General features: G+C 44.7%; 1 protein-coding gene across 1 annotated transcript; it reads left to right on the top strand.

Moving 5' to 3' along the window:
- Positions 1-16,070: 16,070 nt before the first annotated feature.
- Positions 16,071-41,755, top strand: LOC148474998 (protein kinase C theta type-like). Its single transcript, XM_088457876.1, has 6 exons — positions 16,071-16,220; positions 30,741-30,832; positions 32,415-32,550; positions 35,626-35,817; positions 39,284-39,412; positions 41,606-41,755. The coding sequence occupies exons 1-6, from the start codon at positions 16,071-16,073 to the stop codon at positions 41,753-41,755; spliced, it is 849 nt and encodes a 282-aa protein (XP_088314002.1).
- The last annotated feature ends 30,334 nt before the right edge of the window (positions 41,756-72,089 follow it).

Raw genomic sequence — 72,089 nt, 5'->3', positions numbered from 1 at the left:
GAGGATGGTATGTTAAATCCTAAATAGGATATAGAAGAATTTTTCCAAACAAATGGAAAACGTCTCTTTAAAGAGCATAAGGATAAAGGTGCAATGGTAATAGGTAAAGCTTCGGTTTTCGTAACATTCAATTTATAGAAGGAAGCAGCACTATAAGTATCTAAAATAGTGTAAAGAGGAAGCAACGAGATCTCCGGATCGGTTACAAACAGCAAAACATCATCTACAAACAGACATAACTTGTGGGAGGTATTGTGGATGGAGAGCCCTGGAAACTCAGATGATTGGCGGATTTTTTGTGCAAGGGGTTCGATGGCCAACACATATATCAGTGGAGAGAGAGGACACCCCTGTCTGGTACTGTTAGAGATCGGGAAAGGTAAGGAGAGAAACCCATTACTAAAAACACGGGCAGAAGGGCCAGAATAAAGGGCATTGATAGACCGAAGGATGTCACCCTGGATTTCATATCTACACAACCTGGCGCATGTAGTCCCAATGTAGCCGGTCAAACGCTTTTTCAGCATCAAGAGAGAGAAGGAGGAGTTACAGCTTATTAAACGTCACCCATTCAACCAAGTCTAAATTCCTGCGGGTGTTATCGGGAGCCTGTCGCCCATGAACAAAACCCACCTGGTCAGGATGGATCAATTGTGGGAGCAATAGATTCAGACGATTGGCTATCAGTTTAGCAAAAAATTTTACGTCCATGTTAAGGAGCGCAATGGGTCTATAGTTTTTACACACTGAGGGGTCTTTACCAGGTTTCGGAAATGGTGACAATTTGTGCCTCTACCATTTCGGATGGGAAAGAACCTTTATCAGAAGCTTCTGTGAAAAAATTTAAAAGAATCGGGGACAAGGTCTCAGTGAATACAGAATAGAAAGAATTTGAGAAACCGTCAGGACCAGGGGCTTTGCCCTTGGGTAGATTCTTAATTACTTCCTGAATTTCCTTCAAAGACCAGGGGGAATTCAGGGACGCCAGGCCATCCGCATCTAAGGTAGGGAAAGATAAATCATCCAAAAAGGAGGAAATTACATTAATCGAAGGCTGAGGGATTGAGGAGTCATCGCATAAGTTATATAATTTTGCATAATAGTCCGAAAATAAGTTTGCTATATCAAGGGGGTTAAGACATTTCGAACCAGAGGGAGTTAAAAGGCACTTAATTCTGTTACGAGCTTGATGCCCACAAAGCTTACGCGCTAAAAGACGAGAGGCTTTATTGCCTGCCGTATAGAATTTATGGCGTAATCGGGTAAAAGCCACTTGCATTCGTGACAAAAAAAGTTTTTGGAGCTGTGATCTAACCTCTTGGAGTTGTTTGCGTAGCACTCTAGTAGGGTGAAGCTGATTTTGGGACTCCAGGGACCGTAAAGTGGATTCTAAGCCAGTTTGTAATTCGCGTTGAGCTCCATTTTGAATAGAGGTACCATGGAGGACCGCTTTTAAGGTGCACCAGTGTGTGAAAATAGAGGTATCAGAGGGAGAGTTAGTCTGAGTATATAACATAAGGGAGTCGGTAAGGGCCTTCAAAATCTCCGGGTTTTTTAATTGATACTCAGGAAGACGCCAGGGATGGTTGGGAGCCAGATGATAACCTATATCCCAAATCCATAGGACCGGCGTGTGATCTGACCAAGTAATGGGGAGAATTTTAACCTTTTTTGTAGATTGGAGAATTCTTTTATCTAAAAGGACAAGGTCTATTCTGGAGTAGCTATTGTGAACTGAGGAAAAAAAGGTATAGTCTCTCTCATCCGGTAATAGGGTGCGCCAGGCATCATATAGATCATACTCTGCCAGCAATTTCTTAAAAGCCAGCGAGGGGCCTATATCACGAGGGGTGGAGGAAAGGCCCTGGGGGGAAGATCTGTCTATTTTAGGGTCTAAGACCAAATTAAAGTCGCCCAACACAATAAGTGCTCCTTGTCTAACTTTAGATATCTCCTCAAAAGTTTCTCGTAGAAAGGGGATCTGGCGAGAATTAGGGGCATAGAGGGAAACCAGGGTGACAAGAGTCTCTTCAATTTTACCAATAAGAATGAGAAATCTACCGTTCCCATCCGCTATCTTCCTGTGTAATATAAATGGGGTGTTAGCATGGAACAGTATGGCAACACCATTACGTTTAAGTGGACTATTAGCCATGTAGCATAAAGGATATCTGTGATCCTTAAATATGGGGGGAGCTAAGGATGAGAAATGTGTCTCCTGAAGAGCCACAACATTGGCCCCATGTTGGTGGAATGTAGAAAGGGCCAGATGTCTCTTATGAGGAGAGTTAAGGCCCTTGACATTCAATGAAAGGACTTTAACCATTATGCGTAATAAGATATTGTGTAAGTAAAAATGGCCCAAATGTACCTGTCATATAACGAAAAATAAATAAAATAAAAAGAAAATAAAACAAAAAGATAAAAAAAAAAAATGGGAAGTAAAACCAAAACACGTAAAACAGAAGACAAAAACACATATAGAGAATATAGAACCCAAAAGACCCAGTATATCGGGCCTTAGTAGTTGCCGCGAAAAAACATTACGGCAAAATAGTTAACATGTGGGGGAGGACTGTGTCATTCCTCATCCCTGAGACCTATTATAAAACATAGTATAACAAAGACCAATAAATCACATTTACCATCCCTCTCTTGTCCTAAATACAGAAAAATAATCATAGTAAAAAACTGTAATTTTAAAGGATGAAGGGGAGAGGGAGGAATCTATGGTCATAATTCTGAAAAACATTTACTTTAAGCAAAACATTAATCTGAAATTGTAAGGATGCAACAAACCTTACACCGGGAACACTCACATCGTATAAAATGCAGCAGAGAATGTTCACTTTAATGAACCAAAGCTAAATATACAAAAATAATAATGTTCTTGAGGAAGGAACTTAATTGTAGCAAATGCTAAAATGTTCCGAAATGGCCCAATGTTGAACCGCTCTTGGCCAGTAGGAAACCAGGAAATATTGAAAAAGTCCTAAAAGACCAAAATGACCAAAACGACACTGCCTCATCCCACTCGAGACCATTCCGGTAGTAGAAGGGGACCCTGGGAGGATGTTGGGATCGAGACAGGTATTTCCCATTCAGCCAGTAATTTGGCGCCAGCTTCCAAGGAGGAGATAATAAACGTAGAGCCATCCTTTCGCACCAAAAGCTTTACCGGGAAACCCCATCTATATTGAATATCATTATCCCAGAGTGCTTTCATGAGAGGTTGGAACGTTCTTCGCTTATTAATAGTGTGGACCGAGAGATCAGGAAATAATTGAAGGTTATTAAGAACTTCCGTATCCTCCGATTCGCGGGCAGCCCTTAATATATCTTCTTTGATGTGGAAGAAATGAAGCCGTAGAAGGACATCTCTAGAAGAACCTGCCGGAGCTGATCGGGGCTAAGGTAGGCGGTGGATGCGATCGATCAGCAAATCACGAGCTTCCACGGAGGGCAACAATTTTTGAAGGATATTCAAAGCAAAGTTCTGGAGGTCGGCATTAATTATGGACTCCGGGATGCCTCTGATTTTAATATTATTCCTCCTGGATCTATCCTCGAGGTCCGCCAATTTATCTTTAACAGCAACCAACTCCGTTAAGACAGAGTTATAGGATGTCAGCAGGTCATTGTGGGAGGAAACTAATTCTTGCATCTTAGTCTCCAAGTTATTCGTGTGATCCCCGATACCGGTCACTTCACTGGTCAGCTGTTTAATGGAGACTTGAAAGTCGGAGGTAAGGTCCGTAAGGAATGCCTGAAGCATTTGATGGAGTGTACGGACTGTCAGCGGAGTATCAGTAGTTAGATCAAGAGAATCTGCAGGGCTAGGAGTGGGAGTGGCTTTGGTTGTCAGTGAAGATCTTTCCGCAGACAATGAATCGGCGGTTTTCTGGGGTACAAATTTGATTGGAGGCGCAAGAGTGGCTAGCTTACTCCGTTTGTTAGGCATGATGGCTTCTTCGGTAATTAAGTATAAACGATGATTAAAAGGCAAATGGTTTCCGTTGCGGTCAGTGCATTAAGTAAACATGAACTGTAGAGGTCTCATAGGGATGGAAAATAGATATCACTGAAAAAACATGGCAAAGTAGAATATTTGTACCTTGCTGGTAGAGGAGTGTTGAGGAAACATTTATTCACCCTCAAATAGCCATATCATATTTTGGTAAGGCAGCCATGTAGACTGCATGGAGAAGTGGTGAAGACAAGGCAGGATATGTGCTGCTTGCAGGTGAGCAGTAACTGGGATGCCCAGATCCAAGATGGCACCCACCGCTTCCCAGGGAGATCTCCAGCAGCCACCAAGTCCAGCAGCCCCTGAGAGGGAAGGAATCAGCCCAGCAGGTCGACAGGCAAGCGTGAAGGCTGTGTCAGGTAAGACCTCTATGCAGAGGAGCAAGGCGGCGTCTGCGGGAGTGACGTCACCCGGGTATCCGCCGGGCTCCAAACCTGAATCCGCGGCCTCTGATTGGCAGGTAGGCCGCGAACCACCGGGGGTCACAGCGCAGCAACAGAGTCAGCGAGGACTCAGGGAACACGGAGGGCCACGCAGGGGGAATTCGGAGCCTCCAGGGAGGGAGTCAACCAGTCGGCGGTCACAGCTTCAGCCGCACTCGGGACCCGGGCAAGGCTCCAAACTCAAGGCAGCGGCTTCTGGGCGGCAGGTAGGCCACAATCCACCGGGGATCACAGCGGCCACAGGGGAGAAGGAGATCCAGGCAGGAGGGCAGCAGGAACCCCCAGTCATACAGGAGCGCAGCGCTGGTCATAAAATAATAGGATAAAAAGCACTTTTATATGTTAATTATCAGGAGCTCCAGCAAGGCACGTCTGTGCTGAAAGACCATCAGGCCACGCCCTCAGCTGTCCATTTTTTAAGAGTGTTTTCCCAAAATTTACCATACTGAGAATATCTGAGATACATATTATAATATCTAAGTCTATAAGGACTGGTATGGGAAAATGAAAAAATAGTCTGCAAAGGGTCAGGTGTCTCAGCGTTGGACATAGGTTTGGGCATAGAATTAATGAAATGTCTAATTTGCAAATACATGAAGAAATGTCTGTCTACTAACTCATACTTATTTTTTAATTCAGAAAAAGACATCAAGACTCCCCCCGGATCAAAAACATCTCTGATCGATACAATGCCAGCCTCTTTCCATCTCTTATATACATAATTTTGCAGGCCTGGATTAAAAGCTGGATTTCCCCAAAAGGTCGTAAACCTGGAGGAGCAAGTATTTCTTTGTAATTTGATATTGGTGTACCTCCAGGAATGATATGTAGTAAAAAATAAAGTACTGAAAAATATCTGTGCTGGAATGTCTTTTTTGGGTGAGTGAAGTAGTGCCCCCGGGGAGAAAGGGAAAAATAGTTCTACTTCTAGGTCAAAATTTACAAATATAGATCTACACCAAAACCAATCCAAAATATATCTAAAATGTGATGCTCTACTAAATGATTGTAAATTGGGTAAATTTACCCCACCTTCAGAGTGGGGCAGCTGCATCTTAGAATAAGCTATTCTTGGTTTTTTATTATTCCATGGAAATTTTGAGAATAAAGAGTCCACATGGGAAGCATCTTTCTTTGTGAGGTCCAAAGGAAGCATCTGCAACAAATATGCTAGTTTGGGAAAGGCAATACTTTTAATCACAGTAGTTCTGCTTAACAAAGACAAGGGCAAATTCATCCAACCAGACAATATCTTAGAAATGGTTGATAATACAGGTCTAAAGTTAGCCGTGTATAAATCTATTAATAACCTAGCAATCTGAATTCCCAGGTATGTGAGAGTAGTTGTGACCACTGGAAACAGGGAAAGTATTGGGTGCAAATCAAATCCTGTTACATCTCCTGATAAGGGAAGCATTTCAGATATAGTATAATTTACTTTATAACCAGCAAACTTCCCAAAATCTTCAATTAAAGAGACAATTACTGGAATAGATTCACTAGGCTTAGATATTAGTAGAAGCATGTCACCTGCGAACAGTGCCATCTTAGCCTCTACCTTCCCCACCATAATACCAGTAAAAAGTGAGGATTCTCGTAGAGCAATCGCCAGGGGTTCCAAAGCTAGTGCAAAAAGTAGGGGCGACAGTGGGCGACCCTGGCGTGTACCCCTCTTTATATAGAATGGTGAGGACAGATATCCATTATTCATTACCTGTGTCATAGGATCTGAGTATAGATTAGCTATTAATTGAGTGAACTCCGCCGGTTCCCCAAACCTTCGCAATAACTCAAGTAGGTGGTCCCACATGATTAAATCAAACACCTTTTCGGAATCAGTTGATAGTATTACATTGGCATGGTGAGAACCAGTGAATTCCACCCATTGCATAACTGAAAATACCTTCCTAATGTTTGCAACAGACTGGTGGCCGTGGATGAATCCAGTTTGATCAGCGTGGATGATGGATGGTAGGACTAATTTAAGTTTATTTGCTAGTAACTTTGTGAAGATCTTATAGTCCGTGTTTAATAATGATATCGGACGGTATGAACTGGGGAGTTCTGGATCCCGACCTGGTTTTGGTAGAACTCTGATGGTGGCAGAATTTAAATTTTGTGGAGGACCATTACCCATTAGAATTGAATTATATATTACCATAAGGGTTTCAGAAATTTTTGAGTAGAGAATCTTATAGTAATCATTAGAATAGCCAACAGGACCTGGGGCTTTATCATTTTTTAGAGAAGAAATGATTGCTATTATTTCATCTGTGGTTACTGGTTTTATCAAAGATAGAGCCTGATCTGTGGACATAGCCGGTACATGCAAGTTGGACCAAAAAGCTGTTTTTTTTACTCATCCAGGACCGGATCAGAATATAGTTGAGAGTAAAATGATTTAAGAATTGCTATCATCTCTGCATTGGATCTGACCAATGTACCGTCATCTTTTTTTAAGGCTTTAATAATTGTAGGGGAGTGATGTCCTTTTATTAAGTTAGATAATAATCTACTTGATTTATTCCCATGGGTATAATATCTCGATTCTTTACTGAAAGTATATTTAGACTCCATAGAGGATAAAACATTGTCAAACTGGGCTTTTTGAAGATAATATGATTGTTTGGATATCAGATTAGGATTACTTTTAAAATCTTGGTATGCAGATGTAAATTTTGCCTGGGATTCCAAGTAATCTGATCCTATTTGTTTTTCTCTATGTTTGCAATAAGATAAAATAGCACCTCTCATCACAGGTTTGGAGGCCTGCCAAAAGAGGAACGGGTCAGTATGTTCACAATCTGAGTTATTAAGTTTAAAATCACTTCATGTGGACTCCAACATATTACGAAACTTAATAGAACTAGACAAGTAAGATGGAAAACGCCACTGGCGGATAGGATCCCTATCTGTAGTACCCAATATCGGTATCCAACACAAAGCGTGATCCGATATATGTATTGGTTCTATTTTAGAGTTTATTACTCTGGAGAACAAATGGTTGGAGATCAATAAGTAATCGATGTGGGAGAGAGTGCCATGAGCCGCAGATAAGCATGTAAAATCCTTCTCCACTGGATGGCACACCCTCCACACATCTACCAATCCCAGCTGGTCACATACATAGGGCACACCAATCTTTGGGGGGGAAGGTCTTGTTAACATAGTATTTCTGTCTAATACATTTGAGGTAACTAAATTGAAATCTCCTCCAAGAATAAGAGGTGCATCTGAGTACATATGTAATTTAGAAAGAATATGTAGAAAAAATTTCTTGGATTGTGAATTAGCAGCATATATATTACATAGAGTAAATCTAGAATTATTGATTGATATGTCTGCAATAACATATCGGCCACGTGGGTCGGTAGTAGTTGAGTGGACAATTATATTAAGATTTTTGTTTACCAAGATGACTACCCCCCTAGCCTTAGAAGAATGTGTGGAGGAGGCTAAGACTGACCATCCCAGCATGTTTAATTTAATCACTTCAGGAGGGAGGAGATGTGTCTCTTGTAAGAAAACAACATCAAGTTTAAGTTTTTTCGCATAAAGGAGGATTTTCTTTCTTTTTATCGGGGAGCTAATCCCACCCACATTCCAGGTACCATAAACAAAACTAGTCATGATGAAATATGGAAGAAGCATAGTAACCACTGAGCCACTTTAATATCATCAGATTGTGAGAACACCATATAGATCGTATCATAAGATAAGCAAGACAAGACACATGAGGATTACTAAAATGAAAAAAAAGGGTGAAGACAAACAAAAAACTGTTAGGGTCAAGAAGTTCCCTAAGATTTGAATACAGACAGATTTTCAATGCATTAGAGCGCAAAAACATCTCTTTAACAATTTAGGTATGCATTTGACATACCCCGGCATTTGAAGACAAATAAATCGTCATACAGCATAACATAATATAACGTTACCATTATACTTATTAGAACTTCCTAGTCTAATTTTAATAAAAAAGATATGTCTAAGAAATTTATAGAGACCTCTAATAATCAGACAGCATAGAAATAAGTCCCCTTACGTTAGCTTTTTGTATTAAATTAGACTTCAAAAACAAATATATGAAGACATATGAAGAAAACTAAACTGCACTTTGACTTCAGCTCACGTGGATGGCTTAATAGATTCATGGGTCAAATGTAGAGGAAGACACCATCTCCTCGGTAATGAATAGATCCACATCAGCAACCAAAGTGAAGTCCTTAAAGGAATCTCCATTAAACAATCGCAGTCTCGCAGGGTAAAGCAGAGCAAATTTGCGATTGGCCTTGTATAAACAGGAACAAAGAGGAGAAAACTCTCTCCTTGCCCGTGTCACCTCTGCAGAATAGTCTTGAAGTTCTCCATGTCAGCGTGAAGCGCTCCAAATGGCATCCTTGTGGAGAAAGTTTAAGCATATGAGGATAATAACACGTGGTCTAGAGTCCTTAGAGTCATGCACTGGGCCAATTCTATGCGCCCTTTCCACTACCATATCAGAACATATATCCGTTATATTCAGTAGTTCTGGTAAGGTCGACATAAGAAATCGAGACAGTTCTGTGCCCTTAAGGGTTTCGGGTAGGCCAGTGATGCGAAGGTTGTTCATTCGTGATCTATTTTCTAAATCATCAAGTTTACTCAATACTTGGTAATGTGATTTTTGTAGAGAAGCAGTATTGGTTTTTAACTCCTCAACATCGTGGAACATGACTTCCAGTCTATTCTCAGTGGTCTGAAATCTGAGATTTTATGTCCGAGACCGCTTGTGTTAGTTTAGCTGAATGAGTGTCCATTATAGGGCCCATAGCCTCCTGGATCACTTTAACCACTTCTCCATAGGTAACAGGGTTATCTTGATGATCTGAGGCAGGGGAAGCGGGCTGAGATATAGCAGTGCTTGTATCCATGTCTGCAATGGAGCACTGTGTCTCAGAGGCAGAAGCCATGTTGATTTCAGCTCTTCTTTTCTCAGAGCGAGCTCTTTGTTGTTTGGGCTGCCTTTGAGAAGGGCCAGAATGCTCCATCTGATGTTAGAGCCTCAACTCCTTTTAACACTGGGATATCTTGCTGTATTTAAGGTGCTGCTAGTGCAGCTTTATGGATTGGAATACCGGGGTTAATGTAGAGCTCTTTAGGTGCCTATTAATTAGGAGCACTAAGGCTGTTGTGGTAATTAATTAGAGAACTTTCAGATAATATTGTGCTCAAATGCCGCTCTGAAAATAGAAGGGGAGCGCTTAGTGAGAAAGTGAGAGTTTGTATAAACTTAAAAAGGCGCCCGGAACTCCTTTCTCCCCAGGGAGTTCCCTCTCTTGAATAACTGTCACCTGTAATGTTGGGACAGGAGCGAGGGCCCGACCGGCGGCATTCTCTCATGTCTCCGCAAGCTGTGGTGAGTAATGAGCGGGGATATAAATCGGCGGCGGGGGATGCGGCAGCTTTTTATCCCGGCGTGTCAGGGAGAAGTCAGAGCCTCAGCACTGGCGTCTCCGCTGCTGCTGGCTCCCAGGGCCCTTTGTCTGGAGGCTAGAGAGGCTGTCTGGCAGATGAATTATCTGCCCGGGGGTCTTTAATTTGACAGAAAGTGCAGGACTGACCCGGGGAATGGGATAGCACGGCGGCAGGCGCTGTTTGAAGATTAAAAACAGCGGAGCTCCGGCGCCATGCTGCCGTAATCTTCAGCGTCCAAGCCACGCCGCCACAGTCCAGGTTTTAAGGATATCCATACTTGAGTCCAGATAGGTAAATCAAATTGACTAAGCTACTAATTATGTCTCCTGTGCTCAAACATAGATATCCTTAAAACTTAGTATGTAGAGGCGGAGTTTGATAAACTCTGGTATAGTGTGTGCCCATGTTTAGACTATATCAGTTTTTCTGTTCTCCAGGAGGTCTATTTAGTAAAGTGAGAGTTTTTAGAAATGGAGATGTTGCCCATAGCAACCAATCAGATTCTAGCTATAACCTTCTAGAATATTGGTGGGCAATAAGCGTCCCCCCAGCTGTTGTAGAATTATACATCCCATCATGCCCTGCCATAGTTTTTCTATTTGGCCATGCTAAAACTGTTGCAAGGCATGCTGGGATTTGTAGTTCAACAACAGCTGAAGAGCCGCTTATTGCCCACCCCTGTTCTAGAAGGTGCTAGTTAAATGTTAAGTAGATTCTGATTGGTTTCTATTGGCAACATCTCCACTTCTAAAAAATATATCCCCAGGTCTCAGGAAACAGTGCATGATTCCCATACTCTGTGCTGGATCACAAGTGTATTCATTACTGACTGACTTAACATATTTTAAAATGTACTATTTATTTAACTTGTGATTCTATGAGGAGACCTGGAAAACATGCATTAGGATTACATTTTGGATCAGGTTATTGGCTGCAGCTCATAGTAGAGCAGTGCTCCTCAAATCCAGCCCTCGGGACACACTTACAGTGCATGTTTTCAATATATTCTTGTTGGAGACAGGTGTATTCATTACCAACTGATGTGTTTTGAAAGATCCACAGGTAATTCTAATTATTTCACTTGTGAGACCTGGAAAACATGCACTGTTAGTGTGTCCGTGTATTGAATTTGAGAGGCACTGAGTACAGTAACCTATCCATACCTCAGTAACACTGCTGTGTTGTAAATAGGTGAACCATCTGCAGTTCAAGACATGAGGGGAGGCCATTGAGCAAATGTTCAAGTCCTCTCAGATCCATTCCGATACATGACTATTCATTTTAATTTTTAGTATATATGTAGCTTTATAAGTTTATATGGCATCTGGTTTGTATGTTGACTAGTGCTGTAGTTCGTTTTCACCCTAAAGGCAAACTAGGCACATGCAAATATCAGCACATTTCAGGGGCCATTCTTACAGTTCTTTTTTATTACCATATCATTTTCATCTTGACACTTGGGGCTATATATATGAAGAAGCGGCTTCTCGGCGGATACAGTTACACACTTGTCTGTGGCAGCTGTTCTCCAACACTCAGTAATGATGCGCACACACGTAGCTATCTGCCAGTGATACGATATCGATGGCAGATCGAAATGCACCCTCCCTGGTATGCTCGATGATCAATATCGATCATCCAGCACACCACCAACTTACCGATGACTGTAGCGACCCGCGATCGTCGATCACAGGTCCCTACAGTAACTTATGTGAAAATAACCATAAGGTTACTGATTGCGCTCTTCCCTTGGTGGATTGGTACTTGTCATTGGACAGGAAACTAATGTGTACAATACTAAATGTCTCTAGACCTGTGTTACTCAATCATGACTATGAGATTCAGTGTTATTTTAAGTTCCTTTCCATTGCTAGTGAGTGTTATTGCATGTATGGGTGTTGTGCTTCTTTGGTTGTTTTGCATGCTATGCATGTCCCACAGTAGTAGAAACCCCCTGTAATTGGTTTTGGTTTTAGTGTTGTTTAGATAGTTTTGGTGGGGGGAATGTGATTTTTGATTACTTAGCTTCTCACATCAGGTGCTTTACGAAACACTATCTTTGGTACATTTGGTAGGATGTCCCCCAAGGTCTCGTCCTGGAGTAATATGTGCCAGTGTTTTTTCAGTACATGTTTGATTTGACTTGCTTGTCTATTGTACTGTGTGATGAAGAGGACTTTGTTTTGCTTATTTGATTCTGTCTTTGATTTATATTCTAGAAGTGGTTCTCTATTTTGTTCTCTCACTTCTTTGTATGCTTGTTGTTCTAGGTCTTTGTTGTAGTTCTTCTCCAGAAATTGTGATCTTACTGTCGTGCTTTGTTTGTCATAGTCTGTTAGCTTTGAACAGTTACGTCTTAGCCTCTTGAACTGCCCAACTGGTATGTTATTCAACCAGTTGGGGTGGTGTTCACTTGAGGCTAAGATTATACTGTTCACATCAACTGTTTTGCGGAACGTGTTTGTCTGGATTTTGTTGTTCTCGATAAAGATGTTTAAGTCTAGGAACTCTACTAGGGATTTGCTATATTTGGTGGGGAATACAAGGTTGTTTTCATTGTCATTGACGTATGTAATGAAGTTTGTGAGTGAAATGATGTCTCCTTTCCAAATAAAAAAGACATTGTCTATGAATCTCGTCCATGTAACGAGGTTCGCGTCGAGTTTAGGATGGGACCAGATGTTTTTGTCCTCCCAGTAACTCATAAAGAGATTTGCAAAGCTTGGCGTGAACCTTGTTCTCATAGCGGTTCCCTTGGTCTGTATGTAGAACTCATCGCCGAACCAAAAGTAGTTGTGTGTTAGGATAAAATTTATGCTTTCAATGATGAAGTCTATTTGTTTTTCTTCCATTTCTGGGTCCAAAGTGAGGTAGTGTCTGGTGATCTCTAAACCCTGTTCATGATCTATGATGGAATATAAAGATGCCACATCACAAGTAACTAACCAATAGTCTTCATTCCATTTCATGCTTTTTAGTCAGTTGAGAATGTCTGTTGTGTCTCGGAGGTATGCTCTTTGCGCCTTTAGATATGGTTGTAGGTAGGTATCAAAATATTGTGAGAGGTTGGCGGTGAGTGACTTAATTCCGGATATGATGGGCCTGCTTGGTGGTTGTGTCTGGTCTTTATGAATTTTGAGTAAGTAGTAAAATACAGGAATTACCAAATTTTTTATATTAATGAATTCATGTTCTTGTTTCGTGAGTATTCTTTCAAGAAGTCCCTTTTTAAGTAATCTCTGAAGTACTGACTAAAAATTTTTGGTGGGGTCCTGTTTCAGATTACTATATGTGGTTTCATCGCTAAGTATTCTTAACGCTTCTTTAAGGTAGTCAGCTTTGTCTAGTAGGACTATTCCACCCCATTTGTCTGCCGGTTTGATAATGATGTTTTTGTTCCTTTGTATATGGTTCTCCATGATGTAACTGGGGTAGAATTGATAGGTGGGTTTATGATTGGTGTGTTTGTATATGTCGTTACTTGTTGGTTTGTGTTGGGGGCATGGGTGTCTTAGCAAATAATTATTTGAGGTCCATGTATGTGTCAAACTTGTCCATCTTGGCTGTTGGTGCGAATTTTAGTTAGAGATGAGCGGTTCGGATTCTGTGGAATCCGAACCGCTCAGAACAGTAGGGATCCGAGTCCACCTGAGCTGAGGCTCGGGTGTTCCTGCCAACTCTGATCCCCACTGCGAGCCAGACGTCTGCGTCCTGACATGGGATCTTGCAAGAGTGCTGAACTCTCGCGAGAGGCAAGAGTTCGCCTCTACATAAGGTGCCGAGTCCCGCGACTCAGCGACATTTGTCCTGCACACTCCGATAGTGCGCTACTCTGCAACTGGGCTGAGGGGGCACCGAGTGGCTAGATCACTAGCATTGATCACTGAGTGGCTGTATAAGGGGACACACACTGATGCTGCATTATACTCTGCTAAGTGGCTGCGCTGGCAAAAGTGACTGTGTATGTAAGGGGGCACACTGCATGCTGATGTATGCTGCACTATACTCTGCTGATTAAGTGCGGTGTCCAGAGACTCACAAGTGGAGGTGACTGTTTAAGGGGGCACACTGACTACAAGAAGTGGCTGTGTGTAAAAAAAATAAAAAATAGCCCTCTGTGTATAACAAATACAAGCACCATGACATTGTGGGCCATAGCCCTCTGTGTATAACAAATACAACCACCTTGACTGTGGGCCATAGCCCACTGTGTATAACAAATACAAGCACCGTGACTTTGTTGGCCATAGCCCTCTGTGTATAAAAAATACAAGCACTGTGACTTTGTGGGCCATAGCCCTCTGTGTATAACAAATAGAAGTACCGTGACTGTGGGCCATAGCCCTCTGTGTATAACAAATACAAGCACCGTGACTTTGTGGGCAATAGCCCTCTGTGTATAACAAATACAAGCAATGTGACTTGTGGGCCATAGCCCTCTGTGTATAACAAATACAAGCACTGTGACTTTGTGGGCCATAGCCCTCTGTGTATAACAAATACAAGCACCGTGACTTTGTGGGCCATAGCCCTCTGTGTATAACAAATACAAGCACCGTGAATGTGGGCCATAGCCCTCTGTGTATAACAAATACAAGCACCGTGACTTTGTGGGCCCAAAAATACAAGCACCGTGACTTTGTGGGCCAAGCTCTTTCATCAATTGATATCAATGATTCAAAGGAGATCACAGTTAGATCCTAGGTGCTATACTTAAATAAGCAGTGTCAAAGCAGCTACCCATTAATGTCAGATAGTGCATAACTAAAATGTTCTATTACCAATAGGACCTCAGTGCCCAGATACTGGATACTGCCACTGTTTGCTGTTTTTACTCTTCACTCCAGTATTCCCCCGCAAGCTTGCCATACCCCACTAGCTCGGTTCAGTACAGGGAGTGTGTGTGCAGGGGGGTGGGTGCTATGACATACACTTGGTCCCAACTCTGGTAACAACTGATGCAGTGTTGGGCAGCCGACCAGGCAGCACTCTGGGTCAGCGGAGCCAGGACTGCCTAGTTCTATGCATAGGAGACTAAATAACTGCTGGCGTAACTGCGTACTGTGGTAGTGGAGAGCCCACTGCTACTGGTCACACACGCGACCTCTGCTAAATATATGTAGGAGGGGCCTGCCTGTGCCTCCCACTTGGGCAAACCTAACAGCCCTTGTTTGTAAAGGGGGACAGGGCTCAGAGGCAAACGCAGAATTTCTACAGAGGGGCTTTCAAATGCCTGATTTTTAGCATGTTACCACTAAGAGGGCATAATCAGCACTGAAAGCCAGCTATAACAGGCATCATACGAATATACGGAATTAAATAATTCTTCCATATACAGCCAGGACAAACAGCTTCAGTAATCAATTCAATGTAAAAAGTAGAGTCATCCTGTCTGAGCTGAATCTTTTTATTACATATGTGGGCTCTATTACAGATCATTTGAGCAAGTTGGGGAATCTGGGGGAGGGCAGAAAAAGAAACATGTACTGCCGTGGACATAGATGCACAGATTGGTCTCTTTATGTACTGGATAGGGTATTATTCAGTATTAATAATTGATCCTATAGATGGGCTATATCAGTGCACCCCGAACAGTACATGTTTTCCAGGTCACCTTGTCGGTGCTCAACTATATTCATTACTGGCTTTCCAATTTATTTACTACTTGCTGCACCACTATATTCATTACATGTTTTCCAGATCCCCTAGTCGATGCACCACGTTATTTATTACTGGCTGTCCAATTTATTTACTACCGGCTGCACAACCATATTCATTGCATGTTTTCCAGATCTCCTAGTAACACATTTTAAAAGATCAACAGGGACTGAAGTGTGCCAGTTAGTTAATTAGTGACATTACTAAGGGGATCCTAATTTTGTATGGTCCCTTATACTATGGGGCACAAATAGGGCAGACTGTGGAACCTGGGAGGATTTCCTGCCGCGCCTAGAGCAGGCAGGAGCAGCCCCCCAGTATTAAGATGGCGGCCGCACTCGGGGCAAAGCCATACCCCCTTCGCCCTTCGCCACCCCAATAGCGGGTGCCCAACGGCCCGCAGGCCGCTCACTGAACCAAACCAGCGGAGCAGCCAATGCTGCCTGCCTCTGGTTAAACAAAATAGAGACGGAGCCAGCGGCAACATGCTGAGCCGCGCTCCGTCTCACAGCACAGGCGGGGCCGAAGTTTCGGGCCTCGGCTCTGCTAAGGCGCGCGGCCACGCCGGGCACCATGTGGAGGCAGCATCGGAGGCGGTGGATACCGCCAGTTGCCTCCGTACAGCAAAGATAAAGGTCAGGAACGACAGCCACGGCCATAGCTGCGGCCCTGCCCTACTGCACAAGCGCTGCCTCAGGCCCTGTCCACGATAAGTGCGGCGGCCTGCTCGGGGGGGGGGAGAGAAAGAGCTGGGCAGCATGGGAGCCTGCTGTTTTAGCCCAGCAGCACACATAGCGGGCAGTGTTAACAGGAGTGATGGGGGGACATTATGAAGGGCAAGAGGGAGAGACCAGGAAGGAATCCCAGGGGTATAGAAGATTGAGGGAAAGCATGGAAGAAAAGGGAAAAGAATGAAAGTATAGGGTAAGAGAACAAAAGAATAGCTGGAGGGTAGAGAACAGGAGAAAGAGAAAAGGAAATAAATACAGGAGATTCACATCACACATTGTACTTCCCTGTCCTGGAAAAAAACTGTAACAAAGAGGCAGATTTGCATACATCACTCCATTATATACTCTTAGACCACTCCCCATGAAAGATTTATTGGCTGCATAAGACCAGCTACACTTAAAGTGGCAATAACCAACACGTTATTAAAGTGGCAACACTCAAAACACTTGTGGTTTAATGTCCCTTAGGCTTAAATTGACAGCCTTCGGTCTTACTTAGGTTAGTATGGAGGTAGTTGTGTGGGTGGCTGTGTAATATCTCCTCACAGGTGCTGACTGACCCTCAATCAAGGTGACAAGTATTACAATGGTGAGTATACACTCCGTGTGTGTGTCCTGTCCTTGTCCCCTTCCTTCCGGTATCAGTGATCCTTGCACACCCACATTTCACCCTCAGTGCACAAGTACTATTAGGTGATACCTGGGTGGCTGAGGCACCAGTGCTTGTGATGACCGTTTATCCTCCCGGTGAAGGTCACCATCACCCGTGACTATTCCCTTGCTTGTCACCCTAAAGGACGAAACGCGCTGAATAGTTAATTCTATTCTTTTTTTCCTTAGTGACAACGGCCGGAGGTCCCTACTGATGGTCTTCAATGGCGCTTAGGAGGAGGACCCTACTAGGGACACTATGACAGTGAGCACCTGTCAGGGATCTTCTCTCCCCGAGTTCTAACATTTCAATAATAAATATTCTATTAAATACTTACAGACATAAGAAATAAAACTTATTGAAGCACCAATAGCACAATGCATGTCAGTATCACCACTGTGTAATATAATTCTCACATATATAATGGTGGACACACCCCATAATATTATTTAGGTATTTGAACTACAAAAATAAAACATAATCAATATTTTGGAAAACTGGGTCCATTTAAGGATCACTCAGTGACCAGACTTACCATCAGTGTTCCCCCTGAGATAAGTAACACACGGCCTGATTCATTACAATTGCTATTGCGATCGTAGCTGCAATTACGCACGGAGACCCACTGCGAAAATATGCTAATGTTTGCAATCACAATCCCGTTACAGCCTAACATAAGGACGCCCACTTCACCTTATTCACATCCGTAACACATTGCAAGTCTGCAAAACCATCGGTAACATCGAGCACCATCGGAACCTAACACACAATTACAGGTCTGACTCAGAATTTGCTAACCTCATCGCATGCAATGTAACCTCAGGCTGTGTCATACTTGCCGACAATCAGCTACCTCCTTCCGGGATGGAGCTGATTGTCGGCTAACAGGGGGGGTCATGTCCGGACAGCTGTGACACGTTTGGTGGTGGAGCCGAGAGCGGGGCTGTGCGATCGCACCATCGTGGCCCCGCCCCCTCTTCACAATGCCGTTATTTTCAGCACTGTGAAGCAGGGACAGGGCCACGATGACACGATTCAGCGCGAATCGTGTCAACAGTCTCCCCGCTGTGGGGATTTCTAGTGTATTCTGGGGGGAGGTCGGGAGGGTTGGGGAATGTCGGGATGCTTGCCTGCCTTTCTGGGGGGCCGGGAGCAGCACCCGATATTCGGGAGGCTCCTGGCCAAATCAGGAGGGTAGGCAAGCCTGAGCTGTGTACAGGGCTGCCATCAGAAATCGTGGGGAGAGAATAGGCAGGGCCCCCACCAAGGAGGGGGGAGGAGAGTTGGCAGAGGTGGGTGGAGCTACACCAGAGGGTCGGACACCAATTTGCGTAAACCAATTTGAAAAGCAGTAAAGCAGCATATATATATATATATAAAAGAGAGTCACGAGTGGCACTCACAGGTCTTAGTAGCAATAGTAGTAAATAAAGAGACACTACTCCATATACTTATTTACTACAATTGCTACTAAGACCTGTGAGGAGGGGGCAGGACAGGGAAGGCTGGTAGGACTAGGGAGAAGCACAGGGCAAGGAAGAATGGCAGGGACAGCTTTCTGGACTGGGGGGTGAGTAGTATGGTACCTTTTTTCGATTTTTTTTCAACTGGCTGCGCTGGTGCAGCCAGCCAACCAGAGTCAGCGCTGAGTGCAGAGAGAGGGAGGGGCCGGGGTGGCTTTAGTAGTAGCGCTGCATCCGTGCATCGGCATTTCCAATATGGCGTGACTGTGAGCCAATCACAGCTTGCGGACCAGCAGCCAATCAGGAGCGGCTGCTCCTGATTGGCTGCCGGTCCGCGAGCTCCGGCTGGCTCGCGGCGGCACAATAAATGACAAGCAGCCGGCAGTGTTGTATTTCCATTGAACAGGGCTGCAAGTGCAGGACTGCAGCACCCGGGACCCCTCTCTTTCCGCTGTCTCCGGGCCCGGGACTCGAGGCCTGCCAGTCCCCCCCTGATTTCGGCCCTGGCTTTGTATGGCATCGCAGTGGCTAATTTATGCAGTTGTGATCTATGATGAATCAGGCCCAATATAGGGGTACAAATTCAAAAGATTTAGTACACCCACATGTTTCCAGTTCTTAGTGAAGTGCTTGCAGTTTATTGTCTCATTGTACAAGTTTTAATCTACATTTTTTACTCATAGTCATTCTTTCTACCATGGAAATCACATAGAGGGCCTGATTCAGAGCTGCGATTTTGCATGGGTCGCAATTGCAGAAATATGCTAATGTCTCCAAACCTTGCACAAGCATAGAGACGCTCACTGCTGCCTTCTCATATGCATCCGATGTCTCACACCAGCATAAACATCGGTAACATCGATGTAGATCGGGCAGCCATGCAGCATAGGTGGCAAGTCTGACCTGTCTCAAACACAGCGACTGACACACAGAGAGCTCTCATGCTGCGAAGGAGATCGCAATGGCTTATTTATGCACACCCATGAAATGGCATTTAAACGGTCAGACACACCTGCATATGCCTAGTCGCCCCCCCCGTTACCTCCCCAAATGCTGACTACCTGTCACTCACTCTGCGATTGACTCCTCTGTGCGAGCGCAGTCACAAAATAATCTATGCACATGCACAATGCAGCTTACATGCATGTACGATGGTAAACAATCGCTCAATCTGCGTAAATATCAGCATGGCGTGCATCTCTGTATAAGGCTCAGAGTTCGGGAAGTTCTTTCCAACACTGTTGCTGAAGTTCTCACAAATGTATTGAGCTTATTGGTTAGTTGTTTTTACCCTTCTGTGCAGTTTATCCCAAGCCAGCTCAATTGGGTTTAACAGGCTGATTCAGCCTTGGGAATATAGTAAGATATAGCAAGTAACTGTGCACCTTGGTAAAACCATGCTGCACTGCAGGTCGGGCAGATGTAAAATGTGCAGATAGATTTAGATTTGGGAGGGATGAGCCCAAACTGTCATCTAAGTTGCAGTGTAAAAATAAAGTTGTGCAGTATTTGTGGGCTACATGCAAAAGCAGCCAGTATTTACCACACAAAATATATGTAATACTATTTGCACCCCTTACATTGTAACATGGTTTGTCCAGGTTCACAGTTACTTGCTATATCTTACTCTATTCCCAAAGCTGAATCAGGCCCTAAGTCTGGAGACTGTGCTGTCCATTCCATGATATGAAGCCTACCGTCTAATTCTTTTCCTCGGAAGGCAGTTCTGACATAGGGGGAGATGTACTAAGCTCTGGAAAGTGATAAATTGGAGAGTGATAAACTACCAGCCAGTCAGCTCCTGTCATGGTTACAGGCTGTGTTTGAAAAATGACAGGAGCTGATTGGTTAGTAGTTTATCACTCTCCAATTTATCACTTTCCAGAGCTTAGTACATCTGCCCCATAGCCTGGACATATGTTTCAGGTTAATGTTATAGGATGAACTCTTGACCAATTAGATGCAGAGCAGTGGGTATTGCATGGCACTGCAAAATGCTGAGGTCACCCTTTTGGTTCCAGGTGACAGTAACTTCATGCAAGTTGCTGGCTTCGGTTCCAGCAAAAGAGTCCCAGACGATCTCGCTTCCTACTCTGGTGTGTTTCAGCCTGAAATTTAAAAAGGTCAATGCTTTTACTACAAAACATGGAGAGCTTTGCTATTAAAAGCATTGGCCTTTTAAATATTTGGCTAAAACATGTGTGGAAGTGGTGGCTATTACAAGCCAACGCTTAGTAAATAAACCCCACATATTGATAAACCATCCTTTTGTCTACTCGATAGTGTACAAAACCCTGCATGATGAGCCAAAGATTTAAAGTTTGGATTCATCAGCCCAAAAGACCTTCTCCCAGTCTTCAGTAGTGCACTGACTGGGCATCATGGCCCAGGCAAGTCTCTTTGTCATTGCTGCAGAACAGCTGTAAGGTCTTAGGGCCTGATTCAGAGCCGGACGCAATTAGCGCTCGCTCGTTCAGAAAAAGGGGATGGCTATTCAAATGAACCGTTCGCTCCTTGCGGTCTGTTGACGCCTCCATGTCTGAATGAGCGAACAAAACATGCAGACGTTTATTTGAAAAATACGCCCCCTGGCCGCTCGCATCATACGTCATGTCCGCTATATATTAGATTAATCGAGTACATTGAACAGCGTATGAACTGCTCGCTATTCTTGTGGATGGTTTTTCCTACCACTATATTGCGAGCAGTTCTGACTATAAAACAACCAACTGACGTGGTCAATGACGCTGCTGTATTAATTATGCACACCCATAAAACGCCCGTTTTGACCTTTAAGCACGCCTGCGTTCTGATCTCCACTCCCCGTTTTCAAGCACCTTCCCCTGTTATCACCCACATATGCCTCATTCTGTCACTCAAAATAGCAGGCATTCGCTATATAGCGAACAAACAATTTTCGGCCGCACTGACTGGTTCACGCATGCAGGGCTGCCATCAGATATTGTGGGGCCCAGGACTGACAAAATAGGCAGGGCCCCTGGGCCCCCCCTCCCGCTACTGCTAGGTCTAATTGATTATGACTTACCTTATCGCCTTGTGCTTCTTCCTTCTGGCTTCTTCTCCTCCAGGGCTGGCTGGCGCTGCTCCTCACATGCCGTGGCTCATCTGACATCTCCCATCCAGTGGCGTGATGTCATGCACCCCAACGCCAAAGGAAAAGAAAATTTATTAAACAAGTGCAGGGGCAAATACAGGATTTTCTGAGGGAGAGGGAGGGGGTTTCTAATAAAATAATTAAAATAAAATAAATATATATATATATATATATACTGTGTGTATATATATATATATATATATATATATATAGTTAAACACACACATACACATATAATATATGCAGCATAACACACATGTACATGTATATATAACACATATACATATATCCACGCTAACATAGGTACATACACATACATCCACACAAACATACATACACATATGTACACTCTAACACATACAGATATACATACGCATATATACACACTAACACATACCGAAATACATACCCATATATACACACTAACACAGACATATACAGTACATACACATTTATACACACTAACACATAGACATATACAGTACATACACATATATACACACTAACACATAGACATATACAGTACATACACACTAACACAGACATATACAGTACATACCCATATATACACACTAACACAGACATATACAGTACATACACACTAACACATATACAGTACATACCCATATATACACACTAACACAGATATATACAGTACATACACATATATACACACTAACACATAGACATATACAGTATATACCGATATATACACACTAACACAGACATATACAGTACATACACATATATACACACTAACACAGACATATACAGTACATACCCATATATACACACAAACACAGACATATACAGTACACATACACGTATATACACACTAACACATAGACATATACAGTACATACACATATATACACACTAACACAGACATATACAGTACATACACATATATACACACTAGCACATAGACATATACAGTACATACACACTAACACAGACAAACACAAAAATATTTATTACTTACAATTCTGCACAGCACCTGGTTGCTAATGGGTGGCTGGCATCTTGCATTATTAGGCCCCGCCCCCAAGGAACGACGCGATTCGCGGGTGTTCGGGGGGCGGGGTTTGACACTGGCTCCGCACCCATTTCAAGCCGACTGAAGGGGGAAGTAGGGGAATCGTGAAGGAAGGGGTTTCTCAGGTTGGTAGCAGTGCCCCACTCCCTTTTCACTCAAGGGGGTAGTGCGGGCACTGCGGGGGACTATGCAGCAGTTGCAGGAGCAGCACTGGACCCCCTCCCTTTCTGCCAGGGTCCGGGCCCGGGACTCGAGTACCGGCAGTCCCCCCCTGATGGCGGCCCTGCGCGCATGCGTATTAAAAACCCTACGCATGCGCAGATGGGCGAACATCGCTCAGAATGAGCGTACTGCCGCTTACGAGCGGCTCTGAATCAGGCCCTTAGCCCATTGCTTGTTCCCTGAAAAAGGTGTTTTCTTATAACTGTAACATTTACACAGTTTTGGCTAAGCTAAACTCTTTTCCATATCCTCTAACAGCTCAGGGCTTCCCTGTGTAAGGTTATTAACTGGACTTGAATTGCAAAAAAAATGTCAATAAAAACTGAAAAAATGGGGGTGTTGTAAATCTTTTGACCCCTAGTGTAGATATTAAAGTATCTTGGCCAAATGTAATAGCCTGCGATTTACAGGAGCCGGCACAATTCTGGTGAGATAGTCACTAGGTTTAAAGCTGATATTGCCTTTAAACTAATTATCACTTTAAATGTAAAGACTATCTCGCCGGAATCATGGCGGCTTCCACAATTCGCTTGCAATTACATTTGGCCCTTATTTGCAACACCCCTAATATGAGAAAAAGGGGCTGATTCTAAATTTGGAGCAAAGTCAACTAAAACAAAGCCAGTAACTTTGCACCTGGACAAACCATGTTACAATGCAAAGGTACAAATGCATGTATTTTATTAAACTCCCTAATGGTTGATATGTGCACTATACCTTACAGACTTAAAATGACTAAAAACGTATCTAAAAATAAACACACGGACAACAACAGTTGGATTTAAAATTAAAGGTCAATTTTATTTGACAACAGATTATTAATAATTAATAATAATTAATTAAATATTGAATTTGGGCTATCGAATTAGACCATTAGATCTTGCCAATTGAAATTGATTGTGAGCTTAAAGTTAGTATGGTGGTGGACAACAAAGAACGGACACTCCCACAAAAACAGGCAGACCAAACACATCACTCGTTAGAGTTCAACTCTCCAGAAAAAGCACACCCGGACGGGCTGTGTCATTTCCCTGTAGGACATTTTGGCCTATAATTGAACAAGGAGAGCGCACCCATCTAACTTGTATAACGACTAAAAACACACTACCGTTCTTTCCGCCACAACACTCATAGCAAACAAACATGCAAAAACAAAAACATTATTTCCAGAAACAAAGAGGCTGAATCTACTGTATGCATATCAGACCGAATATACCAGCAAGGCCACACCCCCTAGGAACCCTATAGGCTAATTCTAATGTCTGACACTAACAACAACATTCTCATAGGTATACTGCTATCACAACCACGGGGTTTAACCTGGCTCAGTCAGATTGCACCTGCCTTACGCTGTCCTTCTGAATGCAGGGTAAATAATGGCTGATTTAGCATGTAGCCTACAATGCTGGGCAGCTTTATTTTTACACTTCAAATTAGAGTTCAGATAGGACATGCCCCTCCCAAAATTAAATATCTCTGCATATTATAAATCCGCCCCACCTGCAGTACAATATGGTTTGTCCTGGTGCAAAGTGATTCCTTTTTTCTTTGCATTGCACCCAACTCTGAAACAGCCCCAGAAAGTTTTTGAGATATCTCAGGAATAAAAATACAGTAGTTTTTATTTCATAATTTCCTATCTTTTTGACACTAAGGCCCCCATTTCCAAACGAGTTTTATAATCAAAACGAGTGATAAGTTTCACTGTGTATGATAAATGGTGCTCCAGCCAATCAGCTCCCTCCCAACTGTCATTTTTCTAACAGATGACAGTTGGGAGCTGATTGGCTGGAGCACCATTTATCATACACAGTGACATTTATCACTCATTTTGGTGATAAAACTCGTTAGTAAATGAGGCCCTAAGATTGCTCTATTATTATATTTTGCTAAATTTTAATAATTTTGTATATAATTTTACTGATATAAAATAAAAGCTGAATGTAACCTGTGGATCACACTATAGCAGCCCATTTTTATTGTTTTTTACAAGCAGACAGGTATCACCTGACCCTGATAGGCTAAATAAGTACAGTAATTACATATGAGATTTGGGTGACACATTGGACCCCAAAGATTCCCATCACAGTGCTTGGGACAGGGCCCACCAGTAATTTATATAAACATGGTTGTATTATAGGCACTGTGGGTAACAGGCAGTGACACTGGGCCTACAGCAGCTGGTGATGTCACAAAGCTTTATGATGTCAGAGAGCTGTTGGCTCAGTTGCTTACCTGCACAAGATACGTTTGTGTGTTTTCACCTATTGCAGTGTGAAGGCGATTTTATTCGTGCTTAGCGAATTTTTGTTTATTTTTCTTGATTTATCTTGATATGAGATCAAGAAAGAGGAAAAGGCGACCAGATAACAACAGGTCTCCTATTAAGGAGAGTAGTAGGAGTAATAAGGAGGATATCTGTGTGGGAAGAGGAGATTCTCCCAATATCACAGAGGGAGGAGATATTGAGGTGAGAGAGGACCATCAGTGTAAGAACAACAGGAACCAGGCTAGAACATCAAAGCAGCCAGGTAAGGCCCCTAATAAGAGGCCCAAGGTAGACAACACCATCAGCAAGAGATCAGCTGTAAAGAGACCCTTAGACAAGACCGGGGACACTGGCTGCAATAAGAAAAAGAAGAAGGAGCTGAGACATGACAGCCCAGGAGAGGGACCCAGTGCTCCCATCATAGAGCTCACAGCTCGGAGGGGCAATAAGAGAACTCACAAAAGTGAAGACCCAGACCAACAAAAGAAATTTAAAAAGGGAACAGCAGGTAAAAAGCCTTTTGCTTGAAAACACTAATAAGGGAGAGATGTATCAAATTGTCTAACAATAAAAAGCTTTAAAATGACAGAAGCTGATTGGTTGCTATAGGTTTGATACATCTCCCCCCACATGTAATGTAATAGAGAAGTGAGGTGTAGGTTAGTACTTACGTGCAATACGGTGACGTCATGTTCTCACCTCTCACCACCATTCACGTCCTTTCCCTATCACCTAACTCTGCAACATCTTTATACCTTGTTATTACTATTCTGCAGCACCTGTGACTGTTACATTGTCCTATCCAATGCTGGCAGCTATTCCCTATTCATGTATTTCATTTCTCTTACACCCCAACAACATATAATTAGGCAACATAACAATATTCTTACCAGATACTATATAATACAGGGTATAAATACTTTCTATGATATAATTATCTCAAACCTTTAAATTAAATATTGCCAAATATCTATGTTTATATCAGTCAATAAATGTGATTTCTCTTTATGCCACAAGGTGTAAGTGGGACCCCTCCAGCCAGCCCCCTGGAAACAGCCGCTGCCTCTCATATATTGGAATGTTTGATCTACCACAGTATTATTGGAGAGGGCGGTTTCGGGAAGGTAAGTGATTAGTACATATTTGGTGACTTACCTGTAAACAATGCAGCAAATATATCTTAAGAACTTTGCTTTAATAACTATATAATATAATTAGGAATGTGCGCAGGACCATTTTTGACGGATTTGGATTTGGTTCTAATTCGTCGTCTTGCTTTGGATTTGGATTTGGATTTTTTTACAAAATTTGACAAACAAAAGCTAAAATCACATAAATTGGGCTTTTTTTTCTTCCTAGAGTATTATTAACCTAAATAACCTTGATTTCCAGTCATTTACAGTCAATTTAGACCACCTCACAGTTTAAATTATAGTTTTCACCATTATTGGCCAAAGGTTGCAGTGATCAGACTGGTTACCAAGCGACAAAGCAGCGGCGCAGATACCACTGTATAAAGCACAACAATGACAGATTGCCACACATCAGTGGCAGAAATGAAAAGTAGTGCACCCACCCAGTGGGGTACGGCCAGCAGAATCACAGTACTTGTTTACAAAGTGGGCTACGGCCTTAGGAGTCACAGTGCACAATCTTATTCACATTACACAGCACATAGTGCCCCTGATTCACATTACACCATAAAGTAGTGTCTCTTATTTATGTTACGACACAGTAGTGCCCCTTTTACACAATGCCCACAGTAGTGACCCTTTTACACAATGCCCACAGGAGTGCTCCTTTTACACAATGCCCACAGGAGTGCTCCTTTTACACAATGCCAACAGTAGTGACCCTTTTACACAATGCCCACAGTAGTGACCCTTATACACAAAGCCCACAGTAGTGACCCTTTTACACAATGCCCACAGTAGTGACCATTTTACACAATGTCCACAGTAATGACCCTTATACACAAAGCCCAAAGTAGTAATGCCCCTTATACAATGCCCACAGTAGTAGTGCCACTTATACAATGCCCACAGCAGTGGTGTCCCTTACACAATGCCCCTAGTAGTGGTGCCCCCTATGCAGTCCCCTTAGTAGGAGGGCTCCCTATGCAGTGCCCCCAGTAGTAGTATGCCCCCCAGTAGCAGTGCCCCCAGTAGAATGCCCCCCAGTAGTAGTGCCCCCATTAGCAGTGCCCCCAGTAGTATGCCCCCCAGTAGTAGTGCCCCCATTAGCAGGCCCCCAGTAGTATGCCCCCCAGTAGTAGTGCCCCCATTAGTAGTGCCCCCAGTAGTAGTATGCCACCCAGTAGCAGTGCCCCCATTAGCAGGCCCCCATTAGCAGGCCCCCAGTGTAGTGCCCCCAGTAGCAGTATGCCCCCAGTAACAGTGCCCCCATTAGCATGCCCCCAGTAGTATGCCCCAAGAAGCAATGCCCCCAGTAGTAGCATGCCCCCCTAGTAGCAGTGCACCCCATTAGCAGGCACCCAGTAGTAGTGCCCCCCAGTAGTATGCCCCCCATTAGCAGGCCCCCAGTAGTAATGCCCCCAGTAGCATGCCCTAGTAGTATGCCCCCCAGTAGTAGTGCCCCCATTAGCAGGCCCCCAGTAGTAGTGCCCCCATTAGCATGCCCCCAGTAGTGGTGCCCCCAGTAGTAGTGCCCCATTAGCAGGCCCCCAATAGTAGTGCCCACAGTAGTAGTATGCCCCCCAGTAGCAGTGCCCCCATTAGCAGGCCCCCAGTAGTAGTGCCCCCATTAGCATGCCCCAGTAGCAGGCCCCAGTAACAGTGCCCCCAGTAGCAGTGCCCCCAGTAGCAAGCCCCAATAGTAGTATGCCCCAAAGTAGTAGTGCCCCCATTAGCAGGTCCTCAGTAGTAGTGCCCCCATTAGCAGGCCCCCAGTAGTATGCCTCCAGTAGTAGTATGCCCTCTAGTAGTAGTGCCCCCATTAGCATTCCCCCAGTAGTATGCCCCATAGTAGTATGCCCTCCGTAGCAGGCCCCCAGCAGTAGTCCCCCATAAGCATGCCCCCAGTAGTAGTATGCCCCCCAGTATCAGTGACCCCATTAGCATGCCCCCAGTAGTATGCCCCCCAGTAGTAGTGCCCCCAGTAGTAGGCCCCCAGTAGTAGTGCCCCCATTAGCAGGCCCCCAGTAGTACTTACCTGAATCCCGGCTCCTGTCTCCGTACACTCTGCTCTACTCTGTTACGCGTGGAGGGAGGCGGAAGACGGAGCTCATGAGTGAGCTCCAACCGTCTCCCTCCGTGCAGCAGCCAATAAGAGTCTGCCTGACTCTCATTGGCTGCTTTTACAAACACACAGCTGCCGCTGGCGGCTGTGTGTTTGTGTCTGTGTAGGGCAGACAGCTATCACAGTGGTCTGCCCTACACTAGAGGAGCCCTGACGTTGGATTCTCTCGCGAGAATCCGACATCAGGAGGCTGCGGCTCGGCCTCTAACGGGGATCTGAGTCAGGCAGGGAACACTTGAACAGGGTTCGGGTGGACTCGGATCCCCTATGTTCAGAGCGATTTGGATTCCACAGAATCTTTACCGCTCATATCTAAATATAATTATCATTACATGCACATAGGTGTTTACATTGGGAGCTCTCCATTAAAAATACAATGGGGCCTATGTAAATAGGCAAATATAGAGGATACAGTGGCACATTCCCACACTCACCTCCATATATGGTTTTGGACTGTTGCTTAGAACAGCTGACAGGGGCGTGGCCAGTGTAGGTGTCAGGGCGGAGCTAGGTCACACATGCATGGCAATGATATTAGTTATTATCATACAGCCTGTTGTACCACTCCCTGCTCTGAAATCCTCTGTTACCTCTGAGGTGCTAGGGGACAGTTCTGCTCTGCGTTTTAACAGAGCTGAGCTATAGTACATGTAATAGGCCAATGTTAGATATGGCATACTTCCCAACATTTGTGACTGGAGATGCGCGCCCGAAAAGGGGGCATTATGAGATGGTAAAGGAGGTGTGGCCTAATGGCACACCCCCATTTACATCACTAAAAGGCGTGCCCAGCATCTCCGAGATGCTGGGCTGCCCCCGGATGCTGTGAATAGATGCTGTGCTCTGCATATCCGCTGCTCTGCTATGCAGAGCAGTGGTGTATGCTTCCCCCAACTTCCCCCTACCGCTGGACACTGCGGCCCGCGGGTGGGACAGTCCCAGAAAAACCGGACTGTCCCGCTGAATGCAGGACAGTTGGGAGGTATGGATATGGTGCTGTCTGCTCAAAACTGGGGCTCCATTGTTCTTACATTTTGTTGCCCAGAACAGTCACCAAATAACCTCACTTCAATGTCCTGTTTGTGTACAGGCTATTACAGAGACTATAGGGGCTGAGAAGCTGGTGATGGTTGGTATCTCAGGAACAAGTGAAGACCCACAAGGATCTACTAGATGGGGAGATTGGGCTTTCTGTAATAAATGTTGGGCACAAAAGATCTACAATCCTGGGCTCAGGGAAGACGCTCATCCCCTGTACTTTCCATACGGGGTGATGGGACATTCTCACCTTGCTGTTATCAATTTATCTTGCTGTCTCCTGTTTGTACAATGATCTTTGGGAGTGTCAGCCAGGCAGGTTCCACAGCTAAATAACATTGCAAATTTCTTCTAACTCTTATACCCTATCCCACCAAAAACCCAGCTGTGAGCACTGAGCACAGAGTAAGCACGGGTCAGAGCCAGGTTTTACCCCTTTTACACCAGCAGCTGGACCTGAGTTATATCCCAGGTCCGGCATTACAGTGGACTTTTGAAGCTGATGTATTCTCCAAGCGTTACTGAAGCCAGGCCAACCCCTGGTTTGAGGAATGACCCGGGTCATCGTGACTCTGGTCATGCTGTTTATAGTGGACCGATACTCAGTTCCTTTCTGATATCAACTCTGGTCGTGACCTGGGTTAGATTCCTCGGTCACTTGACTTGGGTTATTTTTCCAGGACCATTTTCCACTCAGCAGTGACCTGGATCGACCCGGCAATAACCAGGGTTATTGCAGCAGTGGGAAAGGGGTATTCATACCAGTAAAATTATCTGTCTCATGCAGGTACTGCTGGCATCCCACCCCAACAGCAGAGAGCAGCTGGCAGTAAAACTGGTGAAGAAGAGGACACTACTCAGGGGCAAGAACCCTATATTTATAGAGCGGGACATCCTGCAAGTCACTGGCAACAGCACTTTCTTCACCCATGGCTATGCAGCATCCCAGACCCCGGTAAGAGTCTCTGTATCTGTCATAATTGTAACTAACTTCTGAATATCACAGCTTCTGTAATATAAGACAATTATTTTACCATTACTGGACCCCCGCATAATTCCAATGGCACATATTGTATGACGCATTATTCTGACACAGAGGTTTATTATCCTAATTCTGTACATTTGTGTAGTATCTGGGATCCTTCATCCCGTGCTCCTCACTGTCCATCACTGACTCAATCACTTACCCCGTGTCCTGTGGGCATTATATATGTAGAGGCCCATCTCAGACAGAAGATGGGCTGTATACAGCGTATACATTGGGCTCATTCACATCACTAGTGGTGACTGAGTATTACTGATTATAATCTGCTGTGTGTCAGAGTAATGTCCATAATGTAACTTATATCATACTCTCTGATTCCTATACAGGAACACATCATATTCATCATGGAGTACCTGAGTGGGGGAGATCTATACCAGCTAATAGAGAAGAGTGCCCCATTAGGTGATGCCACTAGCAGGTAAGAAAGAACGTGGGTATATTATTACTATTATTATTATTATTGATATGACAAATAGTAACATCAGTGTTTCCATCCCTGCACCTGGGCTGCAGTAGGACCCGGCCTATGCGGCCTAACAAATCCAGGCTGGGCCTTTATAGGTGTCCATGGTGACAGGTCTGTGTATAATACAGAGTCTCCTGGACACAGGGGCTCCATTGTGTTACTCAGCTATACAAAGAGCATGGGCGGGATGCATCAAGGGCAGAAATGTGGTCGAAAATGTGCATTTCTCATATGCACCTAGCCTCGGAGGGCGCGGTGGGTAACGACATCTTCCTGTTGGGATTATCAATAGGAGCCCATGGGCTTCTCTCAGCAGAGTGCTGAGAGAGGTTTCCAATTGAATCCTTCCCAGCATCCTCCACAGCACATGCCAGAGGGGCTTCTGGGTCAAAGACCCGAATGTCCCTCCTTCGCAAAGGGATGCTCGTACCGACAGAGCGGTCCTTTGCGGTGATCGTCATGCATACCAGCTATACCAACACCAGCATGCATGCGATGACCGGTGGAATGCATCGCGAGTGCAATGCATCATGCATCCCGCCCCATGTGTGATAATAATATGTCACGTGTCACTCTTATACTCTGATACTATATCAGGGGGAATGTACTATCTCATTATTGGTCATTTTACTTTAAAAATATTTGCTATTAATATTTATGTTCTTTCTTCCTCATCAGATTTTTAACAGCAGAAATCCTTTGTGGGCTCCAATTCCTCCACTCAAGGGGCATTATCCATAGGTAACTCATTATTTCTAATGATCACATACAGTAACCCCCTATATGCAGTTACAGTATAGCTATTATGTTGCTGGGGGTCAGGCTATAGAGAAGTGTCGCTGCCCTTTTCTGCAAATGGGGGATCATTCATTCTTGAGTTACATGATATGTAGGGCGAGGTTCTTGTGACTGCTTCACACACCCTCTTATCTCCCTCTTTATCCAACCGCATACATAGGGGCCTATTTATCATAGATTTCCCCTGAAAATACAATTTTTTAGGTGGTACCTGCAAATATTAAGTAACCCCTGAATGTATGTATAGGGAATCTCAGCACATATTGGGGATATCTGCTGCAATCCCCCAGTTTAATCACAAAAGCAGCCCCCATAGGTTTCTATAGGTTTATATGGGGGCTGCATACTGTATATGCCGATTTTACCAAGCTCTGGAATGTGAAGTATTCTGGAGCTTGGCCCCAGTAGCTAACACCATCTTCAGATAGTTATTGGGAAAGGGATCCATAGGATGTCTGCACGGCAATGGCTGCCACTATAGATATAGATAAGAAATTATGTTTATTAGGTCTAAAAGCTGATAACTAATAAATAGGCCCCATAGTGACTCTATGCAGCTGTCAGTCACAGTGATTGCCTCCCTACAGTCACCATGTTTTACACCACTGATCCCTTTTTCCCACTGTGTCGCTGACATGGTTCTTATTGTGTCTCTGGGAATCTTTCTCTGTAACAAACAAAGTTGTACAGCTGGTAGCTGTCTGACAGGCAGAACTTACACTCATTCTCCTCACAGGGACATCAAACCAGAGAATGTGCTCCTGGATGCTGTTGGCCATGCCAAAATTGGTGATTTTGGCCTCGCAGTTAAAAACACCAATGGCCAGAAGATATCAGGAGCTGCTGGGACGGTGGGTTACATGGCCCCTGAGGTGAGTAACAGATTAATTGGCTACAGGCTTCTCATACTGTATCTCCATTTCACTATTAATCGGACAACATCTTGGTTCTTAATGATATCTAAACACAGGGTCTTAGTCAGGGATGGATGCAGGGTCTGAGTCAGGGATGGACGCAGGGCCTGAGTCAGGGATGGATGCAGGGTCTGAGTCAGGGATGGATGCAGGGCCTGAGTCAGGGATGGATGCAGGGTCTGAGTCAGGGATGGACGCAGGGTCTGAGTCAGGGATGGACGCTGGGTCTGAGTCAGGGATGGACGCAGGGTCTGAGTCAGGGCCTAAGCCAGCATTGTGTGGTATTGCACAGCTGCAGGGAATTAGCTGTGCAATACCGTACAGCTGATATACTAATGCAGCAGGAAGCGTCTTGTGTACATAGAGGCCTCATGACAGCATCGCATATACAATTGCTGTGCCCTAAGATGCAGCATCAGATGTTCTTCAAGACAACCTGCAATCTGAGTAACCCTGAGGTTACTCAGATTGCCCCTAGCAGCTGCATAGTCGAGGCCAGGAAGTTTGTGTTGGAAGACGCAGACCCTGGCCTCAACACTCTTACAATAATGGGACAAGACATGGAGGCTAGCTCCACCCACTCCCCACCCCCAAATGGCCGCAGCCTGTGAATCAGGCTCTAGCTTTGGGGAACTGTGAGAGATCTTGCAGTAGAGACTGGCGCCTGTGTAGTACAGATCCTGCTCATGCACCAGTTTTCTAACATCGCAATAGTACACATACCATCGGGTTTGCATATTACTTTGAATCAGGACCGCAATGCAGATGTTTGCGCAATTGAGCAATTATCGGAATCTGAGCATGTATCAAGTTCCATTACCGCCAGCTGTCTGAGCGACTATTTTCTTGCAGTGTGATTGACAGGCCAGGAACATTTGGGGGGAGTAAAGGGGGAGGCATTTGGTGACCATTTTGGGTACATGTCGCTGTCTGTGATCCCGTACGCAGAAAAATGGTTCTCAGTTGCCGTGGACACTCTGTGTGACAATAGGGTTACTCAGGACTCCGATAATCGACTGATCTATGACTAATGCTGGGTCTTTGTACAGTCACTTGGATTTGTGAAGTCACCGGTGGGCGGCTCAATACAAATCTAGGTGACTGTGACATTTGCATATTCTTGCACAGTCGCTGTGTACACATTTGCAGCACGATTAGGGTCCATCTCTGAATCAGGTTATAGTCCAGAAGAATATTTTCAAGAGGAAGAGAAGTGACACAAAATTATATAAGTACAGACTAATATATCCAAGTAAGCAATGTTACATAGGGGCTAATGCAGAGGTGGCAGCTGTTGCATTCGTACTGTAACTGAGATTTCAGATGCAGCGGACTTGTGAAAATATGTTAATGACTCAGCCGCTGTCTTGTGTACAGAGATGCCCACCGGCTGGCGTCTCGGACCCGCCGCTTACATACAATAGCCCCAACATCGGTCCCAGAATTGAACTTCTGAGCAACCCTACGGTGTCTCATAATGTCCGTCTCAACTAAGAGGCCGGGCCCAGTCCATCTGCAAACAAATGCGCAGAGACTGACTAGGAGGGGCCCAGAATACGGTGGTGACATGCCTGTGTTTTTGTATCTTCACACCCGTTACCTCCCCCCATCGTTACTAATCAATCACAGTATGTGGAAAAAAATCGCTGCACTGCATTCACCTCTGTATTAGGCCCATAGTCACATAGGGGTGTAATTATTAGGCAGTGAAGTGGAGTTTTTGGCCAGAGAAAGAGGCTATCACTGCTTCTTCCTATATAAGATGTCATATTGCATATCACTGTGATATGCGGCAACATGGTGTGGGAACATTGTTATTTATGAATAGACCCAAGCATTGCAATGTTCACTTAGCATAATTATGTAGAGATGAAAAAAGGGAAGAGGGCCCTGCTCTCACGATCTTATGATCTATAGGGGATATGGGTGGACACAATAGGGGGCAGAGGGTAAAGTAGAGATGGGCAGAGACTATAGAGGTAGTAGGGAGGGTAGTAGGGTAGAATGAAAACAATACATGTAAAGTCTGGGAAGCAGGTGAAAGACTAATGGAGTGAGGGAGGGAGTTCCAGAGGTTAGGAGAGGCCCAGGAGAAGTCCTGACTGTGAGAGTGGGAAGTGGTGATCAGGGAGATTAGCAGAGAGATGAGGGTGGGAGGAAGCATGTGAGAAGATGAGGCTGGAGATGTAGGGAGGAGAGGTGTGGGTGAGAGCTTAGTAGATGAGTGAGTTTACATTAATAAAAACCTTTTACCAAAGAGTAAAAGCCTATACCAGGAATGATTCAGTAACAATATATAGTAAGCAGTACAGTGTATGAATGGCTTCCACAGGGTATTCATTCCCCAAATGAGTCTTATGACCTTGTGGTACATTCAGTCAGGGAGCTCTCACCCCTCTTGATGTTCCCACTTCCATATTTAAATAGCTTCCAAAAAGATGGTCAAGCTGTCCTTCCTCTGCAGTCCCCCAGGTGTACTTCTGCACGCTGCAGCTTATCCAGCGCTTCCTGTGACATAAGCGGCTGAAAGTATCAGTAGCTTCCCCGTCACTTGTGTCTTCTGTCTTCCATCATTCACAGAAGATTCCACTGATGAGTAATGCTGCCAAGTCTCTCCACCCACTAATGTGCCAGCATCACGCTGCAGCTCCATGTATACCAACTGCTGACTACTCTACTGGGCACCACAGCTTTATGTACATGATCATATTTCTATATAACAGTAACCATTGCACTTTCTCCATATTTATTGCTGTGATTGCCTCATTTGCCTCGGTGTTTGCTTTGGCTCTCTAGTATAATATACACGGTCATTATTTATCATAACAGTTATTTTAATTTAGTAATTGATTTCCCTCATATAAACCCTCAGCTGAATGCTGTCTGTGTAATTGCCTGTATATGTTCATTGATATTCTTCCTTCCATCAGATGTTTCATTGTGCACAAAAAGGAGAGCTGTCAGCATAACCCGGTGCCTCCTGCCAGGTTGGACAATGTACTAATCATCTGTTTCTCCATCATGTTTTTACAGATGCTTAGAAAGAAGCCGTATGATGCCATGGCAGACATTTTTTCCTTGGGTGTCATGGTATTTGAGATGGCCACAGGAGACCAACCCTTTTACTGTGGTGAAGAGTCTGTTGAGGTTATAAAATCTGTCCTCAATGATAACCCAGTCTACCCAAAGGAACTCAGTCCTGGCATCAGTAACATCCTAAAGCGAGTGAGTATGCAGTATACAGGCTTATCACAGGGTCAGGAGATTATACTGTCACAGGGGAAATAAGGCACAGGTCTGAGAACATACATTAATACTAATGAATACACTCCCAGCAAATGTACAGCCATGGCCAAATGTTTTGAATGACACAAGTATTGGTTTTCACAAAGTTTGCTGCTTCTGTGTTTTTGTCAGGTGTTACTATGGTATACTGAAGTAAAATTACAAGCATTTCATAAGTGTCAGGCTTTTATTGGCAATTACATTAAGTTTATTTATGCAATGAGTCAATATTTGCAGTGCTGACCCTTCTTTTTCAAGACCTCTGCAATTCGCCCTGGCATGCTGTCAATCAACTTCTGGGCCACATACTGACTGATGGCCGCCCATTCTTGCCTAATCAATGCTTGGAGTTTGTCAGAATTTGTGGGTTTTTGTTTGTCCACCCGCCTCTTGAGGATTGACCAAAAGTTCTCAATGGGATTAAGGTCTGGGGAGCAGGGCTGTAACTAGGGCTCCGCAGGACAAGCGGCAATGTTCAGGCCTGTTAATTTTCTGTTTATTATCATTCTCACTTCTAGCTTCCTCTTATTTCATCCAAGCATTTTCTGGCCTACCCCATCTCTTCCCTGGTCCTTTCCCATGAGGCCTTTCCCCTTTTTTTGGGTGCGTTATGTCCCTATTTGAAAAATGGGGGGTGCTAATGTCCTTTCTGGCTCAGGGCACCAAAAAGTCTAGTTACAGCTCTGCTGGGGAGTTTCCTGGCCATGGACCTGTTCCCCTAGCCACTTAGTTATCACTTTTGCCTTATGGCAAGGTGCTCCATCATGCTGGAAAAGGCATTGTTTGACACCAAACTGTTCTTGGGAGAAGTTGCTCTTGGAGGATGTTTTGGTACCATTCTTTATTCATGGCTGTGCTCTTAGGCAAAATTGTGAGTGAGCCCACTCCCTTGGCTGAGAAGCAACCCCACACATGAATGGCCTCAGGATGCTTTACTGTTGGCATGACACAGGACTGAAGGTAGTGCTCACCTTTCCTTCTCCAGACAAGTGATTTTCCAGATGCCCTAAACAATCTGAAAGGGGATTCATCAGAGAAAATAACTTTACCCCAGTCCTCAGCAGTCAATCCCTGTACCTTTTGCAGAATATCAGTCTGTCCCTGATGTTTTTTCTAGAGAGAAGTGGCTTCTTTGCTGCACTTCTTGACACCAGGCCATCCTTCAAAAGTCATCGCCTCACTGTGCGTTAATATGCACTCACATCTGCCTGCTGCCATTCCTGAGCAAGCTCTGCACTGTTGGTGCCCCAATCCCGCTGCATCAACTTTAGGAGACGGTCCTGGTGCATGCTGGACTTTCTTGGGCACACCGAAGCCTTCTTCACAACTATTGAACCTCTCTCCTTGAAGTTCTTCATGATCCGATAAATGGTTGATTTAGGTGCAATCTTACTAGCAGCAGTATCCTTGCCTGTGAAGCCCTTTTTGTACAAAGCAATGATGACTGCACGTATTTCCTTGCAGGTAACCATGGTTAACAGAGGAAGAATAATGATTTCAAGCACCACCCTCCTTTTAAAGCTTCCAGTCTGTTAATTCTAACTCAATCAGCATCACCTGTGTTAACGAGAGAATCACTGATATGTCGCCAGCTGGTCCTTTTGTGGCAGGGGTGAAATGCTGTGGAAATTTTGGCCCTCATTCAGAGCCGCTCGTTAGCGGCAGTATGCTCGTTCCGAGCGATGTTTGCACATCTGCGCATGCGTACGCTTTTTAGTACGCATGCGCGAACCAGTCAGTGTGGCCGAAAATCGTTTGTACGCTATATAGCGAGTGCCTGCTATTTTGAGTGACAGAATGAGGCGTATATGGGTGGTAACAGGGGAAGGTGGTTGAAAATGGGGAGTGGAGATCCGAACGCAGGCGTGCTTAAAGGTCAAAACGGGCGTTTTATGGGTGTGTATATTTAAAACAGCAGCGTCATTGACCACGTCACTGGGTTATTTTAGAGCCAGAACTGCTCGCAAATTTGTGGTAGCAAACACCAACCACAAGAATAGCGAGCAGTTCATACGCTGGTCAATGTACTCGATTAATCTAATAAATAGCGGACATGACGTAGGATGCGTGCGGCCAGGGGGCGTTTTTAACAAATAAACGAGCGTATGTTTTGCTCGTTCGTTCAGACTTAGAGGTGTGAACAGACTGCAATGTGCGTACGGATCATTTGAATAGCCACCCCTTGTTTTTAAACGAAAGACCGCAAATAGCGAACGGCTCTGAATGAGGGCCTTTGTTTTTGGGATTAAGGAGCTCATTCAGACCCACTTGCTAAGATGCAAACGTTCGCTGCTGCCGATGGTATGCAGTGTGTATGCATTGCAGTGCGCATACCTTAGCGAAAGCTCACAATGTGTTTGCTCACTGCGCATAGACAGCCCAGCAGAGTGAGTGACAGGGGAAGCAGTTTGTAGGTGGTAACAGGGGCTGGCCATTAAAAACAAGGGAGTGGAGGTGCAAACACAGGCATGCCTGAGCATCTCAACTGCATTTTAGTAGTGTGCATAATTATAAGACAGCATCATAGTACACGTCACCTGGCTTGTATTTACACAGAAGTGCTCGCAGTGCTTGCGGCAGGGTATGGTCATGTACCGATGGTTGGATACACTTCCTGGGCATGATGTGCACAAGTGAGGATCTTAAGACAGGCTGGGGGGTGTCTGCATACACTATGTGATCGCTCTCTAAAGCTGCATACACACACAACGATTTTTTTAATGATTATCGTTAAACGATATCGTTTAACAAAAATTGATGGCAAAAATCGTTCACTTTCTGAGTCAAACGATGAACGATTATCGTTCATGCGCGTTCACGTTTGTAGTTTGTCGTTCAGTCAGACTTGTCAACTCAACGATTTTCATTAAGGGAATATGCAAAAATCGTTTGTAGTTCATAAAAATCGTTCATGACACTTAGTAAATGAACAACTTTAGTAAACGATTTTAGTACATTTTATCAAGGGAAAAAATCATTTACTCAAATCGTTCATTAAAAAAATCGTTGTGTGTGTATGCAGCTTAAGAAATACTGGGCGTGCAAATGCATTGCTGTGCGATTGCACTGCCTACGCAATTTGCATACACATCTAGCGAGCGGCTCTGAATCAGCTCTTAAGTTCATTGTCATGGCAAAGAGGGACTTTGCAATTAATTGCAAATCATCTGATCACTCTTCATGACATTCTGGAGTATATGCAAAAACTGAAGCAGCAGACTTTGTGAAAACCAATACGTGTGTCATTCTCAAAACTTTTGGCCATGGCTGTAGTTGTAAGACAAAATGTAATATTTTATACATGTCATCCTGAGAATAAAGTAGCATAAGGAAAAGGTATGACATTGGTCAGCTAGTGCTTATCTACCATTAACACTCTATACTTTTCTGTTTATTCCTTTGATAGTTCCTATGCAAATCCCCAGAAAGAAGGCAGCGACTATATATTAACATCAAAGATCATCAGTTTTTCTGGCCCATTAACTGGGAAGACCTGGAGGCTGGCAGGATATGTCCCCCATTCATAATGCCGCCGGTAAGTATATGTACAATATAGGAATGTACACAATATGTGCTCCATCATACAGTCCTATTATCTCATAGACAATGCTGGTGATCAGGAGAGATGAATGTTATAGTACAAATGGTCACACAAATGCCAATCTAGAGGGACAATGGGCCTGATTCATTACAGATCGCAACTGCAACAGTGTATGCAGATCGGCCGATGGTGCGTACTGCGCATGCACTGCACGAGTTAGCATTGCGATCACACTGCATTCACCTTCACAGATAGGAATCCATCGCAGAGTGAGTGACAGGCCGTGAGCATTTGGGGATGGTGGCGGGGGAGTGGTTGGTGAAACGCAGGCGTGTCTGTCCATTTTCATGGGCGTGCATAAATTAGCCACTGCAACGACATACACAGCTTGTGCACACACTGCGTGCGATGAGGTTAGCAATTTCTGAGTAAGGTCAACCCTGCTGTAATTGTGCGTGAGGGGCCGATGTTACTCGGTAGCAGTAGGCATCTCTATGCTGGCTGTGTGATGGCATTGAGATAACATTCATTAGCATATTCTCGCAGCGGACAAGTACATGCAATCTCTTACTTGTCATCCTTGCTGGATCAGGCCCACAGTATGGCTAAATGACTGCAGTAAAAATGTTGTGGCCAAATGCAGAATGTGGAGAATATTTTGTAGAATGTTTTTGAAATTCAATTGTAAACACATGGACAGTATATGTTTATTATCAGCCGTATATGTTACTTTCAGCCAATTTATTGCAATCGGTGGCAAATGCAGAATTTCTAGAGGGAGTTTAGAAATCCTTGATTTTGAGCGAGTGTGGCCAGTCCATGGAGAGGGCATCATTAGCACTTACACTGTGTCATACAAAGGGCCTGATTCAGCAAGGATCGTAACTGCGAATGCAATAGCTATTATGCACGCAGACTCACTGCGATAGTAGTATGCTAATCCATTGCGATCACTATGCCATCGCAGAACATAAGGACGCCCACTTTACCTTACACACATACATATGTACTGTTTAGTACGACTGCAAAACCATCTGTACTATTGAGTATCATCGCAGCCTCATGCACACTTGCACAAGCTCTGACCTTACTCAGGAATTGCTAACTTCAGCTCACGCTATGAGGCCTCAGGCTGCATACGGCATTGCAGTGGATAATTTTTACACGCCCAGGCAACGGCGTTCCAACGCACTGGCACGCCTGTGTTTCGCCAACCACCCCGCGTGACCACCCACAAACGGCACTTTCTATCAATCACTCTGCAATGGATCTGCATAGTCACTGCGATCGCAGTGTTCAGTTCACACACTGCGTTCCATGCGCAGAATGCAACGATCGGTCGATTGCGTAAGTAATCTCAGATGCGATCGGTAGTGAATCAGGCCCAAAGTACTGTGTGTGTCATAATTCTGACATATAAAGGGCCAGCAAACATAGTTAACCCATTAGATGTGGCAGTAGGGCCATCCTGCCTGAGCTGAATGTTTTTATTTCAGATGTGGGCACAATTCCAGAGTATTGGAGCAAGTCCAGGAGTCTAGGCGAGCAGCAGAAGAACCTAGCACTGCCCTGGGCATATATGTACACATTAGTTTCCTTGTGCACTTGATTAATGATCCCTATAGATGGTCTGTAGTAGTGCACCCCTTAGTGCATGTTTTCCAGATCTCCTAGTTGGTGCACAGGTGTATTTATTTCTGGCTGACACATTAAAAGATCCACAGATGGTGCTGACCATTTCTGATACTGAGAAGAACATGCAACACTAGTATAATTCTATTAGTTTACTATTTCTATTGTGGTCATGGTGTGGGCTGGAGAGGGGCAACCAAAAAAAACCTTGCATTTGCCTATGGCAATATTCTTCCTTTCACATGCAACATGCATTGATATTGTAGAAGGGTAAATCCAAACTACAATGTAATTATACAGCAACCCAAAGTCAGTGAGGCATCTAGTTACCATTATAAATATATCTGCCACCTAATGTGCAGGTTACAGTATTATCTAATATTAATATACTGATTGCTTATATAATCACACAACATACAGGTATAGCATAATATTAGTAAGCAGAGTTTGCACATTACCTAATTATTTTTCATTATGACACAGTGACAAAGAGCCCAATTACTGTGTATTTATTTTGTGTTTACATGATGGATCTGATTTGTCTCCTGTTCCTAGACCCCAGTTACCACCTGTGAACATCATAAACTGGATGACTTGGTACCACCTCAAGCATCACGGGAGCCACCAATATCTAAGGTGGAGGAGCGCCGGTTCCGTGGATTCTCGTTTGTAAGTGACCGGTGGAGAACCATGGACAACCAGTGATCGGCATAACATCCTGCCTGGTTCCATCACAGCAATTTTCACCTGCTGATTAACATCAAATACAGCAATACCATCTGCTGAATACCAACAATACAGCAATAACACCTGCTGATTAACAACAATACAGCAATAACACCTGCTGATTAACAACAATACAGTAGTAACATCTGCTGATTATCAACAATACAGTAGTAACATCTGCTGTTTACCAACAATCAGAGTAGTAACATCTGCTGTTTTCCAACAATCACAATAGTACCATCTGCTGATTAACAACAATACAGCAATAACACCTGCTGATTAACAACAATACAGTAGTAACATCTGCTGATTATCAACAATACAGTAGTAACACCTGCTGTTTACCAACAATCACAGTAGTAACATCTGCTGTTTACCAATAATCACAGTAGTAACATTTGCTGTTTACCAACAAACACAGTAGTAACATCTGCTGTTTACCAACAAACACAGTAGTAACATCTGCTGTTTACCAACAATCACAGTAGTAACATCTGCTGTGTCCTCCTCAAGTCTGTAGCAGCATTATTTCTTGCACCTGGATAATCTCGGCATTCCATAAAACTGGCATGTTAGTTGCAGCAGCAGTTCCTCTGTACTTCAAAACTTGGGACAGCAGAGGTAATATTTTTATATACAATCAACTCTATTACAGTATTTGACTAAATTATAACATTTAGATTGTAGAATGATTTGCTGTGTACACAACTCTGTATTTGCTGAGGTCCACCAGTCACCAGCATCTCTACACCCTAATCACACCATGTACAGGATGTGTATAATGGTGCACACACCAACACAATATACCACATTATAGTGACACTGATGTATCTATGGTCAATATTCCAACAAAATTACTAATAGGAAATAAATGTTCAGTATTATCAGATTACAGAATACATTATTTACCCTAATTCAATGACTGGCTACTCGTACTCATAAATCACAGATATAAACAAGCCTATAATCTAGTCCCATGTAATAAATTGTCTGCTCAACAAATGTAAGATAGAGAGAGAAGAACTGTAAATATATATTACTACTTTGTACATAAGACCTTTCCATACTATGGGCTAAAGTTACTAAGAGTCAGTTTTGGTTGATTTTGCATTCTTGTGCATTTTGCTGTCTTGTGTGCAAAGTGGAGATTTACTAAAGTAAAAAAACGACGCAAAACCAACCAGAAATCTGACTTTACAACAGTTTAGAACATTGGACCAACAAATGATACTTTCACATAGACGACTATAGAAACTGAAGATTTACTAACAGTCGGTTTTGAAATTGATCATTAGCCGTCCACAAACCGACTGAAAAACCTGAACTACTAATAGTATAATAAGTGACAGGTGGGGCAGTATAATGAGGGATAACTGTACTTAGTTGTGGCTAGAGGTAAGTGTGAGGGTCAGTATAATGAGGAATCACTGTACTTAGTTATGGCTGGAGGTAAGTGTGAGGGTCAGTATAATGAGGAATCACTGTACTTAGTTATGGCTGGAAGTAAGTGTGAGGGGCAGTATAATGACTGATCACTGTACTTAGTTATGGCTGGAGGTAAGTGTGAGGGGCAGTATAATGAGGGATCATTGTGCTTAGTTATGGCTGGAGGTAAGTGTGAGGGGCAGTATAATGAGGGATCATTGTACTTGGTTGTGGCTGGAGGTAAGTGTGAGAGGCATTATAATGAGGGATCATTGTACTTAGTTGTGGCTGGAGGTAAGTGTGAGGGGCAGCATAATGAGTGACCACTGATGGTAAGTGTGAGAAGCAGTATAATGAGGGATCACTGTACTTAGTTATGGCTGGATGTAAGTGTGAGGGGCAGTATAATGAGGGATCACTGTTGGTAAGTGTGAGAAGCAGTATAATGAGGGATCACTGTACTTAGTTGTGGCTGGAGGTAAGTGTGAGGGGCAGGATAATGAGTGATCACTGGTGGTAAGTACGAGAAGCAGTATAATGAGGGATCACTGTACTTAGTTATGGCTGGATGTAAGTGTGAGGGTCAGTATAATGAGGGATCACTGATGGTAAGTGTGAGAAGCAGTATAATGAGGGATCACTGTACTTAGTTATGGCTGGATGTAAGTGTGAGGGGCAATATAATGAGGGATCACTGATGGTAAGTGTGAGAAGCAGTATAATGAGGGATCACTGTACTTAGTTATGGCTGGATGTAAGTGTGAGGGTCAGTATAATGAGGGATCACTGATGGTAAGTGTGAGGGGCAGCATAATGAGGGATCACTGTACTTATTATGGCTGGAGGTAAGTGTGAGGGGCAGTATAATGAGGGATCACTGTACTTATGGCTGGAGGTAAGTGTGAGGGGCAGTATAATGAGGGATAATGGTACATGGTTATGAATGGGGGTAAGAGGGCAGGTATAAAGCACTGTTAATGGTTCATGGAGTCATCTTTCAAAAATTATTGGGTTTTGCTTATGCCCCCTGTATGAATGAGAAATGCCATACATAGTGTGATGTTCTGGGGTATTCTGCTCAGTAGTGTGGTCAGTGGTACAGTATTTGGGTGCTAAAAGAAGAGTCACCATACAGCTTTTCCATGTTTAAATAAACTAATGATTTAATGTCAGTCTCAGAGTAGCCCCATATAAACATGACTGATTTATAACAAAACGATCCTGCCTTCATCTTGCAGAGCAGAGGAGCATTTGGCAGCGGAGAATGACGTCGGGTCTACATGGGAACAGGAGTCACAGAAGAGTCTACTATAAATGGGGAGTCTGGCCTGGACAGGAAACCTATAGTGATCACTGCAATAAGTCCTGGCTCACACTGACACACTCACACAGACTACAGACACACACACTGACACAAACACACACACTGACACAGACTACAGACATACACACACTGACACAGACTACAGACACACACACTGACAAAGACACAGACACACACACTGACAAAGACTACACTGACACATACCTCTCACTTAAAAACACAAATAAATACAGCTCTGGCATCATTACACCCCACATGTTATACACAGACCTGCAGTGCAGCTCGAGTCCAGGAGAGACTGCCGGCAGTAAGATCAGATCTCTGTCACCCGGCAGCAGCTCCCTCTCAGCCTCTCACAATGCTGGTGCTGCCATGTGAACTACCTAGGAGGGACTGTGCGCTGCCGCTGCAGCTCCCCCTACAGCCAGCACAGTATGACAGCAGGCACAGTTGCCTGAGCTTCTCTTTAAAAAAAAAAAAAATAGTTCAGCTGCGCAGCGATGGAGCAGCTGGCAGGGGGGGTTTCTAGGTACTCAGAAACCCCCCTGCGTGCGCGGGTGCACACCCACCACAGGCCAGACCCAATTTCCACCAGCTTCTGCTTTATATACTGTGTGAGCTGCTGATATTTGCACTATGTCCAGTTATAATAATAAAAAAATGATATTCTCTATGGTGTAATGACTATCTGTCCATGATTAATGCCCATTTCTTTGTTATCACCCATAAATGTGACCTTCTGAGGACATAGCACTGATTTCCGGATGTAGTTTATATCCTGGCGGTCCAGATGACAGTGCTCAGAATGCCGGTGCCAGAATCCTGACACCAGCATCCCGACCGCCAGAATCCTACTGGTAAGTATTGGGGTTAGGGGGAGGGTTAGACACTAGGGGAAGGGTTAGAATTAGGCTGTGGGGGGGTTAGATTTAGGCTGTGGGGGGAGGGTTTGGTTTAGGCTGCGGGGAGGGAGGGCTAGGTTTAGGGATAGAGGCAGGGTTAGGATACATACCAACAGTTGTCGGTTTCCTAACCCTGTCGGGATGCTGGCATTGGGATTGTGACTGCCGGTATCCTGAGCAGGGCTGCCAACAGCTCTGCCGGGCCCAGGTATAGGGAGGGGGCATGGCCTACTGGGGAGGTGTGGCCAGACCCCCTCCATCCCCAAAAAAAGACTACATTTGCTGCGCACGTACTGCATAGGATGGGCAGGTGTTAGGGGGTGGGGGCGCAATTGTTCCCCACTCCCGCATATAATACAGGAAGGGAGGTCTGACTAACGCATGGAGAGAGGTCTCCCTAGCCCAGCAAACATCGTGACAGCAGCGTGTGTGCTGGGGAGAGGCTGCTTCAGTAGCAGTCAGTCCCCTCTCTCTGCTGTCCATAAGTTGATGGCAGCAACGGCAGCTTTGACGGGGTGGGGGGCGGGCTGCAGGACCCGGGTCCCCACCGGGCCCCTTCAACAGGCCCGGGCTTGGGTAAAAGAGATGATGGCGCTGGGGGCAATCTGTATAAATATGTGTGAAATAGACAGAAATTAATAGAAATCACTATTTAATAATATTGAAAAGTACATGGAGTGCATATATTACTACACACATGTACCATCATCTATAAACCTGAATATCCAAGCTGTATTAGAACATGCCCTATTTTCATATTATCACAGAAGTTAATAACTGTTATAGTTAGTCATATTTCTCTCTCAGATTGATCAAACAACAGATTCAGTAATTTCTTAGGACAACCATTAATATCGGGGATGATTTAGGAGAGGAGAGGGCCCGTGTGCAGCCCACAGGCGGGCCTCCTCTTCTCCGGCAGTATAGTAGACTCTGGCTTTCTACAACGTGATGATGTCACCTGGAAAATGGCTGCCACGCCATTTTCCCAGTGATTTCAGTATACAGAACCGACCGATGTGGAACTCTGGAAAAGTAATTATAATAATTATATGAGTGCATGGTGTGCAGTGTAGGCCCCCCAGGACTGTGGTGCCTGTGTGTACCCTTCTCACAAGAACATATGGACCCCTGCACATTTAGTTACCTTCTGTTCTGCCGATAGCTCATTAGTACCTAAATTTAGTCCTCAGCTTTTCAGTTTCCACTTTTCGAGCTACTAGAATCTGTTGACCTCAAATTCCTTACATGGAAAACAGACTTCATTTTAGCTTTATGCTCAGCATTATGTCTGGATTGGGAGCTCCCCCATCTTTTCCTTGAAGTAGAGACCCTACCTGAGTAGACTTTATTTTCTGACCTACTTTTACTCCTGTGCAATTGTTTTTCCAAGTCTTCCCCTCTTCCTTCCTTTTTAATTGACATTATGTCATCGTCAACATTGTAAATGTTGACACCCCTTCTATGTCGACACTCTGAACATATACCACCCTAACCCTAATTGCATCCTATTCCTAACCCTAATTGCAGCCTATATTTAACCTTAATTTCAGCCTATTCCTAACCCTAATGGCAGTTTATACATAACTCTAATTGCAGCCTAACCCTTATTGCAGCTTATCCATAACCCAAATTGCAGCCTAACCATAATTGCAGTTTATAACGCTATTTTCAGCCTAACCCTAATTGCAATTTATCCGTAACTCTAATTGCAGCCTAACCCTAATTGAAGCTTATCCATAACCGTAATTGCAGCCTAACCGTAATTGCAGCTCATCCATAACCCTATTTTTTTTTTTTAAATGGTGGCTTTGGTGTAAGCCAGATGTAATAGATTTTCAATCTCAATTACCTGACAAACCCAGTAGTGATTCTGGTGCAGAAATGTACTACATGTGTAAAAAGTCAATACGCGTAAAGAGCTCACTGTGGGCCTGAGTAAGAGTCGTACGCAAATTGGCTGCATCTGCAAGTTTTCGCACTGCGGATGTGTCCGAGGTGGGCATATGTACCTCTGTGGACCTGCAGGCTATTTAGCCACATCTCCACTTCTGGCTAAATGGGTGTAACTGGGTGACAATGAACCCCTGTGGTCCAGTTCTTCTACTGGGGGGGTGCAAGAGGTGTGGACTGTGTTGTGTGCAGTGTGCTGGCTCCCTCACAATGTCAGGAGCCGAGTGCTGCACTTAATACTACAGTGCAGCACTCGGCTTCTGTCACTGAGGGGGAGTCTGTACTTTGGTGTCACCCCGGGTGACATCCGTGTGCGGCCCGTACCCCTCTTGTGACGCCACTCGTGTCTGTGCACCTATAATGAAGAGTGCTACTCTCACAAACGGATGTATAGGGCTGTCTAGTTACATACTGTACAGTAGATGAAGCAAACTCTGAATACAGGCAAAGATCCCCAAATGTTTTAGAGCACGAAATGTGGGCTAATTGCTCACCCCTATCTCCTACTTACTTACTCTCCAGGAATGGTCGGGATACTCACTCATTTTGGGGAACTGTCCTGGCCTCCTAAGAGGTATAACTACTAAAGTGTGGGTTTTAGAAGTGGTGTTGTTGCACATAGCAACCAATCAGCTTCTAGCCTTTATCTTCTAGAAGATGCTAGATAAATAAGTAGAATCTGATTGGTTGCTATGGGCAACAACTCCACTTCTAATAACCCGCACTTTAGTAAATATACCCCTTTAGAGTGCTAGCCACTTTCCTGAATGCTGCCCATTTCCTGAGTGAAGTGGGCAGTCCGGGAGCTTGATGACGCAATTTATTGCGAATCACATTATCCTGGTCCTGCTCACATTGTAAAATATTACATAACGTGACTTTATACCGCGGGGTGATGAGCAACAATGACGCAATTGTGACGCCGTGCCCACCTTCACACCTGCACCTCACATCTGGTTGCCCCCTACGGGATTCTCCCGAATTCTTTGTATTGAAAGTAGGTAAGTTTGCCCCATGATTCTGTGCAAAAATGTAGACCTGAATAAATGAAGCTCCTCAGTGGGGTGAGAGCCGTAAGAAATGAAATTTTTAAATTTGATCACACCAAATATTACACGATGATGGATTCTCATTTTAGGTCATAGAAATCTTTGGCGCCTTGGACATTATTGGAGAAGCCGACCATACCAATATATCTTACCACTCTCCCATCCCGTGTTGAGTGCTCAAATTATTGAATAAATTTTTGTGGAGGAACATGGGCTGAGTTCATTGCAAGTCTGTCTGACAAGCATTACTTGCGTTTTTTTGTACTGCACGTGCGCTGGAACCAATCGTACACAAGTATGGATCATACAGAGTCGTACACGATCCAGTTGCATCTCCACTTGCAGCTGGTGGGGAGTAACTGGATTGCAACGGGGTGTAGGCAAAATTTGGAGGGGGATCGTCAACAGAATAGCAGGATATGTAGAGCATACATGCCTACTCTCCCGGAAGTCACCGTTTTTTTGGGTACCCCCCTGCACCCTCGGTAGAGTAGGCATTTCTCCCGCATTCCTGCCCACTTCCTAGTGAAGTGGGCAGAATGGGGAGAATTTCTACGGCGATCGCGGGTCCCCATGTATGGGGCGGGGCTTAATAGAATCTTGTCATTTGGCTCCACCCCGTATTTAAATATGCGTGCATCACAGCAATTTACCGTGAGGGAGCGGGGCTTAATGATGCGGACCGTCATGTCCCCAACCCCCATTGCCACCCAGCTGCTTCTACTCCCCGGCAAGTATGATGTAGAGTTGTGTGTAAGCGTAATTATAACTGTTTTCAGACAGATCTCCACCAGTCAAGAGATGGTATAAGTGCACACTGATAACGATGATGGCGGTGAACCAGGCACATGGATAGCTGTGGTCCAGACGCAGATGTATACAAATTTGCATATGAACGAATGTACCCATCTAGGGCCCGGTTCAGAGATGGTGTTTCAATCACAGCTGCGATTTTGTATACTGCGAAGGTGCGATTGTTTGTGAAATAACACCCTCCTCTAAAAGTACTGAGATCTCTCCTCTAACAGTACTGAGATCCCTCCTCCAACAGTACTGAGATCCCTCCTTTAACAGTACTAAGATCCCTCCTTTAACAGTACTGAGACACTCCTCTAACAGTATTGAGATCCCTCCTCTAACAGTACTGAGATCCCTCCTCTAACAGTACTGAGACCCTCCTCTAACATTACAGAGATCCTTACTCGAACAGTTCTGAGATCCCTCCTCTAACAGTACTGAGATCCCTCCTCTAACAGTACTGAGATCCCTCTAACAGTACTGAGATCCCTCCTCTAACAGTACTGAGATCTCTCCTTTAACAGTACTGAGATCCCTCCTTATGGTCTTGCAGCATTGCCATCTAGACTGAGACGCTGGTGCCATCTTAACGGTACTGAGATCCCTCCTCTAATAGTACTGAGATGCCTCCTCTAACAGTACTGAGATCTCTCCTCTAACCGTACTGAGATCTCTCCTCTAACCGTACTGAGATCTCTCCTCTAACAGTACTGAGATCCCTCCTCTAACGGTACTGAGATCCTTCCTCTAACAGTACTGAGATCCCTCCTATAATGGTACTGAGATCTTTCCTCTAACATTACTGAAATCCCTCCTCTAACGGTTCTGAGATGCCTCCTCTAACGGTTCTGAGATGCCTCCTCTAACGGAACTGAGATCTCTCGTCTAACAGTACTGATATCCCTCCTCTAACAGTACTGAGATCCCTCCTCTAACAGTACTGAGATCTCTCCTCTAACAGTACTGAGATCCCTCCTCTAACAGTACTGAGATCTATCCTCTAACAGTACTGAGATCTCTCTAACAGTACTGAGATGCCTCCTCTAACGGTACTGAGATCCTTCCTCTAATGGTACTGAGATCTTTCCTCTAACATTACTGAGATTCCTCTTCTAATGGTACTGAGATCCCTCCTCTAATGGTACTGAGATGCCTCCTCTAACGGTACTGAGATCTCTACTCTAACGGTGCTGAGATCCCTCCTCTAACAGTACTGAGATCCCTCCTCTAACAGTACGGAGATCCCTCCTCTAACAGTACTGAGATCCCTCCTCTAACAGTACTGAGATCCCTCCTCTAACAGTACTGAGATCTCTCCTCTAACAGTACTGAGATCTCTCCTCTAACAGTACTGACATCCCTCGTCTAACAGTACTGAGATCCTTACTCTAACAGTACTGAGATCCCTCCTCTAACGGTACTGAGATCCTTCCTCTAACGGTACTGAGATCCCTCCTCTAAAAGTACTGAGATCCCTCCTCTAATGGTACTGAGATCCCTCCTCTAACAGTACTGAGACGCCCACTGGAGTAAACGCAAAGAGCACTGTGTACACATTCGCAACCTGTACACAAGATCTCCGATAATAGCCATTGTGCACAACCTTATGGTCATGCAGCATGGCCATCTAGACTGAGACGCTGGTGCCATCTTAACGGTACTGAGATCCCTCCTCTAACAGTACTGAGATGCCTCCGCTAACAGTACTGAGATCTCTCCTCTAACAGTACTGAGATCCCTCCTCTAACAGTACTGAGATCTCTCCTCTAACCGTACTGAGATCTCTCCTCTAACAGTACTGAGATCCCTCCTCTAACGGTACTGAGATCCTTCCTCTAACAGTACTGAGATCCCTCCTATAATGGTACTGAGATCTTTCCTCTAACATTACTGAAATCCCTCTTCTAATGGTACTGAGATCCCTCCTCTAACGGTTTTGAGATGCCTCCTCTAACGGTTCTGAGATGCCTCCTCTAACAGTACTGAGATCTCTCCTCTAACAGTACTGAGATCCCTCCTCTAACAGTACTGAGATCTCTCCTCTAACAGTACCGAGATCCCTCCTCTAATAGTACTGACATCCTTCCTCTAACAGTACTGAGATCCCTCCTCTAACAGTACTGAGATCCCTCCTCTAACAGTACTGAGATGCCTCCTCTAACAGTACTGAGATCTCTCCTCTAACAGTACTGAGATCCCCCCTCTAACAGTACTGAGATCTCTCCTCTAACAGTACTGAGATCTCTCAGCTAACAGTACTGAGATCCCTCCTCTAACGGGACTGAGATCCTTCCTTTAACAGTACTGAGATACCTCCTCTAACGGGACTGAGATCCTTCCTTTTACAGTACTGAGATCCCTCCTCTAATGGTACTGAGATCCTTCCTCTAACAGTAATGAGATCCCTCCTCTAACAGTACTGAGACCCTCCTCTAACATTACTGAGATCTTTATTCTAACAGTACTGAGATCCCTCCTCTAACAGTACTGAGATCCCTCCTCTAACAGTACTGAGATCTCTCCTCTAACAGTACTGAGATCCCTCCTCTAACATTACTGAGATCTCTCTAACATTACTGAGATCCCTCCTCTAATGGTACTGAGATCCATCCTCTAACAGTACTGAGATGCCTCCTCTAACAGTACTGAGATCTCTCTAATAGTACTGAGATCCCCCTCTAACAGTACTGAGATCTCTCCTCTAACAGTACTGAGATCCTTCCTCTAACAGTACTGAGATCCCTCCTCTAACAGTACTGATATCCCTCCTCTAACAGTACAGAGATCCCTCCTCTAACAGTACTGAGATCTTTCCTCTAACATTACTGAGATCCCTCTTCTAATGGTACTGAGATGCCTCCTCTAATGGTACTGAGATGCCTCCTCTAATGGTACTGAGATCTCTCCTTTAACAGTACTGAGATCTATCCTCTAACAGTACTGAGATCCTTCCTCTAACAGTCCTGAGATCCCTCCTCTAACAGTACTGAGATCCCTCCTCTAACAGTACTGAGATCTCTCCTCTAACAGTACTGAGATACCTCCTCTAACAGTACTGAGATTTCTCCTCTAACAGTACTGAGATCTCTCCTCTAACAGTACTGACATCCCTCGTCTAACAGTACTGAGATCCTTACTCTAACAGTACTGAGATCCCTCCTCTAACGGTACTGAGATCCTTCCTCTAATGGTACTGAGATCCGTCCTCTAAAAGTACTGAGATCCCTCCTCTAATGGTACTGAGATCCCTCCTCTAACAGTACTGAGACGCCCACTGGAGTAAACGCAAAGAGCACTGTGTACATATTCGCAACCTGTACACAAGATCTCCGATAATAGCCCTTGTGCACAACCTTAAGGTCATGCAGCATGGCCATCTAGACTGAGACGCTGGTGCCATCTTAACGGTACTGAGATCCCTCCTCTAACAGTACTGAGATGCCTCCTCTAACAGTACTGAGATCTCTCCTCTAACAGTACTGAGATCCCTCCTCTAACAGTACTGAGATCTCTCCTCTAACCGTACTGAGATCTCTCCTCTAACAGTACTGAGATCCCTCCTCTAACGGTACTGAGATCCTTCCTCTAACAGTACTGAGATCCCTCCTATAATGGTACTGAGATCTTTCCCCTAACATTACTGAAATCCCTCTTCTAATGGTACTGAGATCCCTCCTCTAACGGTTCTGAGATGCCACCTCTAATGGTTCTGAGATGCCTCCTCTAACGGTACTGAGATCTCTCCTCTAACGGTACTGAGATCCCTCCTCTAACAGTACTGAGATCTCTCCTCTAACAGTACTGAGATCCCTCCTCTAACAGTACTGAGATCTATCCTCTAACAGTACTGAGATCTCTCCTCTAACAGTACTGAGATGCCTCCTCTAACGGTACTGAGATCCTTCCTCTAACAGTACTGAGATCCCTCCTCTAATGGTACTGAGATCTTTCCTCTAACATTACTGAGATCCCTCTTCTAACGGTACTGAGATCCCTCCTCTAATGGTACTGAGATGCCTCCTCTAACGGTACTGAGATCTCTCCTCTAACGGTACTGAGATCCCTCCTCTAACGGTACTGAGATCCCTCCTCTAACAGTACTGAGATCCTTCCTCTAACAGTACTGAGATCCCTCCTCTAACAGTACTGAGATCCCTCCTCTAACAGTACTGAGATCTCTCCTCTAACAGTACTGAGATCCCTCCTCTAACAGTACTGAGATCTATCCTCTAACAGTACTGAGATCTCTCTAACAGTACTGAGATGCCTCCTCTAACGGTACTGAGATCCTTCCTCTAATGGTACTGAGATCTTTCCTCTAACATTACTGAGATTCCTCTTCTAATGGTACTGAGATCCCTCCTCTAATGGTACTGAGATGCCTCCTCTAACGGTACTGAGATCTCTACTCTAACGGTGCTGAGATCCCTCCTCTAACAGTACTGAGATCCCTCCTCTAACAGTACGGAGATCCCTCCTCTAACAGTACTGAGATCCCTCCTCTAACAGTACTGAGATCCCTCCTCTAACAGTACTGAGATCTCTCCTCTAACAGTACTGAGATCTCTCCTCTAACAGTACTGACATCCCTCGTCTAACAGTACTGAGATCCTTACTCTAACAGTACTGAGATCCCTCCTCTAACGGTACTGAGATCCTTCCTCTAACGGTACTGAGATCCCTCCTCTAAAAGTACTGAGATCCCTCCTCTAATGGTACTGAGATCCCTCCTCTAACAGTACTGAGACGCCCACTGGAGTAAACGCAAAGAGCACTGTGTACACATTCGCAACCTGTACACAAGATCTCCGATAATAGCCATTGTGCACAACCTTATGGTCATGCAGCATGGCCATCTAGACTGAGACGCTGGTGCCATCTTAACGGTACTGAGATCCCTCCTCTAACAGTACTGAGATGCCTCCGCTAACAGTACTGAGATCTCTCCTCTAACAGTACTGAGATCCCTCCTCTAACAGTACTGAGATCTCTCCTCTAACCGTACTGAGATCTCTCCTCTAACAGTACTGAGATCCCTCCTATAACGGTACTGAGATCCTTCCTCTAACAGTACTGAGATCCCTCCTATAATGGTACTGAGATCTTTCCTCTAACATTACTGAAATCCCTCTTCTAATGGTACTGAGATCCCTCCTCTAACGGTTTTGAGATGCCTCCTCTAACGGTTCTGAGATGCCTCCTCTAACAGTACTGAGATCTCTCCTCTAACAGTACTGAGATCCCTCCTCTAACAGTACTGAGATCTCTCCTCTAACAGTACCGAGATCCCTCCTCTAATAGTACTGACATCCTTCCTCTAACAGTACTGAGATCCCTCCTCTAACAGTACTGAGATCCCTCCTCTAACAGTACTGAGATGCCTCCTCTAACAGTACTGAGATCTCTCCTCTAACAGTACTGAGATCCCCCCTCTAACAGTACTGAGATCTCTCCTCTAACAGTACTGAGATCTCTCAGCTAACAGTACTGAGATCCCTCCTCTAACGGGACTGAGATCCTTCCTTTAACAGTACTGAGATACCTCCTCTAACGGGACTGAGATCCTTCCTTTTACAGTACTGAGATCCCTCCTCTAATGGTACTGAGATCCTTCCTCTAACAGTAATGAGATCCCTCCTCTAACAGTACTGAGACCATCCTCTAACATTACTGAGATCTTTATTCTAACAGTACTGAGATCCCTCCTCTAACAGTACTGAGATCCCTCCTCTAACAGTACTGAGATCTCTCCTCTAACAGTACTGAGATCCCTCCTCTAACATTACTGAGATCTCTCTAACATTACTGAGATCCCTCCTCTAATGGTACTGAGATCCATCCTCTAACAGTACTGAGATGCCTCCTCTAACAGTACTGAGATCTCTCTAATAGTACTGAGATCCCCCTCTAACAGTACTGAGATCTCTCCTCTAACAGTACTGAGATCCTTCCTCTAACAGTACTGAGATCCCTCCTCTAACAGTACTGATATCCCTCCTCTAACAGTACAGAGATCCCTCCTCTAACAGTACTGAGATCTTTCCTCTAACATTACTGAGATCCCTCTTCTAATGGTACTGAGATGCCTCCTCTAATGGTACTGAGATGCCTCCTCTAATGGTACTGAGATCTCTCCTTTAACAGTACTGAGATCTCTCCTCTAACAGTACTGAGATCCTTCCTCTAACAGTCCTGAGATCCCTCCTCTAACAGTACTGAGATCCCTCCTCTAACAGTACTGAGATCTCTCCTCTAACAGTACTGAGATACCTCCTCTAACAGTACTGAGATTTCTCCTCTAACAGTACTGAGATCTCTCCTCTAACAGTACTGACATCCCTCGTCTAACAGTACTGAGATCCTTACTCTAACAGTACTGAGATCCCTCCTCTAACGGTACTGAGATCCTTCCTCTAACGGTACTGAGATCCGTCCTCTAAAAGTACTGAGATCCCTCCTCTAATGGTACTGAGATCCCTCCTCTAACAGTACTGAGACGCCCACTGGAGTAAACGCAAAGAGCACTGTGTACATATTCGCAACCTGTACACAAGATCTCCGATAATAGCCCTTGTGCACAACCTTAAGGTCATGCAGCATGGCCATCTAGACTGAGATGCTGGTGCCATCTTAACGGTACTGAGATCCCTCCTCTAACAGTACTGAGATGCCTCCTCTAACAGTACTGAGATCTCTCCTCTAACAGTACTGAGATCCCTCCTCTAACAGTACTGAGATCTCTCCTCTAACCGTACTGAGATCTCTCCTCTAACAGTACTGAGATCCCTCCTCTAACGGTACTGAGATCCTTCCTCTAACAGTACTGAGATCCCTCCTATAATGGTACTGAGATCTTTCCCCTAACATTACTGAAATCCCTCTTCTAATGGTACTGAGATCCCTCCTCTAACGGTTCTGAGATGCCACCTCTAATGGTTCTGAGATGCCTCCTCTAACGGTACTGAGATCTCTCCTCTAACGGTACTGAGATCCCTCCTCTAACAGTACTGAGATCTCTCCTCTAACAGTACTGAGATCCCTCCTCTAACAGTACTGAGATCTATCCTCTAACAGTACTGAGATCTCTCCTCTAACAGTACTGAGATGCCTCCTCTAACGGTACTGAGATCCTTCCTCTAACAGTACTGAGATCCCTCCTCTAATGGTACTGAGATCTTTCCTCTAACATTACTGAGATCCCTCTTCTAACGGTACTGAGATCCCTCCTCTAATGGTACTGAGATGCCTCCTCTAACGGTACTGAGATCTCTCCTCTAACGGTACTGAGATCCCTCCTCTAACGGTACTGAGATCCCTCCTCTAACAGTACTGAGATCCTTCCTCTAATAGTACTGAGATCCCTCCTCTAACAGTACTGAGATCCCTCCTCTAACAGTACTGAGATCTCTCCTCTAACAGTACTGAGATCTCTCCTCTAACAGTACTGAGATCTCTCCTCTAACAGTACTGACATCCCTCGTCTAACAGTACTGAGATCCTTACTCTAACAGTACTGAGATCCCTCCTCTAATGGTACTGAGATCCTTACTCTAACGGTACTGAGATCCCTCCTCTAAAAGTACTGAGATCCCTCCTCTAATGGTACTGAGATCACTCCTCTAACAGTCCTGAGACGCCCACTGGAGTAAATGCAAAGAGCACTGTGTACACATTCGCAACCTGTACACAAGATCTCCGATAATAGCCCTTGTGCACAACCTTATGGTCATGCAGCATGGCCATCTAGACTGAGACGCTGGTGCCATCTTAACGGTACTGAGATCCCTCCTCTAACAGTACTGAGATGCCTCCGCTAACAGTACTGAGATCTCTCCTCTAACAGTACTGAAATCCCTCCTCTAACAGTACTGAGATCTCTCCTCTAACCGTACTGAGATCTCTCCTCTAACAGTACTGAGATCCCTCCTCTAACGGTACTGAGATCCTTCCTCTAACAGTACTGAAATCCCTCTTCTAATGGTACTGAGATCCCTCCTCTAACGGTTCTGAGATGCCTCCTCTAACGGTTCTGAGATGCATCCTCTAACAGTACTGAGATTTCTCCTCTAACAGTACTGAGATTACTCCTCTAACAGTACTGAGATCTCTCCTTTAACAGTACCGAGATCCCTCCTCTAATAGTACTGACATCCTTCCTCTAACAGTACTGAGATCCCTCCTCTAACAGTACTGAGATCCCTCCTCTAACAGTACTGAGATGCCTCCTCTAACAGTACTGAGATCTCTCCTCTAACAGTACTGAGATCCCCCCTCTAACAGTACTGAGATCTCTCCTCTAACAGTACTGAGATCTCTCCGCTAACAGTACTGAGATCCCTCCTCTAACGGGACTGAGATCCTTCCTTTAACAGTACTGAGATCCCTCCTCTAATGGTACTGAGATCCTTCCTCTAATAGTACTGAGATCCCTCCTCTAACAGTACTGAGATCCGTCCTCTAATGGTACTGAGATCCCTCCTCTAACAGTACTGAGATCCCTCCTCTCACAGTACTGAGATCTCTCCTCTCACAGTACTGATATCTCTCCTCTAACAGTACTGAGATCCCTCCTCTAACGGGACTGAGATCCTTCCTTTTACAGTACTGAGATCCCTCCTCTAATGGTACTGAGATCCTTCCTCTAACAGTAATGAGATCCCTCCTCTAACAGTACTGAGACCCTCCTCTAACATTACTGAGATCTTTACTCTAACAGTACTGAGATCCCTCCTCTAACAGTACTGAGATCCCTCCTCTAACATTACTGAGATCCCTCCTCTAACAGTACTGAGATCTCTCCTCTAACAGTACTGAGATCCCTCCTCTAACATTACTGAGATCTCTCTAACATTACTGAGATCCCTCCTCTAATGGTACTGAGATCCATTCTCTAACAGTACTGAGATGCCTCCTCTAACAGTACTGAGATCTCTCTAATAGTACTGAGATCCCCCTCTAACAGTACTGAGATCTCTCCTCTAACAGTACTGAGATCCTTCCTCTAGCAGTACTGAGATCCCTCCTCTAACAGTACTGAGATCCCTCCTCTAACAGTACAGAGATCCCTCCTCTAACAGTACTGAGATCTTTCCTCTAACATTACTGAGATCCCTCTTCTAATGGTACTGAGATGCCTCCTCTAATGGTACTGAGATGCCTCCTCTAATGGTACTGAGATCTCTCCTTTAACAGTACTGAGATCTCTCCTCTAACAGTACTGAGATCCTTCCTCTAACAGTACTGAGATCCCTCCTCTAACAGTATTGAGATCCCTCCTCTAACAGTACTGAGATCTCTCCTCTAACAGTACTGAGATACCTCCTCTAACAGTACTGAGATCTCTCCTCTAACAGTACTGAGATCTCTCCTCTAACAGTACTGACATCCCTCGTCTAACAGTACTGAGATCCTTACTCTAACAGTACTGAGATCCCTCCTCTAACGGTACTGAGATCCTTCCTCTAATGGTACTGAGATCCGTCCTCTAAAAGTACTGAGATCCCTCCTCTAATGGTACTGAGATCCCTCCTCTAACAGTACTGAGACGCCCACTGGAGTAAACGCAAAGAGCACTGTGTACACATTCGCAACCTGTACACAAGATCTCCGATAATAGCCCTTGTGCACAACCTTATGGTCATGCAGCATGGCCATCTAGACTGAGACGCTGGTGCCATCTTAATGGTACTGAGATCCCTCCTCTAACAGTACTGAGATGCCTCCTCTAACAGTACTGAGATCTCTCCTCTAACAGTACTGAGATCCCTCCTCTAACAGTACTGAGATCTCTCCTCTAACCGTACTATCTCTCCTCTAACAGTACTGAGATCCCTCCTCTAACGGTACTGAGATCATTCCCCTAACAGTACTGAGATCCCTCCTATAATGGTACTGAGATCTTTCCTCTAACATTACTGAAATCCCTCTTCTAATGGTACTGAGATCCCTCCTCTAACGGTTCTGAGATGCCTCCTCTAATGGTTCTGAGATGCCTCCTCTAACGGTACTGAGATCTCTCCTCTAACGGTACTGAGATCCCTCCTCTAACAGTACTGAGATCTCTCCTCTAACAGTACTGAGATCCCTCCTCTAACAGTACTGAGATCTATCCTCTAACAGTACTGAGATCTCTCCTCTAACAGTACTGAGATGCCTCCTCTAACGGTACTGAGATCCTTCCTCTAACAGTACTGAAATCCCTCCTCTAATGGTACTGAGATCTTTATTCTAACATTACTGAGATCCCTCTTCTAACGGTACTGAGATCCCTCCTCTAATGGTACTGAGATGCCTCCTCTAACGGTACTGAGATCCTTCCTCTAACGGTACTGAGATCCGTCCTCTAAAAGTACTGAGATCCCTCCTCTAATGGTACTGAGATCCCTCCTCTAACAGTACTGAGACGCCCACTGGAGTAAACGCAAAGAGCACTGTGTACATATTCGCAACCTGAACACAAGATCTCCGATAATAGCCCTTGTGCACAACCTTATGGTCATGCAGCATGGCCATCTAGACTGAGACGCTGGTGCCATCTTAACGGTATTGAGATCCCTCCTCTAACAGTACTGAGATGCCTCCTCTAACAGTACTGAGATCTCTCCAATAACAGTACTGAGATCCCTCCTCTAACAGTACTGAGATCTCTCCTCTAACCGTACTGAGATCTCTCCTCTAACAGTACTGAGATCCCTCCTCTAACGGTACTGAGATCCTTCCTCTAACAGTACTGAGATCCCTCCTATAATGGTACTGAGATCTTTCCCCTAACATTACTGAAATCCCTCTTCTAATGGTACTGAGATCCCTCCTCTAACGGTTCTGAGATTCCACCTCTAATGGTTCTGAGATGCCTCCTCTAACGGTACTGAGATCTCTCCTCTAACGGTACTGAGATCCCTCCTCTAACAGTACTGAGATCTCTCCTCTAACAGTACTGAGATCCCTCCTCTAACAGTACTGAGATCTATCCTCTAACAGTACTGAGATCTCTCCTCTAACAGTACTGAGATGCCTCCTCTAATGGTACTGAGATCCTTCCTCTAACAGTACTGAGATCCCTCCTCTAATGGTACTGAGATCTTTCCTCTAACATTACTGAGATCCCTCTTCTAACGGTACTGAGATCCCTCCTCTAACGGTACTGAGATCTCTCCTCTAACGGTACTGAGATCCCTCCTCTAACAGTACTGAGATCCCTCCTCTAACAGTACTGAGATCCTTCCTCTAACAGTACTGAGATCCCTCCTCTAACAGTACTGAGATCCTTCCTCTAACAGTACTGAGATCTCTCCTCTAACAGTACTGAGATCTCTCCTCTAACAGTACTGAGATCTCTCCTCTAACAGTACTGACATCCCTCGTCTAACAGTACTGAGATCCTTACTCTAACAGTACTGAGATCCCTCCTCTAACGGTACTGAGATCCTTCCTCTAACGGTACTGAGATCCCTCCTCTAATCGTACTGAGATCTCTCCTCTAACAGTACTGAGATCCCTCCTCTAACGGTACTGAGATCCTTCCTCTAACAGTACTGAGATCCCTCCTATAATGGTACTGAGATCTTTCCTCTAACATTACTGAAATCCCTCTTCTAATGGTACTGAGATCCCTCCTCTAACGGTTCTGAGATGCCTCCTCTAACGGTTCTGAGATGCATCCTCTAACAGTACTGAGATCTCTCCTCTAACAGTACTGAGATCCCTCCTCTAACAGTACTGAGATCTCTCCTCTAACAGTACCGAGATCCTTTCTCTAATAGTACTGACATCCTTCCTCTGACAGTACTGAGATCCCTCCTCTAACAGTACTGAGATCCCTCCTCTAACAGTACTGAGATGCCTCCTCTAACAGTACTGAGATCTCTCCTCTAACAGTACTGAGATCCCCCCCTCTAACAGTACTGAGATCTCTCCTCTAACAGTACTGAGATCTCTCCGCTAACAGTACTGAGATCCCTCCTCTAACGGGACTGAGATCCTTCCTTTAACAGTACTGAGATCCCTCCTATAATGGTACTGAGATCCTTCCTCTAACAGTACTGAGATCCCTCCTCTAACAGTACTGAGATCCGTCCTCTAATGGTACTGAGATCCCTCCTCTAACAGTACTGAGATCCCTCCTCTCACAGTACTGAGATCTCTCCTCTCACAGTACTGATATCTCTCCTCTAACAGTACTGAGATCCCTCCTCTAACGGGACTGAGATCCTTCCTTTTACAGTACTGAGATCCCTCCTCTAATGGTACTAAGATCCTTCCTCTAACAGTAATGAGATCCCTCCTCTAACAGTACTGAGACCCTCCTCTAACATTACTGAGATCTTTACTCTAACAGTACTGAGATCCCTCCTCTAACAGTACTGAGATCCCTCCTCTAACATTACTGAGATCCCTCCTCTAACAGTACTGAGATCTCTCCTCTATCAGTACTGAGATCCCTCCTCTAACATTACTGAGATCTCTCTAACATTACTGAGATCCCTCCTCTAATGGTACTGAGATCCATCCTCTAACAGTACTGAGATGCCTCCTCTAACAGTACTGAGATCTCTCTAATAGTACTGAGATCCCCCTCTAACAGTACTGAGATCTCTCCTCTAACAGTACTGAGATCCTTCCTCTAACAGTACTGAGATCCCTCGTCTAACAGTACTGAGATCCCTCCTCTAACAGTACAGAGATCCCTCCTCTAACAGTACTGAGATCTTTCCTCTAACATTACTGAGATCCCTCTTCTAATGGTACTGAGATGCCTCCTCTAATGGTACTGAGATGCCTCCTCTAATGGTACTGAGATCCCTCCTTTAACAGTACTGAGATCTCTCCTCTAACAGTACTGAGATCCTTCCTCTAACAGTACAGAGATCCCTCCTCTAACAGTATTGAGATCCCTCCTCTAACAGTACTGAGATCTCTCCTCTAACAGTACTGAGATACCTCCTCTAACAGTACTGAGATCCCTCCTCTAACAGTACTGAGATCTCTCCTCTAACAGTACCGAGATCCTTTCTCTAATAGTACTGACATCCTTCCTCTGACAGTACTGAGATCCCTCCTCTAACAGTACTGAGATCCCTCCTCTAACAGTACTGAGATGCCTCCGCTAACAGTACTGAGATCTCTCCTCTAACAGTACTGAGATCCCTCCTCTAACAGTACTGAGATCTCTCCTCTAACCGTACTGAGATCTCTCCTCTAACAGTACTGAGATCCCTCTTCTAATGGTACTGAGATCCCTCCTCTAACGGTTCTGAGATGCCTCCTATAATGGCACTGAGATCTTTCCTCTAACATTACTGAAATCGCTCTTCTAATGGTACTGAGATCCCTCCTCTAACGGTTCTGAGATGCCTCATCTAACGGTTCTGAGATGCATCCTCTAACAGTACTGAGATCTCTCCTCTAACAGTACTGAGATCCCTCCTCTAACAGTACTGAGGTCTCTCCTCTAACAGTACTGAGATCCTTCCTCTAATAGTACTGACATCCTTCCTCTAACAGTACTGAGATCCCTCCTCTAACAGTACTGAGATCCCTCCTCTAACAGTACTGAGATGCCTCCTCTAACAGTACTGAGATCTCTCCTCTAACAGCACTGAGATCCCCCCTCTAACAGTACTGAGATCTCTCCTCTAACAGTACTGAGATCTCTCCGCTAACAGTACTGAGATCCCTCCTCTAACGGGACTGAGATCCTTCCTTTAACAGTACTGAGATCCCTCCTCTAATGGTACTGAGATCCTTCCTCTAACAGTACTGAGATCCCTCCTCTAACAGTACTGAGATCCGTCCTCTAATGGTACTGAGATCCCTCCTCTAACAGTACTGAGATCCCTCCTCTCACAGTACTGAGATCTCTCCTCTCACAGTACTGATATCTCTCCTCTAACAGTACTGAGATCCCTCCTCTAACGGGACTGAGATCCTTCCTTTTACAGTACTGAGATCCCTCCTCTAATGGTACTGAGATCCTTCCTCTAACAGTAATGAGATCCCTCCTCTCACAGTACTGAGACCCTCCTCTAACATTACTGAGATCTTTACTCTAACAGTACTGAGATCCCTCCTCTAACAGTACTGAGATCCCTCCTCTAACATTACTGAGATCCCTCCTCTAACAGTACTGAGATCTCTCCTCTAACAGTACTGAGATCCCTCCTCTAACATTACTGAGATCTCTCTAACATTACTGAGATCCCTCCTCTAATGGTACTGAGATCCATCCTCTAACAGTACTGAGATGCCTCCTCTAACAGTACTGAGATCTCTCTAATAGTACTGAGATCCCCCTCTAACAGTACTGAGATCTCTCCTCTAACAGTACTGAGATCCTTCCTCTAACAGTACTGAGATCCCTCCTCTAACAGTACTGAGATCCCTCCTCTAACAGTACAGAGATCCCTCCTCTAACAGTACTGAGATCTTTCCTCTAACATTACTGAGATCCCTCTTCTAATGGTACTGAGATGCCTCCTCTAATGGTACTGAGATGCCTCCTCTAATGGTACTGAGATCTCTCCTTTAACAGTACTGAGATCTCTCCTCTAACAGTACTGAGATCCTTCCTCTAACAGTACTGAGATCCCTCCTCTAACAGTATTGAGATCCCTCCTCTAACAGTACTGAGATCTCTCCTCTAACAGTACTGAGATACCTCCTCTAACAGTACTGAGATCTCTCCTCTAACAGTACTGAGATCTCTCCTCTAACAGTACTGACATCCCTCGTCTAACAGTACTGAGATCCTTACTCTAACAGTACTGAGATCCCTCCTCTAACGGTACTGAGATCCTTCCTCTAACGGTACTGAGATCCGTCCTCTAAAAGTACTGAGATTCCTCCTCTAATGGTACTGAGATCCCGCCTCTAACAGTACTGAGAGGCCCACTGGAGTAAACGCAAAGAGCACTGTGTACACATTCGCAACCTGTACACAAGATCTCCGATAATAGCCCTTGTGCACAACCTTATGGTCATGCAGCATGGCCATCTAGACTGAGACGCTGGTGCCATCTTAACGGTATTTAGATCCCTCCTCTAACAGTACTGAGATGCCTCCTCTAACAGTACTGAGATCTCTCCTCTAACAGTACTGAGATCCCTCCTCTAACAGTACTGAGATCTCTCCTCTAACAGTACTGAGATCCCTCCTCTAACGGTACTGAGATCATTCCTCTAACAGTACTGAGATCCCTCCTATAATGGTACTGAGATCTTTCCTCTAACATTACTGAAATCCCTCTTCTAATGGTACTGAGATCCCTCCTCTAACGGTTCTGAGATGCCTCCTCTAATGGTTCTGAGATGCCTCCTCTAACGGTACTGAGATCTCTCCTCTAACGGTACTGAGATCCCTCCTCTAACAGTACTGAGATCTCTCCTCTAACAGTACTTAGATCCCTACTCTAACAGTACTGAGATCTATAACTCTAACAGTACTGAGATCTCTCCTCTAACAGTACTGAGATGCCTCCTCTAACGGTACTGAGATCCTTCCTCTAACGGTACTGAGATCCGTCCTCTAAAAGTACTGAGATCCCTCCTCTAATGGTACTGAGATCCCTCCTCTAACAGTACTGAGACGCCCACTGGAGTAAACGCAAAGAGCACTGTGTACACATTCGCAAACTGTACACAAGATCTCCGATAATAGCCCTTGTGCACAACCTTATGGTCATGCAGCATGGCCATCTAGACTGAGAAGCTGGTGCCATCTTAATGGTACTGAGATCCCTCCTCTAACAGTACTGAGATGCCTCCTCTAACAGTACTGAGATCTCTCCTCTAACAGTACTGAGATCCCTCCTCTAACAGTACTGAGATCTCTCCTCTAACCGTACTATCTCTCCTCTAACAGTACTGAGATCCCGCCTCTAACGGTACTGAGATCATTCCTCTAACAGTACTGAGATCCCTCCTATAATGGTACTGAGATCATTCCTCTAACATTACTGAAATCCCTCTTCTAATGGTACTGAAATCCCTCCTCTAACGGTTCGGAGATGCCTCCTCTAACGGTACTGAGATCTCTCCTCTAACGGTACTGAGATCCCTCCTCTAACAGTACTGAGATCTCTCCTCTAACAGTACTGAGATCCCTCCTCTAACCGTACTGAGATCTATCCTCTAACAGTACTGAGATCTCTCCTCTAACAGTACTGAGATGCCTCCTCTAACGGTACTGAGATCCTTCCTCTAACAGTACTGAAATCCCTCCTCTAATGGTACTGAGATCTTTATTCTAACATTACTGAGATCCCTCTTCTAACGGTACTGAGATCCCTCCTCTAATGGTACTGAGATGCCTCCTCTAACGGTACTGAGATCCTTCCTCTAACGGTACTGAGATCAGTCCTCTAAAAGTACTGAGATCCCTCCTCTAATGGTACTGAGATCCCTCCTCTAACAGTACTGAGATGCCCACTGGAGTAAACGCAAAGAGCACTGTGTACATATTCGCAACCTGTACACAAGATCTCCGATAATAGCCCTTGTGCACAACCTTATGGTCATGCAGCATGGCCATCTAGACTGAGACGCTGGTGCCATCTTAACGGTACTGAGATCTCTCCAATAACAGTACTGAGATCCTTCCTCTAATAGTACTGACATCCTTCCTCTAACAGTACTGAGATCCCTCCTCTAACAGTACTGAGATACCTCCTCTAACAGTACTGAGATGCCTCCTCTAACAGTACTGAGATCTCTCCTCTAACAGTACTGAGATCCCCCCTCTAACAGTACTGAGATCTCTCCTCTAACAGTACTGAGATCTCTCCGCTAACAGTACTGAGATCCCTCCTCTAACGGGACTGAGATCCTTCCTTTAACAGTACTGAGATCCCTCCTCTAATGGTACTGAGATCCTTCCTCTAACAGTACTGAGATCCCTCCTCTAACAGTACTGAGATCCGTCCTCTAATGGTACTGAGATCCCTCCTCTAACAGTACTGAGATCCCTCCTCTCACAGTACTGAGATCTCTCCTCTCACAGTACTGATATCTCTCCTCTAACAGTACTGAGATCCCTCCTCTAACGGGACTGAGATCCTTCCTTTTACAGTACTGAGATCCCTCCTCTAATGGTACTGAGATCCTTCCTCTAACAGTAATGAGATCCCTCCTCTCACAGTACTGAGACCCTCCTCTAACATTACTGAGATCTTTACTCTAACAGTACTGAGATCCCTCCTCTAACAGTACTGAGATCCCTCCTCTAACATTACTGAGATCCCTCCTCTAACAGTACTGAGATCTCTCCTCTAACAGTACTGAGATCCCTCCTCTAACATTACTGAGATCTCTCTAACATTACTGAGATCCCTCATCTAATGGTACTGAGATCCATCCTCTAACAGTACTGAGATGCCTCCTCTAACAGTACTGAGATCTCTCTAATAGTACTGAGATCCCCCTCTAACAGTACTGAGATCTCTCCTCTAACAGTACTGAGATCCTTCCTCTAACAGTACTGAGATCCCTCCTCTAACAGTACTGAGATCCCTCCTCTAACAGTACAGAGATCCCTCCTCTAACAGTACTGAGATCTTTCCTCTAACATTACTGAGATCCCTCTTCTAATGGTACTGAGATGCCTCCTCTAATGGTACTGAGATGCCTCCTCTAATGGTACTGAGATCTCTCCTTTAACAGTACTGAGATCTCTCCTCTAACAGTACTGAGATCCTTCCTCTAACAGTACTGAGATCCCTCCTCTAACAGTATTGAGATCCCTCCTCTAACAGTACTGAGATCTCTCCTCTAACAGTACTGAGATACCTCCTCTAACAGTACTGAGATCTCTCCTCTAACAGTACTGAGATCTCTCCTCTAACAGTACTGACATCCCTCGTCTAACAGTACTGAGATCCTTACTCTAACAGTACTGAGATCCCTCCTCTAACGGTACTGAGATCCTTCCTCTAACGGTACTGAGATCCGTCCTCTAAAAGTACTGAGATCCCTCCTCTAATGGTACTGAGATCCCTCCTCTAACAGTACTGAGAGGCCCACTGGAGTAAACGCAAAGAGCACTGTGTACACATTCGCAACCTGTACACAAGATCTCCGATAATAGCCCTTGTGCACAACCTTATGGTCATGCAGCATGGCCATCTAGACTGAGACGCTGGTGCCATCTTAACGGTATTTAGATCCCTCCTCTAACAGTACTGAGATGCCTCCTCTAACAGTACTGAGATCTCTCCTCTAACAGTACTGAGATCCCTCCTCTAACAGTACTGAGATCTCTCCTCTAACAGTACTGAGATCCCTCCTCTAACGGTACTGAGATCATTCCTCTAACAGTACTGAGATCCCTCCTATAATGGTACTGAGATCTTTCCTCTAACATTACTGAAATCCCTCTTCTAATGGTACTGAGATCCCTCCTCTAACGGTTCTGAGATGCCTCCTCTAATGGTTCTGAGATGCCTCCTCTAACGGTACTGAGATCTCTCCTCTAACGGTACTGAGATCCCTCCTCTAACAGTACTGAGATCTCTCCTCTAACAGTACTTAGATCCCTCCTCTAACAGTACTGAGATCTATCCTCTAACAGTACTGAGATCTCTCCTCTAACAGTACTGAGATGCCTCTTCTAACGGTACTGAGATCCTTCCTCTAACGGTACTGAGATCCGTCCTCTAAAAGTACTGAGATCCCTCCTCTAATGGTACTGAGATCCCTCCTCTAACAGTACTGAGACGCCCACTGGAGTAAACGCAAAGAGCACTGTGTACACATTCGCAACCTGTACACAAGATCTCCGATAATAGCCCTTGTGCACAACCTTATGGTCATGCAGCATGGCCATCTAGACTGAGAAGCTGGTGCCATCTTAATGGTACTGAGATCCCTCCTCTAACAGTACTGAGATGCCTCCTCTAACAGTACTGAGATCTCTCCTCTAACAGTACTGAGATCCCTCCTCTAACAGTACTGAGGTCTCTCCTCTAACCGTACTATCTCTCCTCTAACAGTACTGAGATCCCTCCTCTAACGGTACTGAGATCATTCCTCTAACAGTACTGAGATCCCTCCTATAATGGTACTGAGATCATTCCTCTAACATTACTGAAATCCATCTTCTAATGGTACTGAGATCCCTCAACTAACGGTTCGGAGACGCCTCCTCTAATGGTTCTGAGATGCCTCCTCTAACGGTACTGAGATCTCTCCTCTAACGGTACTGAGATCCCTCCTCTAACAGTACTGAGATCTCTCCTCTAACAGTACTGAGATCCCTCCTCTAACAGTACTGAGATCTATCCTCTAACAGTACTGAGATCTCTCCTCTAACAGTACTGAGATGCCTCCTCTAACGGTACTGAGATCCTTCCTCTAACAGTACTGAAATCCCTCCTCTAATGGTACTGAGATCTTTATTCTAACATTACTGAGATCCCTCTTCTAACGGTACTGAGATCCCTCCTCTAATGGTACTGAGATGCCTCCTCTAACGGTACTGAGATCCTTCCTCTAACGGTACTGAGATCCGTCCTCTAAAAGTACTGAGATCCCTCCTCTAATGGTACTGAGATCCCTCCTCTAACAGTACTGAGACGCCCACTGGAGTAAACGCAAAGAGCACTGTGTACATATTCGCAAACTGTACACAAGATCTCCGATAATAGCCCTTGTGCACAACCTTATGGTCATGCAGCATGGCCATCTAGACTGAGACGCTGGTGCCATCTTAACGGTACTGAGATCTCTCCAATAATAGTACTGAGATCCCTCCTCTAACAGTACTGAGATCTCTCCTCTAACCGTACTGAGATCTCTCCTCTAACGGTACTGAGATCCCTCCTCTAACGGTACTGAGATCCTTCCTCTAACAGTACTGAGATCACTCCTATTATGGTACTGAGATCTTTCCCCTAACATTACTGAAATCCCTCTTCTAATGGTACTGAGATCCCTCCTCTAACGGTTCTGAGATGCCACCTCTAATGGTTCTGAGATGCCTCCTCTAACGGTACTGAGATCTCTCCTCTAACGGTACTGAGATCCCTCCTCTAACAGTACTGAGATCTCTACTCTAACAGTACTGAGATCCCTCCTCTAACAGTACTGAGATCTATCCTCTAACAGTTCTGAGATCTCTCCTCTAACAGTACTGAGATGCCTCCTCTAATGGTACTGAGATCCTTCCTCTAACAGTACTGAGATCCCTCCTCTAATGGTACTGAGATCTTTCCTCTAACATTACCGAGATCCTTCCTCTAACAGTACTGAGATCCCTCCTCTAACAGTACTGAGATCCCTCCTCTAACAGTACTGAGATCTCTCCTCTAACAGTACTGAGATCTCTCCTCTAACAGTACTGAGATCTCTCCTCTAACAGTACTGACATCCCTCGTCTAACAGTACTGAGATCCTTACTCTAACAGTACTGAGATCCCTCCTCTAACGGTACTGAGATCCTTCCTCTAACGGTACTGAGATCCCTCCTCTAAAAGTACTGAGATCCCTCCTCTAATGGTACTGAGATCCCTCCTCTAACAGTCCTGAGACGCCCACTGGAGTAAACGCAAAGAGCACTGTGTACACATTCGCAACCTGTACACAAGATCTCCGAAAATAGCCCTTGTGCACAACCTTATGGTCATGCAGCATGGCCATCTAGACTGAGACGCTGGTGCCATCTTAACGGTACTGAGATCCCTCCTCTAACAGTACTGAGATGCCTCCGCTAACAGTACTGAGATCTCTCCTCTAACAGTACTGAGATCCCTCCTCTAACAGTACTGAGATCTCTCCTCTAACCGTACTGAGATCTCTCCTCTAACAGTACTGAGATCCCTCTTCTAATGGTACTGAGATCCCTCCTCTAACGGTTCTGAGATGCCTCCTATAATGGCACTGAGATCTTTCCTCTAACATTACTGAAATCGCTCTTCTAATGGTACTGAGATCCCTCCTCTAACGGTTCTGAGATGCCTCCTCTAACGGTTCTGAGATGCATCCTCTAACAGTACTGAGATCTCTCCTCTAACAGTACTGAGATCCCTCCTCTAACAGTACTGAGATCTCTCCTCTAACAGTACTGAGATCCTTCCTCTAATAGTACTGACATCCTTCCTCTAACAGTACTGAGATCCCTCCTCTAACAGTACTGAGATCCCTCCTCTAACAGTACTGAGATGCCTCCTCTAACAGTACTGAGATCTCTCCTCTAACAGTACTGAGATCCCCCCTCTAACAGTACTGAGATCTCTCCTCTAACAGTACTGAGATCTCTCCGCTAACAGTACTGAGATCCCTCCTCTAACGGGACTGAGATCCTTCCTTTAACAGTACTGAGATCCCTCCTCTAATGGTACTGAGATCCTTCCTCTAACAGTACTGAGATCCCTCCTCTAACAGTACTGAGATCCGTCCTCTAATGGTACTGAGATCCCTCCTCTAACAGTACTGAGATCCCTCCTCTCACAGTACTGAGATCTCTCCTCTCACAGTACTGATATCTCTCCTCTAACAGTACTGAGATCCCTCCTCTAACGGGACTGAGATCCTTCCTTTTACAGTACTGAGATCCCTCCTCTAATGGTACTGAGATCCTTCCTCTAACAGTAATGCGATCCCTCCTCTCACAGTACTGAGACCCTCCTCTAACATTACTGAGATCTTTACTCTAACAGTACTGAGATCCCTCCTCTAACAGTACTGAGATCCCTCCTCTAACATTACTGAGATCCCTCCTCTAACAGTACTGAGATCTCTCCTCTAACAGTACTGAGATCCCTCCTCTAACATTACTGAGATCTCTCTAACATTACTGAGATCCCTCCTCTAATGGTACTGAGATCCATCCTCTAACAGTACTGAGATGCCTCCTCTAACAGTACTGAGATCTCTCTAATAGTACTGAGATCCCCCTCTAACAGTACTGAGATCTCTCCTTTAACAGTACTGAGATCCTTCCTCTAACAGTACTGAGATCCCTCCTCTAACAGTACTGAGATCCCTCCTCTAACAGTACAGAGATCCCTCCTCTAACAGTACTGAGATCTTTCCTCTAACATTACTGAGATCCCTCTTCTAATGGTACTGAGATGCCTCCTCTAATGGTACTGAGATGCCTCCTCTAATGGTACTGAGATCTCTCCTTTAACAGTACTGAGATCTCTCCTCTAACAGTACTGAGATCCTTCCTCTAACAGTACTGAGATCCCTCCTCTAACAGTATTGAGATCCCTCCTCTAACAGTACTGAGATCTCTCCTCTAACAGTACTGAGATACCTCCTCTAACAGTACTGAGATCTCTCCTCTAACAGTACTGAGATCTCTCCTCTAACAGTACTGACATCCCTCGTCTAACAGTACTGAGATCCTTACTCTAACAGTACTGAGATCCCTCCTCTAACGGTACTGAGATCCTTCCTCTAACGGTACTGAGATCCGTCCTCTAAAAGTACTGAGATCCCTCCTCTAATGGTACTGAGATCCCTCCTCTAACAGTACTGAGAGGCCCACTGGAGTAAACGCAAAGAGCACTGTGTACACATTCGCAACCTGTACACAAGATCTCCGATAATAGCCCTTGTGCACAACCTTATGGTCATGCAGCATGGCCATCTAGACTGAGACGCTGGTGCCATCTTAACGGTATTTAGATCCCTCCTCTAACAGTACTGAGATGCCTCCTCTAACAGTACTGAGATCTCTCCTCTAACAGTACTGAGATCCCTCCTCTAACAGTACTGAGATCTCTCCTCTAACAGTACTGAGATCCCTCCTCTAACGGTACTGAGATCATTCCTCTAACAGTACTGAGATCCCTCCTATAATGGTACTGAGATCTTTCCTCTAACATTACTGAAATCCCTCTTCTAATGGTACTGAGATCCCTCCT

Source organism: Taudactylus pleione, unplaced genomic scaffold, assembly GCF_031769625.1.
Source record: "Taudactylus pleione unplaced genomic scaffold, aTauple2 ptg000790l, whole genome shotgun sequence".
NCBI lineage: Eukaryota > Metazoa > Chordata > Amphibia > Anura > Myobatrachidae > Taudactylus > Taudactylus pleione.
Note: the sequence above shows the minus strand (reverse complement) of the source record. Positions and strands in the feature narration are given on the sequence as shown.

What these genes read in the sequence shown, in the direction of transcription:
- LOC148474998 (XM_088457876.1), top strand. Translation starts at nt 16,071, where the DNA reads ATGCTGAGCCGCGCTCCGTCTCACAGCACAGGCGGGGCCGAAGTTTCG. An exon ending in TCAGTAACATCCTAAAGCGA is followed by an intron (nt 35,818 to 39,283) that starts GTGAGTATGCAG and finishes TTCCTTTGATAG; the next exon opens with TTCCTATGCAAATCCCCAGA. An exon ending in CCCCATTCATAATGCCGCCG is followed by an intron (nt 39,413 to 41,605) that starts GTAAGTATATGT and finishes TCCTGTTCCTAG; the next exon opens with ACCCCAGTTACCACCTGTGA.